Source organism: Myotis lucifugus, unplaced genomic scaffold, assembly GCF_000147115.1.
Source record: "Myotis lucifugus unplaced genomic scaffold, Myoluc2.0 scaffold_12, whole genome shotgun sequence".
Lineage (NCBI taxonomy): Eukaryota > Metazoa > Chordata > Mammalia > Chiroptera > Vespertilionidae > Myotis > Myotis lucifugus.
Genome location: NW_005871060.1, coordinates 9,040,650 through 9,105,327, shown reverse-complemented (window position 1 = coordinate 9,105,327; position 64,678 = coordinate 9,040,650). Strand labels below are relative to the sequence as shown.

Here is a 64,678-nt window from a genome sequence, read left to right as displayed (position 1 = left end):
ATGGCGGGCGGCCGGCACTTGGCGGGCGGCTGGGACTCGGCGGGCGGCCGGCATTTGCGGGCGGCCGGGATGCCGGGCGGGGGCCGCCCCGTGACCTCCTCGGTGGCCTCGGCCGCATCCCCGCTCTGCAGGGCTCCACAACCGCGCCCCCGCTGCGCGGACCTTCGGAGGAGAAGGAAGTGCGGCCGGCGGAGAGGTCAGAGGAGAGGGAAACCCCCGAAGCCTGAGCGCGACCTCGGAGCGCAGCGGGCGAGCGGACCGCTGGGTGGCGTCGAGGAACCAGGGCCGCTCCTCCGCTCAGCGCTGGCGCCAAAGCCAATGCTCTGTTTGGGGGCGGAGCCCGACGGTGCAGTGAGAATCAAAGGGGTGTGTTTTTTTCTAAGCGAGCAGAATCGAAAGGAAAAGGAAAGGGAAACTGAAACGATTCTAGAATGTCCGCAGTTCTCAGGGCGATGGCCCGTATTGAGGGTGGCGGGCGGGGTGTCCCCAGGCGGCTGGACCAAATGGCCTTCGAAGAAACACTGCGGTTTCACGAGGAGGAGCCTTGACACAGCCGGCCTTGCACCATTTCCCAAACTATGTTGTTATAAAAAACTAAACTTGGGGATGGAAGTCAAAGGGAGAACTGCGCAGTCGGTTCCTTCCGCCACAACGTGGCTCCTGGCAATATAGTTTTTACCTTTTCTAGAATTCCTTACAAATGGAATAAAACTTACGCAGGCTTTGTGTCTTCCTTTTTTCTCTTCTCATTTTGCATAATGCTTTTTAAAAAATATTTTTATTGTTGATAGTATTACAGATAATCTCTCATCCCCCCCCCCCCCCTCAGGTCTTTACCTTATTCCCGGTGTCCACGGGCTCTGCATATAAGTATGTAAGTTCTTTGGTTTATCTCTTCTGGACCCCCAACCCCACATCCAGGTATGTCAGCCTGTTCCATGCCTCCCTGCTGCGGGTCTTCATTTTGTTGGTCAATTAATTTTGGTCATTAGATTCCACACACGATTGAGATCATGTGATGTTTGACTTTCTCCGTTTGGCTTACTTCACCTAGGGTAATATTTTCCAGGTCCATCCATGCTGTCCCAAAGGGTAAGAGATCCCTCTTTTTTTGTTTTGTTTTGTTTTTTGGTTGTTGTTGTTGTGTGTGTGTTTTTTTTTTTTTTTTACAACTGCTCAGTATTTCATAGTGTAAATGTCCCACAGCTTTTTTATTCATTCATCTACTGATGGGCACTTGGTCTGTTTCCAAATCTTAGCTATTGTAAATAACGCTGCTATGAACATAGGTTTGCATATATTCCTTCTGATTGGTGTTTTGAGGTTCTTAGAATACATCCCCAGAAGTGGGATCACTGGGTCAAATGGCAGTTGTATTTTTAATTTTTTGAGGAAACTATACTCTTTTCCATTGTGGCTGCACCAGTCTGCATTCCCACCAGCAGTGCACTAAGGTTCCCTTTTCTCCACATCCTCGCCAGCACTTGTTCGTTGATTTTTTGATGATAGCCACTCTGACAGGTGTGAGGTGATAACTCATTGTGGTTTTAATGTGCATTTCTCTGATGATTAGTGACTTTAAGCATTTTTTTCATGTCTCTTGCCCTTCTGTATGTCCACTTTTGAGAAATTTCTGTTTAGGTCCTTTGCCCATTTTTAAATTGGATTGTTTTTCTTCCTTTTGTTGAGTTGTATGAGTACTTTATATATTTTGGATATTAACCCCTTATCAGGCATATCATTGGCAAATATGTTCTCCCAAACAATGGGCTCCCTTTTCATTTTGATGGTGGTTTCTTTTGCTGTGCAGGAACTTTTTATTTTGATGTGGTCCCATTTGTTTATTTTTCTCCTCAGTTTCCTTTGCCCTAGATGTATCCATAAAAAGATTGCTATGTGAGGTGTCTGAGATTTTACTGCCTATGTTCTCCTCTAAGATTTTTTATGGTTTCATGCCTTACATTTATGTCTTTTATCCACCTTGAGTTTATTCTTGTGTATGGTGTAAGTGGTGGTCTAGTTTCATCTTTTTGCATGTGTCCAGTTTTTCCAGCACCATTTCTTTAAGAGACTGTCTTGCTTAATGCTTTTGTAATTCATCCTGTTATATTTAGTTAAAAGCTCTCTCTTCGTTATAATTAAGTGGTATTCCATATGAATAGACCACATTCTATTCACCATTGAAGGACTTTTCAGTCCTTTACAATTTTTGACTACAATGAATAGAGGTGTCATAAATATCTGTGAACAAGTCTTTCAGTAGATAAATGTTTTCATTTGGGGGAGGAGAGGAACCACCTAAAAATAGAATTGTCCTGATGTGTGGTAAGTACATAGATATCATTATAAAAAACTGCCAAAGCTTTTCCAAGTGCTATACCATTTTGCATTCCCTCCCGCAATTTATGGGAGTACCAGTCGTCCTGTATCTTCACCAACATTTGGCAGTGTCAGTCTTTTTAAATTTTAAAAATGGTCTATAGTGTGTCTTACTGTACCTTTAATTTACACTTCCCTAGTGATTAACGATATTGAGCATCTTTTCGTATGTTTATTAGTGCTAGTCTCTTCTTTGGTGAAGTGTCTATTCACATATTTTGTCCACTTATTAATTCAATTGCTTATTAACTAAAAGCTTTTGATATACGTTCTTTATGTTATATATATATCAAGTCTTTTATTTGATGTTTGGAAATGTTTTCTGCCAGCCTGTGGCTTGCCTTTCAATTTTATTAACAGTGTGTTGAAGAGCTGAAGTTTTTAATTTGGATGCAATGTGTGTTTTTTTTCCTTTTACGTAGTTCGTGCCTTTTTTTGGTCCTACCTAAATCTTTGCTTAACCCAAGGTTACAAAGATTTTCTTAAATATTATCTTCTAGAAGTTTTATAGTTTTAGGTCTTTGTCATTTCAAATTAATTATTCTTTATGGTGTGAGATAAGGTAGAGGTTTAGTATTTTTCCTCCTTATGGATTTCCAATGTTCCAGCTTGCCTTTCCTCATTGAATTGCCTTAGTATTTTTGTCAGAATTCTGTTCATACATATATGTTTAGATTTATTTACGAACTTTTTATTGTGTTCTATTGATCTATTTTTACTCCATTACTGTACTGCCTTGATTCCTGTAGATTCTGAGTAAGTCTCAAATTCATCCAAGTGCTTCACTATTGTCCTTCTTCACTGTCATTTGACTATCCTAGGTCCTTTGCGTTTTTGTATATATTTTAGGATAAGTTTATCAATCTCTACAAAAAAGACTGCAGGAATTTTGAGATTACACTAACTGAGATCAATTTAGGAAGGATTGATATGCTGATAATATTGATTCTTCTGTCCATGTGCATATTTCTCCATTAATTTAAAGCATCATTAATTTCATTCAGCTGTATTTTCTAGTTTTCAGGATATAGTTGAACATATTTTGTTAAAAAATTTATCCTTAGGTATTTATTTTTTGTTGATATTACAAATGATACTTTTTAAAATTTCAATGTATGAGTGTATATAGATATAATATTAATTTTTATATTTTGACCTTGAATACTAGTATCTTTTTATTTTTACTTAGTAGTTCTAGTTGTTTTATAAATCCCTTAGAATCTTGCACATAGATAACCAGATAGTCTCTAAATAAGATCGTTTTACTCCTTATTTTCCAATCAGTATGCCTTTTCTTTTTTTTTTCTTTCCCCATAAGCTTTTCTTTCCCAAACTACCACCAATGCAAGGCTCTGTGTATGGTTTGGGATAATTCATTGGCCATTTCCAACCATACTTATATCTGTTCTTTAATTCATTCTATAGCTGTGATATTGAGACATATTTCAGGTTCTTCCCATTTCCCCAACTATAATTAGATGAGAGTCCCTGGTTGGGCTCAGCATTTAACCAAAATGATAATATCTGCATTTATTCTAATTTTTAAAATAAATTTATTGGGGTGACATTGGTTAATAGGATCATATAGATTTTAGCTACATATTTCTATGATACATGATCTGGATATTGCATGTTTCCACTACCCAAAATTAGTTCATCTTTGTCACCATATATTTGACCCCCTTTACCCTTTACACACTGCCCCACTCCCTTCCCTCTGGTAACCACCATACTGCTGTCTGTGTCTATGAGTTTCAGTTTTATATACCACATATGAGTGAAATCATATGGTTATTGGCTTTTTTCTGACTTATTTCACTTAACATAATAGCCTCAAGGGCCATCCATGTTGTCACAAATGGCAGCATTTCATCTCTTCTTATGACTGAGTAGTATTCCATAGTATATATGTACCACATATTTATCCAATCCTCTATCAAAAAACACTTTGGCATGGCCAGTGGCTCAGTGATTGAGTGTTGACCCATGAAATAAGAGGTCACCGGTTCGATTCTCGGTCAGGGCACATGCCTGAGTTTCAGGTTCCATCCTCAGTGAGGGGTGTGCAGGAGGTGATGCTGTTTCTCTCTCATCTATGTTTCTTTTTTTCTATTCCTCTCCCTTCCTCTCTCTCTGTCAATAAAAAACATTTTTTAAAAAAGCTTTAAAAAATACTTTGATGGTCTCCATGTCTTGGCCATCTTGAATAATGCTGCAGTGAACATAGGGGTGCATATATCTTTGAAAAATAATTGTCCTCAAGTTTTTTTGGTAGCTATCCAGAAGAAGGATTGCTGGGCCTCAAAGGTAACTCTGTTCTTAATTTTTTGAGGAACCGCCATACTGTTTTTCATAGTGGTTGTACTAGTTTACATTCCCACTAGCAGTGAATGAGGGTTCCTTTCTCTGCACAACCTCTCCAGCACTTGTTTTCTTGTCTTTTTTATAATAGCCATTCTAACAGGTGTAAGGTGAGATCCCATTGTAATTTTGATTTGCTTTTCCTTAATAGCTAGTGAAGTTGTATGTCTTCTTGGAAGTGGTGTCTGTTCAGGTCCTCTGCCCACTTTTTGATTGGATTGCTAGTTTGTTTGGTGTGGAGTTGTATGAGTTCTTTATATATTTTGGATATTTAACTCCTTCTCAGAGCTGTTGTTGACAAATATCATCTCCCATTAGAGTGGTTGTATTTTTGTTTTGCTGCCAGTTTCTTTTGCTATGCGGAAGCTTTTTAGTTTGATATAGTCCCATTTACTTATTTTTTGCCTTTACTTCCCTTGCCTTTGGGGTCAAACTCAAAATGTTCTCTATGACCACGGCCCATAAGTTTAGTACCTATGTTTTCTTCTATGTAATTTAATGTTTCAGGTCTTATATTTAGATCTTTGATCCATTTTGAATTAATTGTTGTATATGGGGACACACTGTCTTCTAGCTTCATTCTTTTGCATGTGGTTTTGAAATTTTCCCAGCACCAATTAATGAAGAGGCTTTCTTTTCTCTTTGGCTCCTTTGCTGAAAATTATTTGTATATTAGAGGCCTGGTTTATGAATTCGTGCACATTGAAAGGAAATTAATTAGAAGAAATATTTTTAAAATTGATTTTTAGAGAGAGAGGAAGGGATAGAGAGATGGAAACATTGATGAGAAAGAAACTTCATCGATTGGCTGCCTCCTGGCTGCCCCCTACTGGGGATTGAGTTCCCAAACCAGGGAAGTACCCTGACTGGGAATCAAACCAGTGACCTCTTGATTCCTGGGTCGATGCTCAACCACGAGACACACTGGCGGGCGTGATATATTATTTTTTAAAATGTATTGTTGTATTCGATTTGCTAGTATTTCATTTAGGATTTTTGCGTTTGTATTCATCAGAGATGTTGGTCTATAGCTATCTTTTATCGTAGTTACCCTTGCCAGGTTTTGGTATCAGGGTTGTGATGACCTCATAAAAAGTGTTAGGAAGTTTTGCCTGATCTTCAGTTTTTGGGAAGAGTTCGAGAAGGATAGATATGAAGCTTTGAATGTTTGGTAGAATTTACTAGTGAAGCCATCTCGTCTTGGACTTTTACTATTTGGGAGATTTTTGATGGTTGTTTCAATTTCCTCACTGTTGATAGGTGTGTTAGATTTTCCAAATCTGCATGATTCAGTCTAGGAAGGTTATATATTTCTAGGAACCTATCCATTTCTTCTAGGTTGTTGAATTTTGTGGCATATAGTCTTTCATAGTATTCTAGTATTGAAACGCGGAAATTAAATTGGAATGCGTGGTGTTCCTCTGGGCAGGATGCAAAGGTGATTTCTTGGGTTCTTGTCCAAGTGGATTCGAAGAATGAAGCCACAGACAGAAGGTGGTATAGGAAAAGGTGGAAATTTATTGGGAAACAAGCACAGACTCCCACATGGGTGGAGAGACCCACTAAGTCCCAATCTTCTAAGGTTTATAAAGGCTGCAGGTCTTTGTGTCCTGATATCCTCTCTGATTGGTCACTGTAGCAGCTTCAGAGCTCAAACCCCCTGTGGGGTTCCCCTCTTCTTCTCCCTTTTGTTTTTCAACTCCCTTTGGCCTTCCTCTTCCTTCTCTGAATGAGTGGCTTCCTCTCCCTTTATTCTGTAAATGTGTAGCTTTTGTCAGCTCCCAGTCCTCTTATTCTGTGAATGTATGCCTTCTGGCGGCTCCCACCTTTGAAGCCCTGCAGTTCTTCCCCGTGGACCCCCTAATTCCTAAAATTCCCTACACCTGCCTTTTTTTTTACCCCTAAAAACTTCTTTCAGTATGATCCTTTGTATATCTGGATGTCTGTGGTAACTTCTCTTTCATTTCTGATTTAGTTTATATGAGTCTTTCCTCTTTTTTCTTTAGTGAGTAGTACCAGGGGTTTGTCAGTTTTAATAATCTTTTCAAAGAACCAGCTCTTTGTTGTTGTTTTTGTTAATCCTCACCTGAGGATATTTTTCCATTGATTTTCAGAGAGAATGGAAGAGAGAGGAAAAGGCAGAGAGAAATATCCATGTTAGAGAAACACATTGGTTGCCTCCTGCATGAGCCCCTGCCAGGGCCTGGGTCTGGGAGGAGCCTGCATCAAGGAACATGCCCTTGACCGGATTCGAACCCTGGACCTTTTGGTCCAAAGGCCAACGCTCTATCCACTGAGCCAAACCGGCTAGGGCCAGCTCTTTGTTGCATTAATTTTTTGTATAGTCTTTTTGTTTTCTATTTTATTTAATTCTGCTCTAATTTTTATTATTTCATTTCTTCTGCTGATTTTGAGTTGCTTTTTCTTTTTCTAGTTCTTTAAGATGTAATGTTAGGTTGTTTACTTGGGATTTCTCTCATTATATTAAGATTGGCCTGTAATGATATAAACTTCCCTCTTATTATTACTTTTGCTGCATCTCAGTAGTTTTGATTTATCATATTCTTGTTTGTCTCTATATATCTCTTTGATCTCACCTTTTATTTCTTCTTTGACTCAGTCAATTTTTTAGTAGTTTCTTTTTGTGTGTGTGCAAGTATCAAAGATATTTTTTAATGGTTGGTAAATAACTGCTACAAAATATGAAACAAAATACATTTACTGGATTGTTTTTCTGAGTGCAATGGCCCTTTGGCTCCCCAAATGAGGATTCCCCATAAAAGTCACAAAGCAATGCATGTAGTGGTTATTTTAGGCCAATGCCTTTCCCCCACTTCTTACCCCCACCCCTTCAGGCACCATATTATTAAAAACATTAGGTACCTGGGATTTGTACCCCAGATCAAGACATCATTTGGGCAATTTCAGCTGATGTACAGCTCCTCATGTAAAAAAGATGTCCTGTGGTCAGTTACTTCAAAAAGTAATTATATTCAAATAACCTGGCAGATCATGTTTTAGCAATTACAGAACTGATACGGAATTTTTGGACTGGAACCCGGATCCTTTTTCCGCCGGAATCGAAGAATGAATTCACGGACAGAGGGTAGTATAGCAAAGGTGGAGATTTGTTGAAGAACAAGTACAGACTCCCACATGGGGAGAGGGAAAGAGTCCCACAGAATGGACTCCCAAGTAGGGAGGGGGAAGAGTCCCACTGAGTTCCTGTTTCCATGGTTTATAAAGGCTGCAATTCTTGTGTCTTGATACCCCTCTGACTGGTCAATATTCCCCTGCAAATTGGTTACTATACTGCAGTGATGGCGAACCTTTTGAGCTCGGCGTGTCAGCATTTTGAAAAACCCTAACTTAACTCTGGTGCCGTGTCACATATAGAAATTTTTTGATATTTTCAACCATAGTAAAACAAAGACTTATATTTTTGATATTTATTTTATATATTTAAATGCCATTTAACAAAGAAAAATCAACCAAAAAAATGAGTTCGCGTGTCACCTCTGACACACGTGTCGTAGATTCGCCATCACTGCTATAGTGATTCCTGAGGCCCTCCTCCCTCATAGTCCTTCCATTCCTCTGGGCTTTCTTTTACATTTATTTTGTAAATAGAGACCTTTCTTGGCTACCTCCAGGTCCCTTGACTTATGGAAATATACCTGTTGCTGCCTCCTTGTCTTATGGAGATGTAACTGCACCTGGCTTCCTTGTGTACCTTCTCCCTGTCTGTAGCCCTGTGTTTTTTCCATGGACCCCAATTCTAAAAAATCCCTAAGCTTGCCTATGTTCTCCTAAAATTCCTGCTTCAGAACCATGATTCTGACACATGGCAGTTTACAAGTTAGACAAATGTGAAATGTTAAAAGATGTGAACAGCTGCTCTTCTGTTTAAGTTTAGAGTGCTGAAAAATTTCGGTAATGACTTTATTTTTTCAGTTAACATAACATACAGCATATAGGTCATAAAGTACAAATCCATGGAAGGTAATATCTTCACTAAGTTACAAAGCTTTGGCAAATCAATACAGTACTCTTTCATAGAGTAAAGATGAAGTTATATATTACTTGAGTGATAATTTTAACTCCAAAAAATTTCATTTACGTACCAAATTAAAACACTGTGGTTTTTAATGGTGGCTTATAGCAAGCAGAGCAAGTTATTTTATATAAATTTATATCTTTTAAAACTACACAATTTCTCCTTTGAAAGTGAGTTCCCTTTGAAGTTTTCCACAGCAGAGCAATTGTGTCTATTTGGAGGTGGCTCTGCTTTGTCCTGGGGTTGGTCCAAAGCCAGGTAGAGTTCCAATGCATGAAAAGCTTTAAAATTCAACCTGAAGGAGACTTAATATGCTAACACCAATTTCCACGTACCTTTCAAAAATTGTTAAATTCTCACATAACTATGGAATCTTCAAAACCAGAGTCATTTCAAACAACACTAATAATTTCAGATGCTCCCTGTTATTTAGAAACACCATACCCCCTTGTTTTGATCAAGTTACATACCCTTTCTTCGGCTTATTAAAAAAAAATTCTACCTAAAATATAGTTCTTAAATGTATTTTTTTTAAATAACAATAAATATAATGTCAGCCAGTAGAGATATGGGGGACTGCTTGTTGTATACCAACTTTCATCATTTCTCTACAAATGCTGCTGCCGCCATTGGCGTCCTTATGCTTCCTCTTGTTGAAGGCGTCAATTCTTCAATCTCAGCGTTTAATTTATGTATCACCCATTCCACTGCTTCCCGGCCTTTACGAGCATTTGAGGATGCCATGCTCGCCATCAGCCCTTCCAGGTAACTACTGAGGCTCACTCCTTTCACAGTGATGATGGCCTCTTGAGTCAAAACAGTTCTTTCTGGGCCCTGCAGATGTGGTTTTATCTAAGTCTCTCATCTACTGAAACCATATTTGTAAATGAAATATTAGTGGATTTAAGTTCCGTTGTTTTCTCTACAGGGTCAACTACAGAATGTTCTTGCACATATGTTTTGGTTCTTGTCCCACCAATCAGAGATCTCACAATGGAAGGGAGGCCCCACTCTGTGCTGAGCAGTCTGTGGCTGTGCAACTTTCCAGAAGGATCTGCATGTCTGTCCAATACATTGACTCCAACCACGCTTGGGTTCATAGGGTTGGATATTTCTGCATTGCGGCTATTGTAACAGTTTCCCATGGATGGTCAAAGACGTGCTCCGAAGTCCAAATCCTCATGATGCAGGTGGCCTGTGCGGTGTCCCAGCAGCGCAAAGAGGCAGAGAGGCCACACAGGCCCCCGCCCTGCCCCCTCGCCTCCCTGCTGGCGGCGCAGTGCACACGTGCCCTGGTGGTATCTTGTTTATTCTCCTTGTATTTGTGGGTTTGTTTACTTCCTTTTTGCTGTTGATTTCTAATTCCATGCATTATGGTCAGAGAATATGCTTGCCATAATTTCAATCTTGAGTTTGTTGAGACTACTATCGTGACACAACATATGGCTTATCCTTGGAATGTTGCATGTGCACTGGAGGAAAATCTATAATCTGATGTTCCGGGACAAAAGGCTCTGTAAATGTCAATTATGTCCATTTGGTCTAATGTGTCACTTAAGGATGATATTTCTTTGATTTTCTGTTTGGATGATCTATCTAGAGCTGTCAGTAGAGTACTAAGGTCTCCAGCTGTGGTTCTATTTTTATTTTTATTTTTATGTTTCTCCTTTAGTTCTGTTAGTAGTTGCTTTATATATTTTTGCTCCCTGATTGGGTGCATATATATTAAGAAGTGCTATGTGTTCTTGACCTAGTGTCCCCTTTATTGTTATAAAATGTCCATCTTTGTCTCTTATTACCAGTTATCTTGAAATCTGTTTTGTCAGATATAATTATAGTATACCTAGTTTTCTGTGGATGTTATTTTCTTGAAGAAATCATTTTCCACCCTTTCACTTTGAGTCTAACTTTGTGTTTGCAGCTTAGATGTGTCTCCTGAAGGCAGCATATGGTTGAGTTTTGTTTTTGATCCAATCTGCTACTCTGTGCTTCTTTTTTGGTGAATTCACTCCATTTATATTAGGGTAATTACTGATATATGAGGATTTCCTTTAGCCATTCAGTCTTTTGCTTCCTGGTAGCTCTGTGCCTCCATCAGTTCTTTTCCTTTATGTTTCTGTCTGTTGTTTTAGTTTGGTGGTATTCCATAATTCTTCCCTCTGTTTTCTCTTTTGTTTAAGCTATTTGTCTCAATTTGGATGTTGTGTGCGTGTGTGTGTGTGTGTGTGTGTGTGTGTGTTTACCATTAGGTTTATGAAAAAGAAAGTTTCATTATATACAGTAGTCCTTTTAATTTTGAATACATCTGACCTCTATCCTTCTTTGCAAATTCATTCCTTACCCCCACACCTTTTATGTTTTTGTTGTCACAAATTATCCCTGTTTATTCTGTAAGTTTTTTTTGTGATTTTATTCATAGTATTATAACCTTTTGTTCTTTGTTTCAGGTAGCATAACACCCTTGAGTATTTCCTGCAATGGAGGTCTTCTGGTGATAAATTTTCTCAATTTCTGTATGTCTGGAAATGTCTTTAGTTATATGTCTTCTTAAAAAAATATATATTTTAATTAATTTTCGAGAGAGAAGAAGGGAGAGGGGGAAAGAGAGAAAGATTGATGTGAGAACCCAACATTGATCAGCAGCCTCCTACATGCCCCCTACCAGGAATTGAGCCTTCAACCCAGCATGTGCCCTTGACTGGGAATCAAACCAGCGACCATTTGGTGCATGGCATGATGCCCAACCAGCTGAGCCACACCAGGTAGGGCAGAATATATTATTCTTGGCTGGTAATTTCTCTTTTTCATCGTTTGAATATTTGGTTCCACTCTCCTCTGGCTTGTGGAGTTCCTGCTGAGAAGTCTGATGATAACCTAATGGGCTTTCCATTATGAGTTCCTTTCTTTTCCTTGGCTGCCTTGAGAATTCTTTGCCATTAATTTTTGATAATATGTGTATTAAGTTTTAATAATATGTTCCTTGGAGAAGGCCTCTTTGGATTGAGGTAAGTAGGTGTTCTGTTTGCTTCTTGGCTTTGAGGATTTGGCTCTTTTCATAGATAGGTTTGGGAAACTCTCATCAACTATTTGTTTGAATAGGTTCTCCGTTCTCTTGTCCATTTGGAATGATTCTTGGAACATGGTATTGAACATAAGTAATTCTTTAATGAATGAATGAATCCCTTAACATTTAGATTTTTCAAATAAATTATTCAGTTGACCAAAATAAAAACTTGGAGACATTTAATAATCCTATATAATAAAAGCCCAGCAACCATAACAGCTTAACGACCAGAATGACTGCTTGACCAGTCGCTATGAGGTGCATTGACCACCTCTCAGTCCCTGCCGTCCCCACCCCCCAGCCCCCGGGCCGGCAGGCTCTGATCTCAGGATGGCGAATGGGGAAACACAGGTAACCAGGGTGGGTGGCAATGGGGCGGAACTGGGGACTGATCAGCAGGTGGAAGATGGCCCTGATTGCAGGCTAGGCCTATGGACCCTACTCACACACAATTTCGTGCACTGGGCTTCTAGTATAAAATACACATCTGCATGTGTCAAAATGAAGTTAAATTCGTTTATATTTTTATTTTTTCAAACTTTCATATTTGCAGGCAGTGATTATTAGATGCACAATATTTTAAAAAACAGCTCTTAGCTTTTACTATTCACCTTATTTTTAAATGGTAATTATTGTTCAGGAAGTAAGTCACTAAAAGGCAAATATTAGATAACAAGTTTAGGGATCAGGAAATGTTCATTCATTAAAAATATTATCTTGATTCATCACTTTTTGCTAATCTCAACATTTATTTATTAATTCTAACTAAAATCATCAACCCTTTGTACTAGTTAGAACTAAAGAAGAACGTCTGAATGGAAGAGTGAGAGAACCTGGGAACCTGAGGCCTCGCTGAGACTCCCTGAGGTCATTATCTCTGTGTGACTGTGGGCGAGACAAATCCACGGTTGCTTCTGATGGCTACTTGAAGTGCTTCCTCCAGTCTTTCCATTGTAGAATATCTAGGAAGGTCCAGAATTCTATGACACACGAGTGGTCTTGGGTAATCTCTTTCACTCAGTGTTTCAGGACAGCGAAATGTGATTCTCATTTCTTGTAATCCTCTTGCAGTCTGCCTATCATTTCCTGTAAGAAAAACTGGAAAGGAATCTTTGGTTAAGATATACCTTAGTGCTGGCCCGCGTGGCTCAGTGGTTGAGCATCGACCTACAAATCAGGATGTCATGGTTCGATTCCTGTTTAGACACATGCCTGGATTGCAGATTTGATCCCCAGTGTGGGGAGTGCCGGAGGCAGCCGATCGATAATTCTCTCTCATCATTGATGTTTCTATCTCTCCCTTCCTCTTTGAAATCAATAAAAATATATTTTATAAAAGATATTCCTTAGAACAAAATTTAAAATGAAAAGGAAGAAATTAATCACTTAATTCGGTAAATATTTATTAAATACTCTTGTGTGGAGGGAACTACCTGGGACTATGGGGAGCATAGAAAAGTCATGACATTTGGTCTTTGTCCTCAGTAAGTTCATGGTCTAGTTGGGGGGAAATTACATATAGTTGACCCTTGAACAGCATGGGTTGGAACTATGTGGGTCTACTTACATGAAGATATTTTTCAAAAAATACTGTAAATGGATTTTCCTGACTTTTATTAACTTTTATTTTATTTATTTAATTTTTAAAATATATTTTATTGATTTTTTACAGAGAGGAAGGGAGAGGGATAGAAAGTTAGAAACATCCATGAGAGAGAAACATCGATCAGCTGTCTCCTGCACACCCCCTAATGGGGATGTGCCTGCAATCAAGGTACATGCCCTTGACCGGAATCGAACCTGGGACTCTTCAGTTCACAGGCCGACGCTCTAGCCACTGAGCAAAACTGGCCAGGGCCTGATGATTTTCTTAATAACATTTTCTTGTCTCTAGCTTACTTTATTGTAAGAATACAGTATAATACATATATGTATATCTACATATAAAACATTGAAAATATGTATTAGTCAATTGTTTATGTTATCAGTAAGGCTTCTGGTCAACAGTAGGCTATTAGTAGTTAAGTTTGGAGGGAGTCAACAGTTATACAGATACTTTCCATTGTGTGTGTGGCCTGGGATCAGTGCCCCTAACCCCCAGGTTGTTCAAGGGCCAACAGCACATGAAAAGATAATAGCAAGGTACAGGGAGGTTTATTTTAGCACAACCAAGAAGTATGAGGTGAAGAGCCTGATGAAAGCCCTAAGACTGCGGGCAGGGAGAGAAGGGCCAGGCTGGGGTAACTAGGAGACTTCACAGAGGTCACATCTGGCTAGTTAAGTGGGGTGGGGAGGAATCCTAAGGAAAAATGCCTGAAATAGGGAGATATACGCGAGCTCACTGAATGTACAGACATCAATGTACAGATAATGGAACCACTGGGCTGAAGTACATGTTTCCCATTAAGGGAGCATACTGGAAAGGTAGTTTGGGTTTATGGAAAAGTAGGCTGGGTTTGTGGAGAAGTTGTAATTGTCCTCCAGCATCCTCAGTAGCAACAAAAATAGCAAGAAGAAAGAGGAGCTGAAAAATGGGATAAGGAGGTGAGAGAATGTCATTGTGTGCTGTAGGGAAACCTTAGGGTTCCCACTCGGAAAAGTTTGTATAGCCCAAGGACACAGAGCTTAGTGGTCAATAGCCTGGCCTTTGGATCAGCCTGCTGTGTTCACATTCTGGTTCTGACACTCACCAGGTATCTGAACATAGGAAGCTACTAAATGCTCCAACCCTCTTTTTCCTCAGATGGAGAAAATAAGTACCTACCTCATAAGGTTGCTATTGGGACAAAGGGTGTTAATAGATACAACGTGATCAGTACAATGGCTGGCTTAGAGTAAGCACACAATCATGCTGTTATTATCATCAGTGGTCATTGCTACTATTATTATTTCTAAAATAATATTAGAGGCAGTTTACATTGTCCTAATTCCATAGGACATAATTATTTACTGAAGTTAAGATAAAAAGGCTTGATGTGGAGCCAACAAGAATGAGGAAAGTGTATGCAAACTAAAATTGGAGGTGGGACTAGAGTCAGTGTAGAGAAGGTAGTAAAATAGTGATATATTTATTATAATTTTTAAAATGGGGAACAGGCTTATGTAAGAGAAAAACCATTGGTCCAGAAGGCAACTTGGGTTATAACCCCTGTGTTGCCATTAATACTCTCGATCCACCACAAATAAGATATTTATCTTTTTAAAAGATATATATTTATAGATCCTTCTATTACTGTAATACTTACAGAGGAATTGTCTCTTTTCATCCAAAGTTAATCTGTGGAAAGCTTTCCAAAACATCTGTATAGTAGGATGTGATTCATGGTATTCTGGCTCATATACTGAATTCTTGAGAAAAAGAGGGAGGAAATGGGTTTTAGGGGGGAACATATAAACGTAGTTCAAAAGAATTGGGGGCATTAGTTATTACCTACCTTTTCAAATTGTTTCCAGTCATAATCAGTATTTCCAATTATTGCTGTCCTTAGTTCTTCAGGATGGAAAAGTCTAAGTATCTCTTTGTCACAGACTGTATAAAATCCTCTCTGAAATTCCTCATAAACTGCCTTTACAGAAGTGTTGAAAATGTAATCAACACACTGAGAAACATAGTCGGTCCTTGAAGGAAACAAAAAAATAAAAAGAGTCCAATAACATACTTTATCAGTGCCTAAAATATTCTTGATTTTGCCCTTTTTACCATTTCTATTAAGAAAGGAAAGTAAATTCCTTCTGCTGAGCACACAACCCAGTACTACTCTAAGATATAAAAACGTCTGATCAGCTAGCACAGTGGTTGGCAAACTGCGGCTTTCGAGCCACATGCGGCTCTTTGGCCCCTTGAGTGTGGCTCTTCCACAAAATACCACGTGCGGGCGTACATGTACAGTGCGATTGAAACTTCGTGGCCCATGCATGCGCAGAAGTCGGTATTTTGTGGAAGAGCCACACTCAAGGAGCCAAAGAGCCGCATGTGCCTCGTGAGCCAACTACTGAGCTAGAAGAAGGAACCTTGGAGCGTAGAGCAGAAGGAATAAGACTTTGTTTTACTTCCATTTTCCTAGCTGCAGACAGGATCATATTTTAAAAACACTAAAACATTCCATTCTCCTGCTTAAAAACTTTCACAGGCTTCTCAAAGGCTGAGCGCAACCTCCACAGCAGGATCAAAAAGCCCTCCACGATCTGACCGTTACCCTACTCTCCAGCCTCTTCCCACTTCCATTTGAATCTCTGGCCTCACTGTCTCTTGTAGTTAGGCCATAGCATGCAGTGCTTCCCCCTTTTCTAGCAACTTTTATCACTCATCAATATGAGTATGTCTTTCTCAGGGTTGGTCCTCTGTCCCTCTTTCCCTCCACACTGACATGTCATTGTGTGAAAATTATTTATGCTGCCTGTCCTCTCCACTACGTGAAGAATTTCCTGATGGCAGGGTTGCTACTGGAGGTATTTCCACCAGAAACATGATAGTCTCCCTCCCCTTGAGCATCCTTCCTGGACTATCCTATCTATATCAATCCCTCTCTGCCCTCCCCGGTAACCAGTGGCATGCTGGTAAATGTTTAAAAATCAGTTATCCGAAGGGAAAGAGAAAAAGGAAATGCTCATTGGTAGCATTCGCCAATTTCTGTGGTGTAAATATTCCCACTATGCCTGATTTCAAGCTACAAACACTTTAATAATAAACTGTGAACATTTTTGAAAATTTAACAATCAATCAGCTCTCACAAGCTGGTACCAGCTGCCTTCAGCACACCTCCAACCTGTAACTCTAGTCTCTTAATTGGATTTAATTTTCTTCAGAGTATTTATCTGACATTCTATTACATAGTAATCTATTCTTGTATTGCCTTTTGGTCCTACTGGAATTTAAGCTCTATATTATGTCTGTCTTTTTCACTGCTATATCTCCAGCACCTAGAATAGGGTCTAGTACATAGTAGGGGCTCAAAATAATTGTTAAATGAATAACTAGTGAAAAGTGCTACAAAGGAAATATTTAATTCCGACTCCTTTCTCCTCTTCTCTTACCCTATAACTGTTTTATCTTTCTAAAAGATGAGGAACTAAAATGATCATCTGAGAAGCTAAAATACATTTATAAAGTAAAGTGACATAAACATTTTATGTGTATTCAAAGCATAAATTCTAGGTCTCAAAACTTACTTGTTGGTTTGGTCCACAAGTATAGAGATCCCATTTGGAATTAAATCAACATTATGTTGGTCCCATCGTAGCTGTAATATATTCAGGTAGCAAACATGAAAGAAAGTCTCAGTAATCAACCATATTAGCATTATTGCCAATTTATAGGATATCCAAAAAATGCATACACACTTTAACAGCTGATAGCTCAATTGATGTTTCTTTATTTTCAGATTTACCCCATTGGAATGAATAATTATTCAAAGTGTGTATACATTTTTTGGGACACTCTGTGTTCTTCCCTAACAAAATTTAAATAACTGGGAGCTAAATAATTATTTATGCAGTTCAGCCTTTTGAATACATAAAACATTTTAAAACCTACCCTAGATATGTTGTAGATTGCTTTTAAGCATACATTGATCCATTTAGTTATTTACATAGATTGAATAATCACTTGTATTTGCACTTTATTTGTGAGTACACAGACATAGGTAAAAAATGAGGAGCAGGTAGAGAGAAAGTCTTACAGTACAGAAGTAAAGTACCATTCAAAAAAGGCATCCCAAATTTGAGATATAATAAAACTAGAGGCCCGGTGCATAAAAATTCATGCACTGGAGGGGGTTTCCTCAGCCTGGCCTGCCCCCTCTCACAGTCCGGGAGCCCAAAGGGGTGCAAGGCGACCCGGCAATCAAGGGGAAGGTGATGCCCACATCACACTTCTGCTGCTGCAAGTGCCGGCAGTGCAAGCCTCAGCCGGCCCTGGTTACCTCAGCCTCGGGCGGCCCTGAGTGGCTGGGGGGCTGAGGGGACGGGGGGACTTGGAGGTAGGCGCCCTGGCGGGGCTGAGGGGACTGGGCGCCACCATCTAGTGGCTGTGGGTGCCTCCATTGTTGAGGGCCTGTAAGTCAATTAGCATATTCCCTCCTTATTGGCTGTGGGCGTCACCATATTTGCGATGGCCTGAGGGTCAATTAGCATATTCCCTCTTTATTAGATAGGATTACTTTTTAAAAAGACTAAAGCTAAAACATAATTTGTTGTTCACTAGTACTGTGAACCCTGAGAAAGAAGATGCCTACTAAGAAGGGCTCCTTGTGGCTAAATTAAAAACAACAACAGCCTACCAGCTGTTTCTACACAGGGACCTCTCATGCAAACTGCACTTAAGGGAGAAGGTTGCACTGAACTACCTGCTTACACTGTGTTTCTGCCATCCGAGCCAACACTTCTAAAGGAGTTCCCGGAATCCTCTTTTATCCAATAGGATTGAGGCTTTCTCCATCCAATAGGAGCTGCACAACTATATTCCCATCAACATCTTCACGGACCAATCAGGGCAATGCCTTTTGGACCAAGCAAACTGTAAGCATATGGAGTCCTCATTTGCATGAGGATGGATCAATCAGGGACCAGGGTTGGGGACTTGTGTCTATATAAGCCAGCTCCTCTCTGGCTGGGGGAGTGCACTTTCCACTTCCACTGAAGACAGGACTATGTTTCCCAGACTGAGCTGAACACCAAAGATGTCTCACTGGGGCTGATCGAAGCAGACCAGCACAGACAAAAGCAGACTGCTCAGATGGAGCAGACCAGAGTGGAGCAAAGCAGAGTAGCCCAGCCCAAAGCAGACCCGCAAGGAGCAGACTAGAGCAGAGCACAGGAGTGAGGAGAGGAGAGCAGAGCAGAGCTGTCTAGCAGAGAGGGGCCTGGCTCCAGGGCTGCCTCAAAGCCATGCTGTTTTCACAGCTGTGCTATATCAATTGAGCTGATTTGCACTGAATAGTTTCCTTCATTGCACACCAAATTGGGAATTCCTGTTGGCACTGAATTGGTGCCAATAACCATGGGTTGACAGTACTCACAGAAAAATATATGCAAAGTGCTTCTCCAATGTCATCAGCCTCATAATTTAGAACTTCTTGCAAATTCCTAATGAAAATTTTGGTTTAAAATTTTTATTTATTGGTCTTAAAACATTTCAGAAGTAATAAATGTTCAATGGAATAATTGGGGGCACTACAGAAATGTATAAAATGCCATGTAAATTTCCTCTCCTGCACCATCCCACTCTCTCTTTCTAGAGTTAACCTCTATTTACAGATTTGATTGCTTGAACCACTGCTAACACAAACACTGCTGTGTCTTGGTAGAAATTACAATAAAAAGTCCCTTCCTCTAGACCAGTGATTCTCAACCAGGGTGATTTTGCACCCCCAGTGGATATTTGGAAAAATCTGGAGACATGTTTGGTTGTCATAATTAGAGGAGGGTTACAAAACAAAACCAAAAAGCAATTAGAGGAGGGTTGCTACTGACATCTAGTGGGTTAAGTAAGCCCATATGCAGCTCAACATCCTACAACACCCAGGACAGCCTTCCACAATTAAGGATTCTCCAGACAAAAATGCCAGGCGTTTCTCAACCCCTCCTCTACATTGGCAATACAGGGCATACAATATAAATCTAGCCAGTGTGTTCTTCCACTAACAGTACATGAGGGGAAAATCCTTTTCCCCAATCTGGCTGTCAACTCTGTATTTTATGAAAAACCTTTTGATAGTTGTCAATCTATAAAGCAAAAAAGGACATTTCATTTGTATTTCCTCAATTACTAGTAAGGTTGAGCATATTTTCATTTCTTGATTAACCATATATATACATATGTGTGATGACATATACAGTACCGGGGTTGGCAAAAGTAGGTTTACAGTTGTAAGTACGTGAAATATTTATTAATTATTGTCTTACTGTTATTATTTTGTATCCTTACTTATGATTTATCTTTTAGATAATGATGGCTGGTAATTTAACCTACTTTTGCACACCTCTGCATATATATACATCAGAGATACTGTACTAATCCTTTGTCTATTATATGTTGCCAGTATTTTCCTCACAGGATATAGTTTGCCTTTTAACTTAGAACAAGCATTTTTCAACCCTTAAAAATAAAGTTGATGACATGCTGATTTATTTAAATAAAGTGATATGATTAAATACAATTTATTCAAAATAAATATAGTAGGTATGATTCGCATTAAGAATACTGTGTACCGTCTAAAGCAACTGTTTCCATCCGGATAAACTGAAGACACCAGGCATTGTTTATTGTACTGGTCAATAATTAGAGAAACATTTGGCCTTTTCCATTTTTGAAGGTTTACTTGACTGTAAGTCATGCTAAAATTCAAATTCATCTAAAGAGCATACATTTATTGAAACTGAAGGCCTTTTGTGTGTCTGTGTCTCTGTGTGGAACATCATTTATGCCGAGACAACTAAGACTTACTAGATAAAGTCCTGGAAAAACATTTACTTACTTTCCCAAAAGGGGACTGAGTTCTTTTAAATCTTCCAATGATGGCTTTTGGTCCAGAAGTTTCTTAAACAGAGCCAGTGGGAAAGGAATATCGGCAACATTTAAATGGTACAGGGAGAGTCCACACAGCATCCCAAAGAGAAAATATCTCTGCTTCTCAATTTTAGGCTAGAAAGGAAGAAGGAAAAAACAAACACCCAGCCATAATGTATTATAAATAATCAATAATCACTGGGAAATTAGATTAGCAAAAAAATGTTTTTGGTTCCCTTTTCTAAGAGTCACAAATTAGAAACAAAATGGCTTCAAGAAAATAAAAATTTGAGGTTCTTACTCTGGCTGTATTACAGTTCAAAATTCTTCCATAAATTAAAATACAAATTAAGAGTTCACAAGATTAAATAAATGAATGTACTTTTTGTTCGTAACAGCATATTTAGAATATTAAAAAATACGCTCAGATAGCCTTATAAACTAAGGTTTTCAATATTTAATTTTACAGGCTTTGCCTTCAGATTCATGTAGAAAAACAACACTGTGGAAGAAAGAGTGTACTTTATCTACACTTTGAGCAGGCATCAGGCATGCCAGGTCTGTGTCAGACAAGTGGTGTCCCTTCGGCAATATAACTCTCAACCAAGGTGTCCTTACAGGGACCAGCATACGGGTCAGGGAAGGTGAGTGGAAGGAAGGAAAGCGTCCTGATGATATTGGCTTCACTCTCCTCTCTGCACTGGCCACATCTGGGCAGACTATCACTGCAGTCCAACCAAGAGATCACTAACCTGCTAATCTTTTAAAGGTGCATGACTCTGGGCCACCATCTACTTGTCCAATTTCTTCTTAGAGTAATTGTGAGGATAAATGTTAAAATGTCTTTGATTTTTGAAAATGAGTTAAAAATATAAGTATACTCCAAAGGTGGCCTCCTCTCACCTGTTCAGTTTTTATTTCCTGTATCTGTAATGGGTCCCCTGGTCCTAGTTGATTTAGTCCCTTCACGGAGCCATACATGAATCAGACTTTTGTTTGTTTTTTATCCATCAGTATAACACAATGCTTAAGAGTAAGGGGTTTGGCCTGGCTGGTGTTGCTCAGTGGTTGAGTGTCCACCTATGAACCAGAAGGTCATAGTTCGATTCTTGGTCAGGGCACATGCCTGGGTTTCAGGCTCCATCCCCAGTAGGAGGCATAAAGGAGGCAGCTGATCAATGATTCTCTTTCATCATTGATGTTTCTATCTCTCTATCCCTCTCCCTTCCTCTCTGAAATCAATAAAAAATATATTATTAAAAAAGAGAGTAATGGCTTTGTCTAGTCCCAAATCCATATTCCCGCTTAGTCGCTTGCTAGTTGGATGTCTGTAGCTTATTTAATCTCTCTGAACCTGTTTATTGATCTGTAAAATGGGGACAAACTAAATACCTCACGGAGTTGATGTAAGGGATCAGCATTATGCTATTAGTTATGTTTGGAGAGTCAAAGTTAAACACAGACTTTCCATTGTGTGTGGAAGAAAGGGATCAGCACCCCTAAACCCCAGGTTGTTCAAGGGTCAACTTACATCCCTTGCTTGCATCTCTTTGATCTATTTTGTCCCGATCCTTCAACATCAACCTCACGTCTCCACTTTTCCATTACACTTTCTCCAATTACTTTAGTACCCCTTGATAACTTTCTCTCTAATAAAGAATCCCTAAAATTTGGATAGTGCCCTAGAGTTTTCCTGGCGCTTTCACACTTGGATATATGCCTTATCTTGTTTTATTCTCACAACAGTCCTGTAAAGCAGGCAGAGCAGAAATTATGACAGCCATTTTATAGGTGAGGAAACCGAAAACTCAGAGAAGCTAAAAGACTCACCCACCATCATCGAGATTACAACTCTGGGCTTCCAATTCTACATCAGTGTATCCTTCCCTACGCTTCCGTGCTCAACAACTATTACACATAAAGTCAGCAATCCAAAATTTAGAAACAATTGCTAAAGTTCATGGTGTTTTATTCTTATCACTCTATCTACAAATACCAAAAGAGGAAAAGGATTGTGTTGTGTACTAATTTGAATCACTCACAATATTTAATACAATATGGAATCTCACGAAATAGTCAATAAATGCTTGTTGTTTGACCCATAAAAATCCTACCATTTGTACACCTTCGCCATTTCTATTTTCTAGAAGTTCATTCTTTCTCAAAAAGATACAGATCACTTCTCAGTACTTTTGCACACCCACTCATCTTTCTTTTCCTTTTCCCTGTCCCCTGGGTCCCAAACTTCTACTATGGAAAGAACACTTGGGAAATTTATCAGAAAGGGGATCCATAAATTGAGGCTCAACATGATTCTTTTTAGAATTATTTTCTCTGTGTTTCTAATAGAGAAATGAAGACAGGTTTTTTGTTATTTTAAGATATGTTTACATTTTGAGGATCCTTGTAAAAGTATAATCATTGCAGAAATGAACTGCCTTATTAGAATTAGCAATTATCTCTAGGATTATATTAATAATATCTCTTCTTATAGAAACATTCTAGATTACTGCATCTCAAAATCTAGGAAACCACACAAATATCCATCAGAAGTGAGTAGATAAGCAACATGTAGTACATCCATACAATGGAATACTACTCAACAAAAGGGAATGAGCTTTGGTTACATTCAACAGCATGCGTGACTCTCAACATAATTATGCTGAGTGAAAGAGGACAGACACCAAGACTACTTATGATTCCATTTCTGTAAAATTTTAGGAAATTCAAAGTACTCTATAGTGACAGTTGTTGCCTGGGCATGGGATAGGGGGCACCAGAGGCATAGCAGCAGGGGAGGAGTAGGGCTCGAAAGGGTTACGAGAAAACTTTGGGGGATGATGTGTAGGTTCATTATCTTTTTAAAAAATATATTTTTATTGATTTCAGAGAGGGAGGGAGAGGGAGAGAGAGATAGAAACATCAATGATGAGAGAGAATCATTGATCTGCTGCCTCCTGCACGCCCCACAGTGGGGTTCGAGTTTGCAACCTGGACATGTGCCCTGACTGGGAATCGAACTGTGACCTCCTGGTTCATAGGTCAACACTCAACCACTAAGCCATGTTGGCCAGGCTATTTTCATTATCTTGATGATGGTGAGAGTTATCAAAACTTATCAAATTGAAAAAATCTATGTGCTGTTTATTGTATCTCAAGTGTACTTCATTAAAGCTGTTTAAAAATATAAAGTGCGTATGAATTACTTGACGATCTTATGAAATACACAGGCCTGAGATTCTGCTTTTCACAGGTGTTGTTGGAGCGGCTGCTCTGTGGACCATATTTTGAGTAGCAAGGCTCTATATGACCTAATTTTACATTATTTATTTACTTAAAATAGTGTCATTTTTAAAAATTGATTTTAGAGAGGGAGAAAAGGAGGGGGAGACATCAATGTGAAAGAGATAACATGGATTGGGTTAGTTGCCTCCCATACATGCCTGACCATGCCTCAACTTGGCTGGCACCCACAACCTAGGTATGGCCCCTGACTGGGAATCAAATCCATGACTTTCCAGTGCATGGATGATACTCCAATCAACTCAGCCCCACTGTCCAGGACCTAATTTTACATGATTATGTATGGTTCTCATGTTGTAATAGAGGGCATAATTTTTCTGTTCTGAAAAAAAAAGAAAATAAATAAAAGACTTACACTGATAGGAAACCACATGTAGGAACCCTCTTCAGGATACATGAACATTCCATATTCTGTCTTGGTCATCTCATCAAATATGAAGTAGAAGAACTCGGACTTTACCCCATAACCCACAGAACAAATTTCGTTAATAAATTCAATCTGAGGAAAGAGAACACTCCCAGTTAAAATATAATGCCTTGACCTTTTGTAGAAAAGTTTCAAACCTCCTGCAGTCACCAGAATTCCCAGAATCCCACATCTCTTACTTCACTGCAATCTGTTCTCCCTCAATTTGCTCCTGAGCAGCAGCTGCCATGAACCTTTTTATTATCCGATTATTGTATACTGTGTGCATGGGGCTTTTACACTGCCATGAACCAAGTGAAGGGGATGCTAGCAAGACTTAGCATTCACCAATTATGTTGACCAGCGTCTTAAACCAAATTTTGATGTGCTTTAATCCTCTGGGCCACTAAATCCCCTGATTCTTCTATCTTGTTATCTGTCTTCATTGCATCATTCAGACTTTACAGCTTTGGCCCAATCAACAACTATTTAATTTCTCCTACCTCTCCCCTCTTTAGGACTTTTGATAAACAGCCCTTCCAGCCAGCCTGGGCCTGGCATCTTTCCAAGAACCATGAGACCTAACTGCCCATATCCCTTGTGTGGGAGATCAATATGAACTAGTCCCTCTTTTCTAAAGTCCAGTTTTGGACTTTGTGGCCGAGTGCACTCCCAGCTTTCCTCTCTGATGACTCCCTCTCTACTTCCTTTCCTGGATAATTTCTTTTTATCTTTCTAATACAAGCATCACTAAGCTTGACTAAGTGTTCTCTTTTTGCCTGGAAGATCTTATCTATTGCCACTTTGGTCAACTGATTCCTTGGCCCTAGACGGTCCTCTCCAAGGGCCTGCCTCTCATTCCATCTGGATATCCCAATAAAGAATTAAGCTTACTTCCGATTTTCTCATTTCTCAGTGGTTGAGTGTTGACCCTAGCAAGTCTGCCTCTGTCGTGGTCAGGACACACTCATAATGGGCCTTGACAGCCTTGCCTTGCTCAGGGTCTATATTTTTATCAGATCTCTCTTACCTTCTTACCTCTTTGTCATCTCCTGTAGCAGAATCATTTTCAGTTCATTTCCTCATAATCAAGATTTAAAGGAGAGTAGGTACAGAGGGAGACATACAACTAGAAAGTCTGGCTTATAAAATATTTTGTTTCCCATTGGAGTCCCATGGGGAGAAATATCCCTCTCCTGTGTGAGTCTAACCCTCCAGGTTCTGGTTTCTTCTCTGAGAACCCAAATCTTCCCCTCATGGCTGATACCGAGAAAATCTACTCCTTTCTGAACGGACTCCAGCTCAAATCTAGAGTTGTCGTCATTATTTTATAGCCTCAATAAGGCTAATAATCTGAGGTACCACACAATAAAATTCCTACAGGTGCCCACAAAGGGTGAAGTGAAGGATAGTTAGAACCAATATAGTAGTGGAAGTTCTATAGCTAAAAGTAGAGCCAGAATGTAGGAAAAGTGTCTGCTCCACCTGCTGCTTGTGGATTGCACTGACAGCCCCAATTCTTCGCCCCTCCTTGAACCAAGTCTTTTGCATGTGACTTTGCAGTTCCGCCCTTTAAAGAGGCTGAGTATATTTCACCAGCTCTTGATGTGGGTTCAGCCATGGGACTTGCTTTGACTAAAGCAATGTCTGTTGTGTGACTGGGCTTGTTATTTTGTACCTCTGGCACTGTTGTGAGAAGAACATCTTGCTGGTCCCAGGAAGAAGATGAAAAGCAGGAAGCAGAGCCAAACTTCCTCAGCCAGGCCTAGCCTAGCTCAGTCCATCCCTAGCCAACTCCCAAACATGTCAACAGGTGCATACAGAATCTGCAAAGCCGCCCAGATAAGTTCACCCTAAATCAGGAGATCTTCTACTGAACTGCAGATAAAGTATTGTTATTTTCAGTCATTAAGCTTTGGGATGGTTCATTATAGCCATAGGTAACTAGTTAATTTATAATCCCAATGTTCAATGAAATGTCCCATTGCTTTTCTCTGAAGGGTAAGCAAGGAATTCTGGAAATCATAAGGCTGATAAGTATAGTTGCAAATGCAGGCTCTTCCTTTGCTACATTAAATAACTGCTTCTCTCCCACAGTAGTAAAATGTCCAATGAGACTTTTTACCGTACCGCCAATTCTTTCCGAAGGTCAGTGACTGCAGCTTGGTCTAATTGACGCAGAGCATCATCAACTAGGTGACTTCGTCTGACTTGAAGTAAAAATTGGGGTGAAAACATATGTGTAATTTGTGACCCCTGGAAAAAGAAATATTTTAGGAATCTTCACAGCAATATTAGGAAATATTTAACATTTCAGATAAACCCATTTTGTCTAACATACAATTATGCCTACTATTGCCATATATGGTCATATTGTAATTATTTAAGAAAAGAGCATCATATGTACACTATGGAAGATAAAAAGGTGGTAGAATCTGTGAAACTGTGGTATCTAGGAATTTTGTACAGAGGATTAATCATCGTGGATGTACAGCTAAGTAATTAAAAGCTATCTCTGATCACTTATTTTAGTAAACATGATCCTTAGAAGCAATAGTGGTGTTCACCATGCAGAGACATTCTCCCACTTTTTAAGAAGAAGAGTGTTAGCACAATAATCCTCAAGAATATAAGGGCAGCTTAGAAGCCGAGGGAAAATGTGAGATGTAGGAAACAGACTAGAGGAAAGACTTGCTCAGAGAAAATTGTTCTCTGTTACCCTACATAGTACTTCCATTAAGCTTTTCTAAATTCTCAACATGCCCTCACCATTTCAGCTCCCTGCTCTTGTTTCTGCACAACTCCCTGGGATTAGAAATCTAGTGTTGGAATTACTATCCTTGCTTTGACCTTTAACCTTCCTGTAGGACTTCTGCTATATCACAAGGACAATAAAAGAATATTTAGGACTCATAAACCAATGCCACTATTGTGACAGCAAGACAGGTGGATAATAACTATCCTAGTCCAGGTTTCCAGACCGTGTGGTTGCCCATATTAGCACTCTATAAGCTACTCAGAGAAGTGCATGCATATGACTCAGGGCTTGGGAAAGCCCTGTCCCAGATCTCTGCTACCACTGTATACTGAGAAATTACATGTGATTCCACTAGATTCTTCTGGTTTTTCCCTAAGATCTTTGTTGTAAAGAAGCTCCACAGCCCTAGCTGGCTTGGCTCAGTGGCTAGAGCGTCGGCCTGCGGACTGAAAAGTCCCAGGTTCAATTCCCGTCAAGGGCACATGCTCGGGTTGTGGGCTCGATCCCTAGTAGGGGGTGTGCAGGAAGCAGCCATCATCGATGTTTCTCTCTCTCTCTCCCTCTCCCTTCTTCTCTGAAATCAATAAAAATATATTAAAAATATATATTTAAAAAGAAACAAAATAAGAAGCTCCATATTTGTAGGGAGATGGAACAAGTGCTATTTCTAGTCCTTTCTGGTGGTGGGTCATCTCCTCCTGTGGCCTTGGAATCTGCAGACACTTCAGGAATACTGACTGCTAAGCTACATGTCCCGTGGCTCTGAGTGACAGGGAGTGGCCAGCAATACCCTGCACTGACTATAGCAGGGAAAGGTGTATGCGTCTTGCTGCTGGCCCAGGCTTCTCTCGCCTTCCCAAGAATTGGACTTGAAACCTGTGTATCTTATTTTCCAGTCTCTCTACTCCCGCTCTCCATGTATTGGTTTCCCATTTCTACATTTGTGCATTTGGATTGATAATCTAGTTGGGAGCTTACAATTTTGACTAAGTCCATCATCTCTCCTCTGGAGGACAGGATTGTGGAACCTGCTTTGTGATTTCACCCATGACAACTACAACTAAGAATTTTCTTGTCCTCAAACATTTCCCAACCCTTCATAGTATATAACTTGCCTGGGTCCGCTATGCACTCAGCCCTCACTAACAGAGCAGACAGGTTAGACAGAAAATTTCTATAGAAGAAAATAATGTAGAGAGAAAGATTTGCTTAAAGGGAACTTAAGGGAAAGTTAGGTTAGGGAAGGAAAGATTTAATCTATTTTCTCCCATTACCAGGAATGTCAGGAAAATTGAAAAAAAAAACAAAAAAACAAGAGGTACAAAAAAACAAGAGGTGGCTGGGACCAAGTCAATCTGATGACAGACACTAATAACAGTAACTAAAGGGAGAGTCCTTAACTATGGAATGCTTTTAGCAGGAAGTACTTTGTCCCTCTAGGTTGAGTATTATAAATAAACTAGAGGACTGGTGCATGAAAATTTGTGCACTTGGGGGGAGTGTCCCTCAGTCCAGCCTGCTCCCTTAGTCCGGGAGCCCTCAGGGGATGCCTAAGCTGCAGTCTGGCCTCCCTCTGTGGGAGGCGACCAGCACGACGATCGGGGACAGCGCCGGCCATCAAGCAGCTGGCCCTGCCCCCCGATCGCCCCTCCACCGCCGCTGGTCACTGCCACCCCCTATCGCCGTCTCCTTCCTCTGCCTGCTGACACCTGTCTTGGCTGACCTGGTGCTGCCCTCTCACCGGCCCCGCCCTGCCCCCTGCCAACCTGTCCTTCTGCCATTTGGTGGATTTGCATATTAGACTTTTATTATATAGGATGTGGTGTTTATGGATTTATCAGGCATGGCCCATTGGAAAATGTCATATAAGCTCTATAATTAATAGGGAATGAAAAGGAAATATTTTATTACTGAAATGACTCCTTTTGTGCATGTGATGTCCCAGACTTTTCACTTACATGGCACATCTCCTTTGAATTATTAGCAAAAGTAATGGGTATGTTTAGACAGAAAATTTCTATAGAAGAAAATAATGTAGAGAGAAAGATTTGCTTAAAGGGAACTTAAGGGAAAGTTAGGTTAGGGAAGGAAAGATTTAATCTATTTTCTCCCATTACCAGGAATGTCAGGAAAATTGAAAAAACAAAACAAAAAAACAAGAGGTGGCTGGGAAACAGAAGAGATGACCAAGTCAATCTGATGATAGACACTAATAACAGTAACTAAAGGGAGAGTCCTTAACTGTGGAAGGACTCTCCCTCTCCCTTCTTCTCTGAAATCAATAAAAATATATTAAAAAATATATATTTAAAAAGAAACAAAATAAGAAGCTCCATATTTGTAGGGAGATGGAGTCTGCCTTATAGTCTTTGTTTTTTTCTTTTTTCTTTTGTTAATCCTCACCCAAGGATATTTTTCCTTTGAATTTTAGGGAGAGTAGAAGAGAGAGGGAAAGACAGAGAGAAACATCGATGTGAGAGAAACACATCAATTGGTTTCCTCCTGGGCTGGGGAGGAGCCTGCAACCAAGATACATGCCTTTGACTAGAATTGATCCTGGGACCTTTTGGATCAATTCACTGAGCCAAACCTGCTAGGGCTCTTATAGTCTTTCTATAAACATCATAGAAAATAGATACGAACCTTTCCTGAGGAATGGCCTAGAAAACAAACTTCAGTGATCAAAAAATGTTTGGAAAATCTTTAGCATAATGTCTGGGCATGTGGTGAGTATAACTGAGAGTATAAGGCTGATGGTGACAAGAGAGACAAAATACCATGTAAGTGTTTTGTGGGAATAATACAACTCTCAGAAAAAGAATGGAAGGAAGGGAATAAATGGAAGACAGAATAAATTCACTGGGAATAAAAGAATATCAGTTGGGGCTTATAAATCAAGCTCCAAGACTTTTAAAGAAATTGTTATTTATTGATTTTAGAGAGATAGAATGGGGTGGGGGGAGAGAGAGAGAGAGAGAGAGAGAGAGAGAGAGAGAGAAACATTGATTTGTTGTTCTGCTTATTTATTCATTCATTGACTGCTCCTTGTGTATGCCACGACCGGAGATCAAACCCACAATCTTGGACTATCGAGATGATGCTCTAATCAACTGAGCTACCTGGCCAGGGCTCAAGCTCCAAGACTCATAAACAGATATGATAATCCAAAGAGTAACAACTAAGAACTTAGTATAGTCCCTAAAACTGGATAGAGAGAAAAAGAGCATTTATTTGATCATTTCAGTATTGCTCATAGTAGGAAAACAATGGTTATTAGCTGAAGAAAGTGAGGCTGCAGCCATTATATAATAACTAGAGGACGGGTGCATGAATTCGTGCATGGGTAGGGTACTTAGGCCTGGCTGGTGATCAGGGCCGATCAGGACCATCTCGCCCAGTCCCGATTGGGGCCAGGCTGATCAGGGCCAGGGCAATTGGGGCCTGCCAGCAGGGGGAAGCAATAGGTGGAGGGACCACAGGTTGGCTGGCCAGCCTCTATCGGGGTCAATTGGGGCAGCCGGCTGGGGGGAGGGACCATGGAAGGTTGGCTGGTCGCAGGGAGGGACCAGTGGCTGGCCGCGGGAGATTGGCTATGGGAGTGCACTGACCACCAGGGGGCAGCTCCTGTGTTGAGCATCTGCCCCCTGGTGGTCAGGGCACGTCATAGTGACTGGTGGACCCGTTGTTGCAGTCATTCGGTCTTAACGGTCACTTAGGCTTTTATATATATAGATGAGAAATGTAAATTAAAATTAAATTGAGCTGACTGGTGTTGCTCAGTGGTTGAGCATTGACCCATGAACCAAGAGGTTGATTCCTGGTCAGGGCACATGCCTGGGTTGCAAGCTTGATCCCCGGGGGGGGTGGGGGGGGGGCGTGCAGGGGGCAGCCAATTAGTGATTCTCTCTTATCATTGATGTTTCTCTCTCTCTCTCTCTCCCTTTCCCTTCCTCTCTCTGAAACAATCAAAAACATAATTTTTAAGAAAATTAAATTGGAATATCATGGCTAACCCATCAAATTGGAACACTGCTTAGTAACACTGCATTGGTTATAATGTAAAGGGGCATTTCATGCATTGCTGGTGGTAACATAAATTGGTACAACTACTATGCATGGAAAAGGATTAAGCATTAGTCTGCCTTCTTATATGGATGATTTTTCAGGGGAGCCAAAGAGCCCTCATTGATGAGGAAAAGTTCTTTACATAAAAAATGAAAAAGTTAAAAAAGTTAAAGTTCTTTGCAGTTCATAACTTTGGAAGAAATGATAATATTAGAAATGTTGCTGTTTTTCAAACTTCAACCAAAACAATGGATAAAAATCTTCTAATAAAAGAGTAATATGCAAATTGACCATCACTCCAACACACAAGATGGCTGGCAGAGGAGGGCAGTTGGGGGCAACCAGGCCGGCAGGGAAGGACAGCATCTCTGGGCCTATCAACGGGGCCTGATCAGAAAGGCAGGTCTGATCAGCAGCTCCGGTGGAGGCCTGTAGAGAAATGGAGGAGCGCTGTTGGCCAGGCCAGGAGAGAGAGAGGCAAGTTCTGATCAATAGCTGCCACAGAGGCTATGGATCAGACCCTGCCTCTCTCTCTGAAGGCCTCTCTCTGGGCCTGATCCGCAGCCCCTTAGGCAGTCAATGCTGGTCTGGTCGATTCTTCAGTGGTTATGACCCTGGCTCTTTATTATATAGATATGCACACACATACACACACACTAGGGGCCCAGTGCACAAATTCATGCATCTTGAAAGGAACTGTGGGTCGCAAGACTACAGTGGGCATTGGGGCGAGCCTCGGCCCATACTCTGCGCCCCCACCCAGCCCCTCCCACCCACTGACTGTACGAAGCGATTGGGGCCAGCGCCACCAGAAGGTGAGAGCGGCAGCTGCTGCCCCAATCACGCCTTAGGAGCAGGGGGAGGTGGAGAAGACCTGAGGGGTGATCGGGGCTGGCAGCTGCCACTCGCACCCGCTGACAGTGTCGAGCAATCGGGACCAGCGCTGGATGTTGACAGCGGATGCGAGTGGGGCTGGCACCAGTAGCAGGTGCAAGCACCGGGTGAGACCACGGCACAGGGGAGCAAAGAATTTTTAGTAACAACTAGAGTTTTGCCCTGATGAAAGCAACTGGCCCCGCTCACCTGCTCCACCATCCCACCATGGCTGACACCCATCATGTTCCACACTCTGCCGCCTGCTGCCAATGCCTGCCATGTTCCATGCGCAACCCCTGGTGGTCAGTGCACGTTATAGCGACCGGTTGTGCGGTTATTCCGCCATTCAGTCTATTTGCATATTAGGGTTTTATTTATATCTATATCTATATCCATATCCATATCCACATCTACACTAATAAAAGACAAACATGCAAATTGACTGTACCTTCACTATGCCTTAAGCCACACCCACCAGCCCATCAGAGTGGCTATATGCAAATTAACCCAACCAAGATGGCGGCCGGCAGCCACGGAGCTAGAGCAAGCAGGAGGCTTGGCTGCCCCAATGATGGAGGAAGCCAAGCTTCCCACCTGCTATGGCCAGCTCTGAGCTCCACTCAAAACAACAAAGTTTCAATTATAGAAGATAAGTAAACCCCAGATACCTGCTTTCAGCCGGCCGTGGCCACGGAGCTGGAGCCTTGGGTTGCCCCTGACAATGGAGGAAGCCAAGCTTCCCTCCCGCCCACCCTGGCCGGCTCTGACCTCCACTCCAGGCTACAAAGTTTCAATTATAGAAGGTAAATAAATCCCAGAATAAAAAAAGAAAAGAAAAAAAGGAGAGGCTGGGAGCTTCCGTTGCCGGGGGGGCTTGGCCAGCCTGAAAACGGCCCTCAGCCCCTCACCCAGACTGGCCAGGCACCCCAGTGTGAAACCCCCCCACCCTAAAGGGGGTGTGGCCAGCCTGAAAACAGCCATCAGCCCCTCACCCAGGCTGGCCAAACCTCCATGGGGTGAGGGTCCCCACTGGGGGGGGGGGGCTTGACCAGCCTGCAAACAGCCATCAGCCCCTCACCCAAGCTGGCCAGGCACCCCAGCGGGGCCCCACCCTGACCTGGGACACCCTTCAGGGAAAACCAGCCGGCCCCCGCCCATGCACCAGGCCTCTATCCTATATAATAAAAGGGTAATATGCATATTGACCCTAACAACAGAACGACTGGGAATGACTGGTCACTATGAGACACACTGACCACCAGGGGCCAGACACTCAATGCAGGAGCTCCCCCCTGGTGGTCAGTGCGCTCCCACAGGGGGAGCTCTGCTCAGCCACAAGCCAGGATGACAGCTGCCAGTACAGTGGTGGTGGTGGTAGCCTCTCCCGCCTCCTCAGCAGTGCTATGGATGTTCGACTGCAGCTCAGACCTGCTCCCCGCTGGCAAGTGGACATCCCCCGAGGGCTCCTGGGCTGCCAGAGGGATGTCTGACTACCAGCTTAGGCCTAATCCCCCAGGGAGCGGGCCTAAGCCAGCAGGTGGTCATCCCCCGAGGGGTCCCAGACTGCGAGAGGGCACAGGTCGAGCTGAGGGACCCTCTGTTGCACAAATTCTTGTGCACTGGGCCTCTAGTATATATTAAAGACTTAAACATAAGACCTAAACCCATAAAAGTCCTAGAAGGAAACATAGGAAAAAGGTCCTTGACATTGGTCTTGCCAATGATTTTTTGGATATAAGACCAAAAACACAAGCAACAAAAGCAAACAACATAAATGAACTACATCAAACTAAAAAGCCTCTACACAGCAAAACAAACAGTGAACAAAATGAAAAGGCAACCTATGCAATGGGAGAAAATATTTACAAATCATATATCTGAGAAGAGATTAATATCTAAAATATATACAGAACTCATAAAAATGAGCAAAAAACAATCTTATCTAATAAAAGAGAAACATACAAATTGATCATACCTCTGCTACACTCACAAGCCACGCCCAGAAGCCATGCCCACCAATCAGAGTGACTATATGCAAATTAACCTAACCAAGATGGCGGCCAGCAGCCACGGAGCTGGAGCAAGCAGGAGGCTTGGTTGCCCTGGTGATGGAGGAAGCCAAGCTTCCTGCCTGCCCTGGCTGGCTGTGGCCTCCACTCAAAGCAACAAAGTTTCAATTATAGAAGATAAATAATCCCAGACACCTGCTTTCAGCCAGCCTCCACTGGGAGCTTGGGTGGCTGGGGGCCGAGACCAGCCTGCAAACAGCCATCAGCCCCTCACCCAGGATGGCCACACCCTCATGGGGTGAGAGTCCCTGCTGGGGAGCTTGGCCAGCCTGCAAACAGCCATCAGCCCTTCACCCAGACTGGCCAGGCACCCCAGTGGGGAACCCCACCCTGAAGGGGCTGTGGCCAGCCTGCAAGAGGCCATCAGCCCCTCACCCAGGCTGGCCAGGCACTCCAGCGGGGACCCCCACCCTGAAGGGGGTGTGGCCAGTCTGAAAATGGCCCTCAGCCCCTCACCCAGGCTGGCCAGGCACCCCAGCGGGACCCCCACCCTGACCTGGGACACCCTTCAGGGAAAACCAGCCAGCCCCCACCCATGCACCAGGCCTCTATCCTATATAATAAAAGGGTAATACGCAAATTGACCCTAACAGCTGAATGACTGGGAATGACTGGTCACTATGACACACAATGACCACCAGGGGCCAGACGCTCAATGCAGGAGCTGCCCCCTGGTGGTCAGTGTGCTCCCACAGGGGGAGCTCTGCTCAGCCACAAGCCAGGCTGACAGCTGCCAGTACAGTGGTGGTGGCGGGAGCCTCTCTCGCCTCCTCAGCAGCACTAAGGATGTCCGACTGCAGCTTAGACCTGCTCCCCGCTGGCAAGTGGACATCTCCCGAGGGCTCCTGGTCTGCCAGAGGGATGTCTGACTGCCAGCTTAGGCCCAATCCCCCAGGGAGCCAGCAGGTGGTCATCCCCCAAGGGGTCCCAGACTGCGTGCTAGAGGGCACAGGCCGGGCTAAGGGAACCCCCCCCACCCGAGTGCACAAATTTTTGTGCACTGGGCCTCTAGTCTGATTATAAAATGAACAGAGGATTTCCTGTCTTACGTTTAAGTTCTTTATCCACTTTGAGTTTGTTTTTGTGTATGGTGTAAGTTGGTGGTCTAGTTTCATTGTTTTGCATGTATCTGTCCAATTTTATTGAAGAAACTGTTTTGACTCCATTGTATACTCTTGACTCCTTTGTCAAATATTGAGCATAATGGCTTGGGATGATTTCTGGGTTCTTTGTTCTGTTCCAATGGTCTATATATCTGTTCTTATGCCAGCACCAGGCAGTTTTGAAAACAGTGGCTTTGTAATATAGCCTGAAATCTGGTATTGTGATTGCTCCAACATTTTTCTTCTCTCTTAAGATTGCTGCAGCCATTTGGGGTCTTTTTTTGTTCCATGTGAATTTTTGGAGACTTTGTTCTAGGTCTATGAAATGTGCCATTGGTATTTTAATGGGGATTGCATTAAATCTATAGATTGCTTTGGGTAGAATGGACATTTTAATGATGTTGATTCTACCAGTCCATGAATATGGTATATTCTCCCATTTGTTTATATCTTCCTCTATCATCTTTTTTCAACATCCTGTAGTGATCTGAGTAGAGGTCTTTCGTCTCCTTAGTTAACTTTATTCCTAGGTATCTTAACTTTTTTGGTGTGATGGTAAATGGAAGTGTTTCTGTTGTTTCTCGTTCTGTGAATTCATTATTGGTGTATAAAAAGGCCATAGATTTCTTGGTGTTAATTTTGTATCCTGCTACATTGCCGAATTCATTTATTAAATTGAGTAGTGTTTTTATGAAGTCTAGGGTTTTCAATGTACAATATCATGTCATCTGCGAATAGTGACAGTTTTAGTTCTTCTTTTCCAATTTGGATACCTTTTATTTCTTCTTGTCTGATGGCCATGGTTAGCACTTCCAATACTATTTTGACTAGCAGTGGTGAGAGTGAGCGTCCCTGTCTTGTTACTGTTCTTAGGGAAAATGATTCTAGTTTTTGTCCATTGATTATGGTGTTGGATGTAGGTTTTTTAATATAAGGCTTTTATTATGCTGAGATATGATCCCTCTATTCCCATTTTGCTAAGAGTTTTTACCAAAAAAAGGTGTTGGATTTTGTCAAATGCTTTTTCTGCATCATATGAAAACATGCTCAAAGTCACTAATCATCCCAGAGATGCAAATCAAAATAACAATGAGATACCATTTCACACCTGTCAGAATGGCTATCATCAAGAAATCAACAAACAACAAGTGCTGGTGAGGATGTGGAGAAAAAGGAACCCTTGTGCACTGCTGGTGGGAATGCAGATTGGTGCAGCCACTGTGGAAAACGGTATAGAGTTTCCTCAAAAATTTAAAAATGGGACTCCCATTTGACCCAGTAATCCCACTTCTAGGAATATATCCCAAGAAATCAAAAACACCAATCAGAAAGGACATATGCACCATGTTCATCGCAGCACAATATACAATAGCCAAGATTTAGAAACAGCTTAAGTTCCCATTAGCAGATGAGTGGATTAAAAACCTGTGGTACATCAACACAATGGAATACTACGCTGCTGTAAAAAAGAAAGCACTCTTACCATTTGCAACAGCCTGAGTGGACCTGGAGAGCATTATGTAAGTGAAATAAGCCAGTTGGAGAAAAAAAAATCACTCATTTGTAGATTATAATGAACATAAACTGATGAACAAAAATAGATCCAGAGATGTAGAAGCATCAAACAGTCTATCAATCTTCAGAGGGAAGGCAAGGGAGGGTGGGGGCGGGTGGTAAGAGATCAACCAACATGAATTCATCATGTGCTGGGGCTGGGGGTGGCCTGAGAGAGGTCAGTGTGAAAAAAAGGAGACATATGTACTACTATATGTAATACTTTAAACAATAAGGAATTAAAAAAATAAATAAGTAAAATAAAATATACTGTGATCCTAAAAAAAAAAAAGTAAAAAGATGTATGCATATAAGTAGAAGCAATGGACAAAGACAATAGTGTGGTGAAGGCCTGAGGAAGGGGATGGGTGCGCGCTAGAAAGGGTCAAAGGGGGTGGGGAGAGAACATCTCTAAAGCTTTCAACAATAAAGATAAATTTTTTAAAATGTAAAAAAATAAAATGAGCAGAGGAGCCCTAGCTGGTTTGGCTCAGTGGACAGAGCATCGGCGTGCGGACTGAAGGCACTCGGGTTTGATTCCAGTCAAAGGCACATACCCTGGTTGTGGGTTCAATCCCCAGTAGGGGATGTGCAGGAGGCAGCAATCAATGATTCTCTCTCATCATTGATGTTTCTATCTCTCACTCCCTCTCCCTTCCTCTCTGAAATCAATAAAAATATATTTAAAAAATAAAATGAGCAGAGGAACTGAATAGATGTTTCTATTGAAATCAAACCACAAGGAGATAACACTTCACACCTGTTAGGATGGCTACCATCAAAATGACAAGAGATAACAAGTATTGGGGAAGATGTGAAGAAAAGGGACTCTTGTGCTCTGTTGGTGGGAATGTAAATGGGTGCAGCCACTATGGAAACAGCATGGACATTTCTCAAAAAATTGAAAACAGAACTACCATATGATCCAGTAATCCCACTTCCGGGTATATATCCAAGGGAAACTAAATCACTCTCTCAAAAACTATCTGCACCCCCATGTTTATTGCTCTTGTTTATGGTGGCTAAGAAAGAAACAACCTAAGCATCCATGGATGGATGAATGAATAAAGAATATGTGATATTCATTCATCTATCTTATACACTTCTTTCTCATGTCACATATATAATGAAATATTATTTAGCCATGAGAAAGAAGGAAATTTTTACATTTGGGACAATATTGATGGACCTTGAGGACATTATGCTAAGTGGGATAAGGCAGACAGAGAAAGACAAATGCGGTATGAATTCACTTATATGTGGGAGCTAAAAAAGCTGAACTAATAGCAACAGAAAGGAGAATGATGGTTGTCAGGGGCTTGGGGGTGAGGGAAATGGGGAGATGTTGATCAAAGTGTACAATCTTCCAACTATAAAATGAATAAGTTCTGTGGATCTAATGTACAGCATGGTGATTATAGTCAACTGCACTGTGTTATATTCTTGAAAGTTACAAGTAGATCTTAAGTGTTATCACCACAATAAACAAGTAGTAATTACTACATGAGGTGATGGAGGTGTTAGCTAAAGCTATGGTGTTAATCATTTTGTAAAATATAACGTGTATCAAATCAACACACTGCACACCTTAAAGTCACACAATGTTATATGTCAATTATATCTCAATAAAGCTGGAGAAAAAAAGAAATATACTACTTTAGAAATCTATATACAGTGGGGCCTTGACTTACCAGTGTCCCGACTAGAGTTTTTCGAGATACGAGCTGTCTCTCAGCCGATTTTTTGCTTTGAGTTGCGTGCTAAAATTCGGGTTACGAGCCAGCTTCAGATACCCCACTGCTAGTTGGCGCAGCGAACGTCACAGTGAACGCCACAACATCAGCCCAGCATCACGTGTCTCACTCGTTCACTTTTTGATTTGACATTCGAGTAATTTGAGTTACGAGCTCCGTCACGGAACGAATTAATCTCGTAAGTCAAGGCCCCACTGTATATAAAAGCCTAAGCGACCGTCACAACCGAAACAACCAAACAGATGACGAACAGGCTGTGTGGGGCAACCAGGCCAGCAGGGGGGTTAGTGAGGGCCGACCAAACGACTGAGCAGCAGGCTGGGTGGGGCAGCTAACCAGGCAGGGGGGTTAGTGAGGGCCGACCAAATGACTGAGCAGCAGGCTGCGTGGGCGACCAGGCTGGCAGGGGTGCAGTTGGGTGTGACCATGCTGGCAGAGGTGGGCAGTGAGGGGCGACCAGTCCGCCAGAGGGGGTCAGGGAAGGGCAACCAAGCCGGCGGGGGGAGGGGGGGCAGTTAGGGGTGATTAGGCAGGCAGGCAGGCAGGTAAGCAGTTAGGAGCCAGTGGTCCTGGATTGTGAGAGAGATGTCTGATTGCCAGTCAGACTGGCAGTTGTACATCCCCAGACTGCCGGTTAGACTGGCAGTCGGACATCCCCCAAGGGGTCCCGGATTGGAGAGGGTGCAGGCTGGGCTGAGGGGACACCCCCTCTCCCCTCCCCCCCCCATGCACAAATTTCGTGCACCGGGCCTCTAGTAGTACTATGATAGTACTTCTGAAAAGCATTAACCCTTGTATGTAATATTTTCTCCTATTGAGATTGTTATTTTATGGTGAACTTTGCTCAGATTGCCATTTAGCAATTTATTTGTAAAAGCATCTTATTTTACCTAATTTTTAATAGAATGATATCAACTTAATTCTCTTGTTTTATTGAAAATGCTCTGGCTCCTCTCCTGTCCCCTAACAATATTAAGATTGTTAGTAGCCTAACCTTGGTTACTTCTAGATTATGCTGTGCACGCTAATGAAAATGCTAAACCACTCTCATATTTGACTAGTGTTTGTGCATCTAATATATTATATGTAATATGTAATATATTCCTCCAGAGTCTATCCAATTAGCAAAACAAGCAAAATTTTGAATTATTAAGGCTGAATAAAATATTCTCTTTCTGTTGTGAAAAACATAACAGAACAAGACTCCAATTGGCTGAGAACTACAAGATTTGTATTTAGTAAGATGGTATATACATTCCTTTAGATGCACACTTACCTTATACACTTCTTTCATCATTTCTAGAAGAGGTTTCAGATTGCAGTTATTCTCAGGTGTTTCAAGTGAATAAATCATTTGAGCAATGATGGCTGATTTAAGCATCTGGACCAGTGTGCTGAGAGAAGACTCTTGCAAAGATGCCCAACACTGCTCTGAGGGATGCAAAATCAGTCATGATAAATATATACTCCTCTGCCCCCCTAAAAAATACTCCCTCAGTTTCTACTGGGTTCTTTAATGTGAGAAATAGATATTTTCCATTTCTGATTACAAAACCCATAAAACATGTTTTCTAAGGATATCATCCTGGACAACATTTATTACAGAAAAAATATTTTCCCTGATTAAGTATCATTGGAATTAAAAGCTCAAATTCGGGATTCCAAAGAAATGTGTTGATAGTTCATATTTATGCTTGATTACTTGATTGATTTCATGACTGTCAAACTGAAAGTTCTATAGGTTATTTATAAAGTCTGAGAACATACATAGGTGAATACATATACACATACAATGTCATCAAGGATATTTCCAATCTGTAAAAAATAATATCTATGTCTTCAGACTTCATACACACCTGGTATATACAGATATATTTTTATATAAAATTATATCAATAGCAATATTTTAATATTCCTGAGGTTACAGTCTAGATTATTGTACCTTTACAGGACAATTCTCAGAAAATAAACCTATCAAACGTTACAATATATTATCAAGCTAATGCCATTAAAACAGTATGACCCAAATGCATGAAAAGCAGATCAATGTAGCACAAGTCCCTAAATGGATCCAAATGCACATGAGAGGTTAGATATGATAAAGTGGCATTGCATATTAATGGCAATGAAACAGATCATTCAATAAATGTCTGGGGACAAGTGGAAACTGATCCAGAAAAGAATTTAATCAAGATAAACTCCATATGGATCAAAGATTTAAACATAAAAATGAAACAATAAAAATTCTAGTTGGAGCATGGGAATGTTTTTGTTTCTTTGTTTCCGAGTGAGATACTCTATTTGAAGTATGACCCAAACTCAGAAACCATAAAGGAAAACGCTAATATAGTAGGCTTCATAAGAATGTTAAAAATAATTATACATGGCAAAAATACCACAAAGTAAAAACAATTTTAATAACCTAAAGAAAAAATTTGTAACTCATATTGTTGATAAAGGATTAGCTGCCATAATAGTTTGAAACCTCCTAAATAAAAACTAACAACAGATAGAAAAATGGGTAAGAGGGAAGAACTGCTAGTTATCAGATATGATATACAAATGAAATGAGATATAAGTAAACTAGTAATCCCTAGCCTGTTTGCTCAGTGGGTAGAGCGTCTGCCTGAGGACTGAAGGGTCCTGGGTTCGATTCCAGTCAAAGGCACATATTTCTGTTGCAGACTCGATCTCCAGCCCCAGTTGGGGCTCTTGAGGGAGGCAACCAATCTTACATTGATGTTTCTCTCTTTCTGTCTCTCCCCCTCCCTTCCATTATCTCTAAAAGTCAATGGAAAAATATCCTCAGGTGAGGATTAATAAAACAAACCCCCCCAAAAAAAGAAAAGAAAAAAAACCCAGCACAACCTCATTCTTAATGAGAAAATTAAATTAAGAGATTATTTTTTTCACAATGAGAAAAGTTTGATAACACTGTAGAAAAATGAATTCACGGGCTGCTGCTGTCATGTTCGTTGTGAAGGGTAAACATACATCCTGTGTCCTGGCGGCTACTTTGCCCAACTCCAGGGGTGCATTTTACTTAGACTACAGTGTGGATGGTGGCCACTTGAAGTTGGGTTACCTGGTGGCCCAGACTTCTGTGGAGGGTCATTTGGCAAAATCTCTCAAAATTTAAAATGCATATACAATTAGACCGAGTAATTTTGCTTTCTGGAATTTTCCCTGACTCTGTACATTTACAAATGTACAAAGAAATGCATGTTAGCACTGTTATGATAGCAAAAATTTAGAAACAACTACTCATAGTATATCCTCCCAATACAATCTATTCAGACATTACATAGAATAAGGCAGTGCTACAGATTCAACAGCAGAATGCTCTCCATAATATACTGTTAAATGGGGAAAAGCCAAGTTGCCAAAGTATGTGAGTGGTATGCTGCCACTAAAAAATTCATTTCTATATGTTTTTACGCATAATATCTTTCAAAGTTTACACAAGAAACTATATTCAGCCCTAACCGGTTTGGCTGGGTGGACAGAGGGTCGGCCTGCGGACTGAAAGGTCCCAGGTTCGATTCCGGTCAAGGGCATGTACTTTGGTGGCAGGCACATCCCCAGTAGGAGGTGTGCAGGAGGCAGCTGATGGATGTTTCTCTCTCTACAATGTTTCTAACTCTCTATCCCTCTCCCTTCCTCTCTGTCAAAAATCAATAAAATATATTTTAAAAAAAGAAACTAATTGCTTTCTGAGAGGGGAACTAGGTGGCTTATATTTCACTGTATATATTCTTTGTTCCTTTCAAGGTTTGGACCTTGAACACTAGCTTAAAATTGTAAAAAGACAACCTATTGTAGTAAATAAAATAAACAAGAACACAAAGCTTAACATTTCTTTTTCATCCCCTCTGGATATGATGTCTAAAGCACGAGCAAAAAGTTTCAAAGTGGATTTATCGTGACTGGATCCTCTACGGTTACTAAACTCTGATGTCAAAGCCATGTCCAAGTCTAAGAATTCTACATGCCTTGCACGGTATAAAGGTAATGATTAGAATTGCTTTAGGTTTATCTTTCCAATAATTCATATATCATGTACCCAAGTACTTGTGTATTTTGAAATCTATTCAAAATTTGCTACAACTTCTACTTCAGACAGTGACTCTATTGACAGTTCAAATAAAGTAACATGAAAGGAATCAAACTTACTCAGGACTCGTAAGGATTGGTCACTCATTTTACAAACAGCCTGTGCAAAGGGAACCACCAGACTTTCTGAGTTCCTAGGATCGTGCATCACAGGACATTGTGGGAGCAGAAGGAAAACTGACAACGCTTCTTGGTGTGGAGAACGGCATGGAAGAGCTCCGAGCAGATGATCCCTGAGACATGTAGTTATCTGCAGTTGAAACGGGATCAGAGAAAGAAAGGGCCAGGATAAGTTTTGGGACCAGGGGTTTCATTCCTCCACTTTCCAACTAGAATAATCATTTAGTTTTCCTGAAACCTGTTGTTCATCACTCCTTGCATCCCAAATGCCCCTGAAGTAGTATGCGCGAGCCATCCTTCTGATTTTATATTGGGGTGCATAAGGAAATAAAAGTGGATCACATGTGCACGTAGGTGCTGAGTGACTTGTGGAGGTGGTTCAATTAGAAAGTGACAGAGCAGGGATCCATACCCAGACCTGTCTGGGCTAAAATCTGCCTCCGCAGAGAAAATGCCATGTGTTCCCCTCTCCAGTCCTGTTGCAGCTTCCTCCTGGGTTCACCGGAAGATGGTATTTTCTAGCCGCCCCCGCAGTTGTGGGGCCATGTGACTGAGTTCTAGCTAATGCCATGTGAGTGAAGGTGATGTACAACACGTCGAGGCATGGCCTCCAGAAACCTCTCACATGACCTTACATACTCTTTCCTCATCTGCCAACCAAAAACAGAAGATCTACTGGAGGGTTTCATGGCCCCAGAACCCAGAAAGAAGGAGCCTGCGCCACTCTTGAATTCAACTGTGCAGAGGTTGGAAGGGTAGCAGACTATGCCACCCCAAAATATGCCACTCTGGCATGAGGATCATTTTAAATATATATATTTAATTTATTTCAGGGAGGAAGGGAGAGGGAGCGAGATATAGGAACATCAATGATGAGAGAGAATCATTGATCAGCTGCCTCCTGCATGCCCCCCACTGGAGATTGAGCCCACAGCCTGGCATGTGCCCTGGACTGGAATTGAACTGTGGCCTCCTGGTTCATAGGTCGACACTCAACCACTGAGCCATGCTGGCCAGGCTTGAGGATCATTTTGAGCTGAAGGCAAGTAAGAAAAAACAGACTAGAACAAGCTTTCTGGCTTCCCCTCTATTTACCTGAAAACTGAATATAAATTCCTTTTGTGAAGGTGTCCTCTTATCCCCAACTTCCTGTACCAGGAAGAGGATAACCACCTTACAGCAGAGATGAGCTGGCACTGAGAAAGTCCACACAAACAAATCTTACTAACTAGCCCTTTCCTACCATTCATTTCCCCATATATTTGCCTTCCCACAATTTGGCACCTCTAGAAGCTCAAAGTCCTTTTCCTTTGTCTGGTCACTTCTCTACAAAATGATTGTACTTTACTAAGATGCTATATAAGCCCAAGTTCTAACCACCCCTTCAAATTTCTCATCCCTGAGTGTATATGAAGGATGCACATGTGAATAAACTTTGGTTTGTTTTTCACCTATTAACCTGTCTTTTCTCAATTTTGTAGGGTCTCACCCAATGAAACTAAGATGGATAGAGGGGAAAAAATACAGGTGCCTCATATTTTTAATCCTCATGGAACTAGGATGTGTAAAATAAATCTTCATTGTATTAAGCCACTGAAGTTTAGAAGTTGTTTGTGACAACAGCTAGCATTATTTATTCGATCTAATAGATCTTAGATACTGTTTTTTAAAAATAATATATTTTATTGATTTTTTACAGAGAGGAAGGGAGCGGGATAGAGAGATAGAAACATCGATGAGAGAGCAACATCGATCAGCTGCCTACTGCACACCCCCTACTGGGGATGTGCCCGCAAACAAGGTACATGTCCCGGACTGGAATTGAACCTGGGACCCTTCAGTCTGCACACCGACACTCTATCCACTGAGCCAAACCGGCTAGGGCAGATCTTAGATATTCTTAACTATAGTGTCTGCCTCTACATGACGTAAGGGTTAAGTAAGATGATATATGCAACAATAAACTGTAAAGTACTATATTATTATTATTATTATTATTACTACTACATCAGTGTTCTTACAATTAGTCCAGGATTATCCTGCTTCCCAAACACGATAGAGGTTATTTACTTCTCAAGTAATGGTTTTCTCATATTGAAAATAAAAATATTGTTACCCTGGTTGGTCGGTTGGAGCGTCATTCTGTACACCAAAAGTGGCAGATTCCATTCCTGGTCAGGGCACATACCTGAAGTTGTGACTTTGATCCCCTTTTGGTGCATGTGTGGGAGGCGACTGATTGATGTTTCTCTCTCTCCCTTCCTCTCTCTAAATATTAATAAAAATATGTTTTAAATGAAATTATAATCAATTAAGAAAGAAAGAAAATTAAAGCATTGTCATCTACTGTATGTTTAAGTGCTCAAAGAGGAAGTAAGAGCCAGCGCTTAATACAGCATCTGAAATATAACAACAAAATGAACACTGTCCCCTCCTTCAATCAGGTCCCCCTCACTCAACTCCCAACAAAAACTGCAATCATAATTGTTCCTGTAAGGAAACTCTATTGCTCTGTTTCTCAAGTAAACATTGACTTTTACTGATACTGTTATAATTTAGCCCAGTTATTAATAACTGGAAAGGAGCAAAGAGAAGGTCAAATGTTAGCGACTTGCCATTTGTACAGCTTTGCCAGGAAGCTGTGGTTTAACCCTCCCCAGGAAGCCACTGGTTTGTCCCCACTGGGGGAATGGACTGACAGGGGGAGAACAGACACATGCCCAGTGAGGTCTGGGTGAAATAGGGAAGGTACTTGTCTGTCAGTCATACCTGGGAACAGGTCATTGGCCAGAGTAGGTGTGGCCACTGCAAGAGCAGGAAGATGTGAGGTACTTAATTGCTTAATCAAAGGAGTTCGCTCTCTTGTTGCTCTTGTCTCTCTTTTGCTCTTGGGACTCTTGTTGCAAGGGGCGTACCCTCGAATCCCTTGCCCTCGCCCACAGGGCCCACAGCCATGTGGACCCCACACACAACTCTATTTAATGACGTTTCAACAAGATGCATCCTTCCTACCTTTTTGCTCATCGCTAGCCACATCCCCAAACCTCCCAACCCACTCGAACTTTTGCAATACTCTCAAGCCAGTTGCATGTTTCATACCCCAAGTTTCTGTGAACACTTCCCTCACTTCCAGGAGTGCCCTCCCCATGTAGGCACCTACTTCCCCTGGGCACCTTGTTTTGTTTGAGTGCTGTGAGTAGAGCTGACTATCCAGGGCCTTAGTCATGACTGAATTCATTCACTCGAAATATTTACTATAAACCCACTATGTTCTACGCTAGGCATTAGGGAAGAGAGTGGCGTGTAAAACACACCCAGTCTTCCCATTAGTAGCTCCATGAACGTGTCTATGTGCCAAGCTAAGCCATGACCTTCTAAGGGCAGAGCATGGCTCTTTCATGGTTTATCAGGAATCCTCATTGCAATGCCCTGCACAAAGCAATATTCAGATGTTTGCTAAATAAATAAATGCCAAGGCTGTGACTCTCTATCACAGAAATCTCTAAAGAGAAACATTACAGGTCTTCTGACCCAATTGCCCACTTGAAATAGTGGGAGATTGCTCTCTATTATGTCACTTACACTTTATGATACTGTGCTGGCACAACCAAGATATAATTAGACTTCTCTTCACAGGTGCAGAAATGGCCTTCTATTTTGTGTGTGATCTTTCCATTAAGTGCTGCAGAGTCCTGATAAAGGGGCATCATTAGGGATGCATTTTAACTCAGATCCCTAATTGGGCCATGGTTCTGTCAAAGTTAACAGAATTGAACTTTCACCTTCCCTTGCAATACAGGAATGTGTGAGAGAAAGAACTTGAAAGCTAAGATGCAGATGCTGTTTTTTGCAGACAGCAACAGAGCAGGTGAGGGAGCTGAGAGGAAGGGAGAAAGATGAGAGCAAGATTGAGAGGGAAAGAGAATGAGAGATATAGAAACAGAAGAAAGATGAAAGGGGGGTTTGAGGGGGAAGGAGAGAGAAAGGAGGAGGTAGAGTGAGAAGGTAACAGGGGAGAGGAAGAGGAAGGCAAAAAGACAAGTGAAGGAGAGAGAAAGAGGAACCAGAGTGAGACCCAGAAAGAAACACATTGAGAGAACGTAGCAAGTACCACCCCTACATCAACCAGTAGAACAGTACAGGGAAATTAATGAAGACTGAATCAAGAAGGCTAATTCAATAACGGAAGAATGTTTGCATGATCTGCAAGTGGGAAACCTAAAGACAGTATTGACAGCGCTGAAACACCGAAGCAACAATCTCAAAAAGAACAAAAATATTATAGAATCTACAAAAAGGAAGTGCAATGGAACAAAACAGAGAGGAAGAATCCAGAAAGACCTCAGTGAAGGGGATGTTCATGTCAGAAAAATTATTCTCATTTCTATACTTATGTTTAAAATATTCTAGTGTGTCAATCTCAACAATTCCTTTTATCATCTTCCTAATGACCTGAGAGTGCCTCTATATATATTATCAGAGTTTAATCTGGATATACAACAAGGTCTTAGAGATTCTCCCAAAACAAAATATTTCTTCGGAAATTTTGAGTTCTTATTAAAATATTTTAGTGATTCCCCTTTCCCAAACAATGTGAAGAATACCACCATGTTAGTAATCCAGTCTTTCTGGGTTAACTCCTTAAAGGTGTTTCTTGCTTTAGTTAAGTCCAAATGAGTAAACATGGTGTCTGCAGCTATTCTGTGGAAGAAAAATTTTAAAAGGAGATAAATAAATGAAAAAGTTCAATTCAAAATCAGATGAAAGGCTTTTTTCAAAACTTGCTTTCATTTCAATAAAATTTTATATTTTCCTCAACTTTACAATAACTGTAATAATTTGGCTGAACACAAATACAATTAAAAACATAGCTGATGCCCTAACTGGTTTGCTCAGGGGTTAGAATGTCAGCTGAGGACAGAAGGGTCATAGGTTTAATTCTGGCCACAGGCACTTCCTGTGTTGCAGGTTTGATCCCCACCTGGTCGGGGCACATGCAGGAGGCAACCAATCAATGTGTCTCTTCCACATCGATGTTTCTTCTCTCTGTCTCTCCCCCTCCCTTCTACTCTCTGAAAAATAAATGGAAAAAATATCCTCAGGTGAGGACCCTCAGGTGGGTCTCACTCTGGTTCCTCTTACACACACACACATATATCTGACAACATATGATTTCTAAAACGTCAAAAATATCAAGGCTCAATTAACAATATATGCAGTCTAACTTTAACTCGGATATTGGATAATCAACAAATATTTATTTTCTATTAAAAAACAGCCACAGCCCTGGCCAGTCTGACTCAGTGGTTAAAGTGTTGGCCTTAGTCAAGGGCATGTACCTGGGTTGCAGGTTCCCCAGCCCCGGTAAGGGTGTGTGTGTGGAAGGCAACCAATTGATGTGTCTCTCTCATGTTGATGTTTCTTTTTCTCTCTCTCTCTCCCTCCTCCCTTTCTTACACTCTCTCTAGAAATCAATGGGAAAAATATCCTCAGGTGAGGATTTTAAAAAAAAGCCAAAAAAAGGCAATTTCCCTGAGTTACATGAAGGGAAAGTGGGGACCAAATAAAAGAGGGTTCAGAGCAGTAAACTGTTAGTATTCTAATAAACCATAATGATGTGTATTTAAGCCATGAGTAGTAAACTGAATATAGTCACTGTCTAAAAATAGACACATTCTTTGTAAAACAATACATATATTTGGTGTCTGAAAATAGAAAGATTCTTTCAAATAAAAATTATACAAATATATAGAAAAGGAAGTATAAAGTTTTTCCCTCATACTATTTAAAAATTCAAAGAAATCTTAATATCTTCCAAGAAAGTTTTAAAATAAGTTAGGGTATGTCTTTCCCAAGGAATACCATGCAGCCATTAAAATGAGGTAATAAAAATATGAATATGGAAATTGAACAAAGTGAAAAACAGACAAATATATTAAGTGTAAAGTAATGTATAAAACAACATATAATCCCATTTTTTGGTAAAAGAATATATTTACATAGAAAAATATACACACTAACTGTTACTCTTAGATGGTGGATTATGGATGATTTTCATTTTTTGGTTGCTGTGTATCTGTATTTTTGACATTTCCATGTCAATCATATATTTGCTTTTGTAAAAAAATAATTTCTAAAGAGATAAACACATAGCTAATTAAAGTACTTAAACCAGTACCTTATAATCTTTCAAAGTATTTTTAAAATTGAGATATAATTAACATATAACATTGTATTAGTTTCAGGTGTATGACATAATGACTCAGTATAGGTATATATTACAAAATGATCACCATAATAAGTTTAGTTAACATCCATCATCACATAGTTACAATTTTTTTGTTATAATTTTTAAGATCTCTCTTAGCAACTTTCAAACATAACATACAGTATTAACTATAGGCACCATCTGTACACAGTACTTTTAACAGAACTTTATAAATTTATTATATATATTACCTTTCCCTTACAAAACTTCCAGTCAGACATGCAGGAGATGAAAATATCTCTCTGATTTCCCTATATTAGGAATAAGACAGTGGTTAAAACAAATCATGAATATGCCTTCTTATAACATGAGACGTGATAATTAAAACATCTTATAATTGTGCTTCAAACCTCTCCCTCTGTCTCCAATGTGTTTGCTATTGCCTTGGGTATCTAAAAGTTGATTCCATTTGCTAAATCTCAAATTTTCAGTGGCAAACATGGGCAATCAAAGGGTATGTATTCAGAGAAGCCACGGGGAAAGCGGAAAAGGCTCAACATAGGGTCATTACTTTCTGTGACAAATTAAACACTCTCATCCCACCCAACTTTTCCTAGCCCTATTTATTTCTGTTCCACTGACGTGTAAACCAAAAAGTTACCAGAAATTGAGGTCAGGGGAGTATGTTCAGTTCCATCTTTGTAACTTTTTAAATAACTATTTTCTAGAATTAGAAAGCCATCCTAAAAAAATCACTAAACAGAATTTTTGTAAATATAAGTATAGTCTTTATAGATGGTAGAAGTTGTTCAGCTGTGATGAGGAGGTCCACAAACAAGTGGCTCTAAGGTCAAATAGGGTTGGGAACCTGTGGACTGTATTTCCTGCTCAGATAGTCAAAATAGACGCAAACATGTCAAGGACCCAGAGCAGTTCTGCAGTAAAGAAAGCTGCCTTCATGGAGATTCCATGCTAGTTGTGATGATTATTGTATGTTTCAATAATAGTACAATAAAACAATAATAATAATAATAATAATAATAATAATTGGCGAGGCAACGGTATCCAGATTTTTGGTCAAACACAAACCTAGATGTTCCTGTAAAAGTATTAGAATAGATTACACTGAAGTCAGCAGACTTTGAGTAAAGCAGATTATCTATATATATAAAAAGCCCATGGCCCTAACACCATAGAGCTGTCAAGACCAAAGGAGCAGTGGCTCTCATGGTGAGCGGGGCGGGGTGTGAGCTACTAGCAGGGGAGAGCTATGAGCAGCAGAGGGCTACCAGGGGTGGAGGGGGAGGGGCAGCGAGCTACAAGTGGCGATGGGCGGGGTGGCCAGCTGAGGCAAGTGGAAGCAAGCTACTCGAGAACAATTTCATTCACGCGGGGCCTCTACTTCTCCATAATATGGGTGAGCCTCATACAATGAGTTGAAGGCCTTAAGAGAAAAGGGTTAATGTAAGGCCTTAAAAGAAAATTCTGCCCCCAGACTTCCTTGGGACTCAAGCTGCAATATCAACTCTACCCTGGGTCTCCCTGCTGGTCTGCCTTATGAATTTTATACTTACCAGCCCTCTTAAACACATGAGCTCTGGGAATCTCTGGCTAGTGGACCCTTAGTAGACCACAAATCTTACAGTTCTGTACTGTGCAGAACTAATGGGGGACACAGCTTAGAAGCCTTGCATAAGCAGACAGTCGGACACATGGGTATACCTTTTTGTATTTTGCCACTGCTTAGTCCCCACATCAGCAATCCATCTCTTCACAGTCCCTTCATTCAATGTAGGAATTTTCCTTTTCAGATTAACGTACGAATTCTGTAAACACACAAAAAGAAAAGAAATACAATTATTTAGACACAACAGGAATAGGTATCCAACTTACAGGCATATTCTAAAGATGGGGGGTAAAACAGACTTTTTAAATACGAATAATAGAGCTCTGGGCAATGATAAAGTGAGTAATCAATCATTTCCTGATGGCCAATTTCAATACAAATTTAGACCCAAAGTAAATTTCTCTGAGTGCCCTAACACTTAGCACTTTACACAGGTGTGATTGGATTAAAATGAACATCATCACACAGCTCTGAGGGGAAGGCAAATCCTAACAGGGCTGAGAGTAGAAGTAGGAGGAACTTGATTTGCCTTGGTGAAGTAGGGCAAGGACTTATGCATATGCCTATGAACCTCAGCTCTGTGTTAGTACTGGCTGGCAGAACTATATCAGAAAGTCAACCACTGCCTCTCTAGGGCACTGACCAAATGCCACTGGCAGGGACCTCCCCAAAGATATGAAGAATCTAAGGAAATCTCTCTGATTCGATATTCACAAGGGACAAATCTGATCTTTGTGGGTACATATTATGTAGTTTAGACAATAAAGCATCAATGTCTGACCAAATCCCCAAAAGTCAGCCTAGTCACCTGATGATTTTGGAATTCACCAAACTTGGATTCTGGAACTGTTTTGCTTAAAATACCAAGTTATAGAACATCTAGAGATCTATTTTTACCTCTTTTTTCATCCAGAGCAAAATGCTTTGATTTCCTCCAGCAACTATTATTAACTCATTTTCTGAGGTATGGCTTTCTGAAAGGGATATACAGAAAGTAAGAGTTTAAAATTTGGTACAAACATGCACACTCATTTTAATTTCAGATTCTTTTAAAACGTAGTCCTTTTAGCTTTGTGATAGACAAAGACTCAGCACATTTCCCACCCATAAAGCAGAAATATATATCTACTGCAGGTTAAAGTCTAGTTGGCAAACAGGTGACTCACAAGGTTGATACGTGGCATCAGTTTAATGTACAGAATTAATGTCAATGCACATATATATTTCACAGTCAAATACTTGATTAGTTAACTGCTCCTGATGTAATTTGGCTATTACTAAAAACTACACTCTACAACTCAAGATTTGACCAATGACTATTGGCTGTGAGGAATGTAAATAAGTATTTCAAAAGTATATGTAAGTGGTTAGAAGAAATCAAGTATATGAGCTGCTTAAGGAAATAACCCTACGGTCCATTTTCGCAGGAGAACTGAGAGAATTCTGGTACTTTAGGTCGCCACTAAACCTTCAGAACGGTAACTAAAGTGCTCCGAGGTACTTCTAGAGTAGAGGGTTTCAGAGCTCAGGCTCTGAGGCTGCACAGGACACAGTTCAAATCCAGCCGGACCACTTACTGGCCATGAGCCCTGGCTAACCCTTCACTCTCTGTCTCTGCACCTCCAGTAAAATGCGACTGAGAGTACCCATCTCCCTGAGCTGTTTAAGGACAGATTAGATAACACATACGAAGTGTTCAGCACAGTTACCTCGCATATGTCAGCTGCTCTCGTTCTGAGGGTTTTACATGATTACTTAACCAGGTAAGAAAACCAAACACCGTGAAATTAATAGGCCCCCTGCAAACTGGAATCAGAGGCTGCATATGCTTCTGAATCCAGAGTCTATTTTAGGTTGTATCATTTTAAGTCCACATTTATCTTAATCTGAAGAGGTAAGAGAAAACTGATTAACTTGACTTGATAAATTAGACTGGATATTTTAAATGGTTTGTAAGCAAACAATGAAACCAATGTTTAAAGAAACTCCCTTCAGTCATACATTTCTTTTCTTGCCACAATACAGTTTCTCGACAAAAGTATTTACGCCAAATCCTGTGCTCCTATAGAATTTACCAAACTTGAGTTCTTCATTTGATGACAATTTCATGGGAAGTGGTATCAGCTGATTCTGTGTTCCACCGTTTCCCAGTTGTCCTTCTTCTCCAGAACCAAAAGAAAAGACCTTCCCCAAATCAGACACATAGGCAAGTGTGTGCCGCCTATTAAATAAAAACACATATATGGTCAGTTCTCAATTATCCACAATGAGAGTTCACAGCAGTGCAGGAAACTGTCAAAATTAGGTTACTAGTGAGTGAAACTAGCTAACCAACTGCCAAGGCATGACATTAGCTACCTGGAAACCAAATCATTCATGTGTGGTTGAGATGACTCACGGCCATGATCTGTACCTTGGCAAGTGGTGTTCCCTGCATCAGGAACAAGCATCTCCCTTTGCCTTCGACTCCTTTTTAAGCCTTGTCTTGAGAGTCACCACCTCTTGGAAGCCACCTCTAAGCCCTTCCTCTCCCAAGCTAGAAAATGGAATTAGGGGATCCTCTGAGTTCCCACTCTATTTCCTAAAGACCTTTATCACCCTGATTTTCTTACAACTTTGTTCAATGGTCTCACCCACTACATTGAATTTGGCTTTGCTCAAATAGAGGTCTGACCTTTGTCCTCAGGGCCTGGGAGGTAACTCCTAAATTCTTAAAACTCCCAAAACAATAGGTGTGTCTTTATTATTCATGGCAGGCCCCTGACTTAATAGTTTACGCAGGTGGCTCAGGGGGCCCCTCTGGCCACCACTAATGCAAACCTACAGGAAGGGAGACACTGGAGTTTGAATTCAACAACCTAGATCAGTGGTTCCCAACCTTTTCTTGACCATGCCCCACCAAAGCATCTCTAAAATCCTGATGCCCCTCTCCCCCCATCCCCGACATATAATTCTTATTATTCAAAAAGTGAACTCCTGTTCATATGCAGGAAGTCTATGCCATTAACATTAACTTGGTCTAAACAAGCTTCTAAAGAACATAGCATTATCCATTGAGAAAAACAAAAGAACAAAAGGACAGTTTAGGTACTGAGGAAGAAATCACTAAGAAATTGTTAAAAAAATAATAATATGAAGTGATATGAAAAAATAGCAAATAAAGTTTCAAAAACATATAATAGAGAACTGAAATGCATAAATATGTCACCATATATATTTACATACTATATATGAGGCCCCTAGAACCATAAGAAATGGAAAAAAATTCACTGTTAGTAACTCATTCTCAAATTGCCCCCCTTAAAAATCAATTGTCCCCCTGTGGGGCCCCACGCTGGGAACCACGGACCTAGACAATGATTCAATTAATCACGACTAAGCAATGAAACCACAATTCAGGCAGTCCTCGACATACGCCGTTTCGGGGTTACGTTGTCATCTCATCTCCCATTTACAGTATTTATAAAAAAAAAAGTTCGTCATTTCGACGTTTATACATATGTGCTTTATGTTTTTATGATTTATTTACCACAAGGTCAGGAATTGTTATCTTTCAAATTTTTGTTACTGTTTCACTTCATTACTGCTGTGTATGTGCTCCATGTGAGTGATGTAGGTGCTTATGTAGGTGGGTTCCGACTTACGGCGAAAATCGAGTTTCGTCTTGCCGTAGGAACGGATCTCGGATGTAACCCAAGGACCTACTGTAGCAACTCTGGATTTGGGTGAGCTTCCCTGGTTGGCAATACTCTACACGTGGCCATGTATCACGCAGGGAGGAGGTAACACTGTCGAGGGGAGCAGATGCTTGAAGCCCCTCATTTGGACCCTCCTAGATGCTGTCCTGTGCATCTCTTCCTTTGGTTATAATCTGTGTTTTTCCTCTTGTAATCAATGTGACCATGAGTATAACAGCTTTCAGTGAGTTCTGTGAGGCTTTCCAGAGAATTCTTCTGTGTTAACAGGGGTACTGCCCTGGTTTGCATTACATCTCTAACATGACGACTCTTCTTGTAACACCTGCTACACTAAGGAATGTGTGTTATGAAAAACCCAACGTGGTGATAGCTTCTTTGGATAATGCAGACATTAGTGAATGCAGAGAATTATGCCACCCCAATAATCTGGCCTACCTTCATAATATTCATTTATGTAATTTTACTCCAAGATCATAGAGCAGCGGTTCTCAACCTGTGGGTCGCGAACCCTTTGGGGGACGAACAACCCTTTCACAGGGGTCGCCTAAGACCATCGGAAAACACATATATAATTACATATTGTTTTTGTGATTAATCACTATGCTTTAATTATGTTCAATTTGTAACAATGAAAATACATCTTGCATATCAGATATTTACATTACGATTCATAACAGTAGCAAAATTAGTTATGAAGTGGCAACGAAAATAATTTTATGGTTGGGGGTCACCACAACATGAGGAACTGTATTAAAGGGTCGTGGCATTAGGAAGGTTGAGAACCACTGTCATAGAGTCTATTTCTAAAAGTACATACACCAGTTTTTTTAATAGCAAAGGCTTAGTAAACAAACAAATGAACCCAATATTCAGTACAGTCTGAATTTGCTTGTGTTTAGTGACGAAAATAATACAAGTATCTGGGTTAAAATACTTCTTAACCCCAAGACCCAACATCCCACTAATGAGAAGTGGATTGATTGAGGTTCAAGGAAGAAAATAATTAATAAACCAAGGAGTGTGAGAAAGTTTTTCTACTTTTGTTTAAAAAAAAAAAGCTGTGAAAATCAAATTTCTAAAGAATATTTTACTCAAAAGCACAAATGACTTTGTCTTCTTCTTGACTGTGATCACTCTGAGAGAATTACGGTGATTAAGTATGATGGCCCCTGAGGGGTTATCAATGAATAATCTTTTGTGATTCATGTTTGCTTATCTACTTTTTCTATTGAATTTATGTGGTGGCACTGGTTAATAAAATTATGTAGTTTTCAGGTGTACAATTCCATAATACATCATCTTTGTACTTATATTGTATATTGTATTGTATGTTCGCCACTCCAAGTCAAGTCTCCATCACCATTTATCTCCCTTAACCTCCCCCAAACCCCTTTCCCTCTGATAATCACCATAGTGTTGTCTGTCTCTATGAGGTTTTTTGGTTTTGTTTGTTTTTTGCTTAATTCCTTCACCTTTTTTCACCTAGCCTGGCAACCCCTCTCCCCTCTGACAGCTGTTAGTCTGTTCTTTATCTAAGAGTCTGTTTCTATTTTTCCCAAATAAATGATGACATTTTTTTGTAAAGACAAAGTGCATTTGAACAGTTACAAAGGTATTTCACTGAAGGGGCTTTAGAAGGTGAATGTATTTGTTCATTAAAAAAAATCAGTCCTAGCCGGTTTGGCTCAGTGGATAGAGTGTCGTCCTATGGATCAAGGGTCCCAGGTTAGATTCCGGTGCGGGGGCACATGCCCAGGTTGCGGGCTCAATCCCCAGTAGGGGGCATGAAGGAGGCAGCCCATCAATGACTCTCTCTCTCATTATTGATGTTTCTATCCCTTTCCCTTTCCCTTTCTCTGAAATCAATAAAAGTATATTTTTAAAAAATCAATGAAAACAAACATGTATACTAAAGAAAAATTATGATTATCTAATAATGTAAATTAAGCATCTCCATTTAAAAATGTTTAATACTTTTATCTCAATCAATGAAACTGATGGACATTTTATTTAACTACCAACCAGAACTTATTGTAGTGATTTTATCAACTTCCATCAACACTTTACAACTTACCTTCCACATGCTATCTGGGTTACTCTCTTCCCAAGGAGCTCAGCCACCAAACAGGGTTTTAACTCATTCTGTGTTGAATTGTGACCAAGCTGCCCATGTTTTCCAGCACCAAAAGTAAACAGGAGCCCATCCTAAGGAAAGAGAAGTTCATATCAGATTCTAGAGAAATGAGACACAGAAGTTGTATTTATTGGTGCAAAGGCACGATCTTATCTAATATAGAGGGAATATGCTATTTGACCCTCACACCATTGCAAAGATGGCAGTGCCCACAGCCAATGAGGGAATATGCTAATTGACTGTCCCATCTTCAAAGATGGCAACGCCCACAGCCAATAAGGAGGGAATATGCTAATTGACTGCCACACCCTTAAAGATGGCAGCACCCAGTCCCCTCAGCCCCGCCAGTGCCTGCTTCTGGAGTCCCCCGTCCCCTCAGCCCTCCAGCCGCCCAGGGCCAGCCCCAGGTGCAGGGAAGCCTTGCCTAGCGGCTGCCAAGCTACCCAGGGCCAGCCGAGGCTTGCGTTGCCGGCACTGGCAGCAGCAGAGGTGTGGTGGGGGCATCGTTTTCCCCTGTTCACTGGGTTGCCTCCCTCCTCTGAGGGCTTCTGGACTGTGAGAGGGGGCAGGCCAGGCTGAGGGACCCCCCCAGTGCATGAATTTTCATGGACCGGGCCTCTAGTCAATGAATAATTAAAAAGTACTGTCAGGCCTGGCCAGTGGGCTAAATGGTTAGTGTCTCAGCTCGCCCACTGAAGGGTCTTGAGTTTGATTCCTGATTAAAGGCATGTACGTGGATCAATCCCCACCCTGACTGGGGCAACCAATCAATGTGTCGCCCTCCCATTGATGTTTCTCCCTTTCTCTCCTCCTCCCTCCCTCCCACTCTCTCTAAAAATCAATGGGAAAAATATCCTCCCGGGAGTATTAACAAAACAAAGCAAAGCAAAGCAAAGCAGTCAAAGCAAAACCCACAATTACCAGGAAGACGTCCTGCTTGTGGGAAATGATGACCTTTCTTCCCTGGGAAACACTAACTGCCCACACCCAGGTACTCTCGTGTTTTCCCCACTGCAAAGTGTTCTTCCAAAATTACAGTCAAGGAGACAAAGGACACACACCTTTGTGAGCAAGGCAGTGTGAGAGCCACCACAAGCAAGGAATTCAACTTTCTGGTTGTCCAGTGCTTCAATAAGGGAAGGACAATCTTCATCTGTACGAGGGAAAGAATAGTTGAAGTGACCAAAAGGAAATGCTGAATTTCACACCAGAGTTCTGTGCTACTGGTAACATACCTGGGCTACTTCCTCTCCGACTACAATTCCCAACACATTCTGACCAGAAAGGCTCTACGCTGGTGTATTTAGGCTTAAAGGTGGGCATGAGGCAATGGTCAAAGGACTCACCTGTGAACGTATCAAGCCACTTCCCAGGCCTATTGTCTTTTTAACCTGGCCCGATTAACTTTAATTGCAGGATATCTGTATTTTCAATTCCCATTGAGAATTATCCTTTTTAATAAACATTATTTTTTTCTTTTCAGTTCTCTACTACGTTGTCCTTGCCTCACTCTATCTCTCCTCTTTTTCACGATTATTTTCTTGTCAAATCACTTAGAGATTCAACTAAAACAGTTTAATTGCCCTTTATTTCTTTGCCTCCTTTGAATATTTTTCTAACTTTAACTTATGGGTTCTCCTGAGAAATTAGCAAAGGACCACATAAAGAAGAAATGCAGTGTTTGACCAATAACTCAGGAGATAATGTGACTATTACCAGAGTTGATAAATCAATGGATTCTGCTACACCTGAAAACTCTAACAAGGTGTTTGGGTCAATAAGAAATTCTGCCATCTGCTTTGTGGCGGTAGTTCAATAATGGAAATTACTGTGCGTGTTTTATAGTGCACACACTCATGTATGTACAGATGTAATGAATAGTTTTTAGGATATGATTAGGATCAGTTCCTAAGATAGAGTTTTAGTATCCTTTTGTCATAATATAATTATGTTAATAGACACGTAAGTGCACATGGAGTTTGAAGATCATTTCATCCAAGCTCATCCCTTTACAGGAAATGAAAATAAGGCCTAGAGAAAAGCTGGCTAAGGGACTGGTAAGGCCCTGCAGTTAGTTAACTGTGAGGTGGGAATCATAATCCAGGTGTTCCAATCCCGTCTGATACACTTTCCCTTTCCCACATGGCCCTGACATGTATCTCTATTATAGCAAGGACTTCCACACTAGGCATGACTTTTAAGCCGATTCTGTCCTGAAGACAGAGAGAGAACCAGGAAGAACAGTGACAAGAAAATCGAGGACTTGAACCATTTTTAAAAGGGAGATCTGTGTTAATTTCATCACGCATCTAACAATATGTCTGTTGATAATATGAGTTTTAAAATGTGTTTCCATACTGTCAGTGTGGCCCAGGCCTAGTTGTCCAAAATCGTTTCTTCCCCACGAGTAAACGTTTCCAGACATGGATAAAGCCATGCTGTGGGCTTTTCCTGCAGAAATCTGAGCCAAGGGGACTCCTGAGAGGCGCTCCACAAGCTGTGGTGTGGGGGTTGAGTCAAGTATTCTCCCAAGTCCAAGTTGGCCATCTAAGTTCTGTCCCCAGGCAAAAAGCTCACCACCTGGACACAAACAAAGAAAATGCTGTCTTATTGAGTTTACAATGCAGCAGACATTACCCTACGGCATTCCTATGCAATCTCTATTATACTACCACAGTCTCTTACATTCAAACAGGACTTCTCGGATCCCATACGTCTGAGTCAGAAAAACTAGAAGAATCTTCTTTTTAGCAGTAACAGTTGGCAGTGTTACGAACTGACTGTAGCCCTCCCCAAATTCATATATTGAAATCCTAATCCTCCATGTGATATTAGGGGGTGGGGCCTTTGGAAAATGATGGGGATTAGATGAGATCATGAGGTGGAGCGCTCAGGAATGGGATTAGTGCCCTTATAAAAGAGCCCCCGAGAGCTCTTACCCTCTCCTCATCAGGCACCAAATCTGCTGGCACCTTGAACTGGACTTCCAGCCTCAAGAACTGTGAGAGGTTTCTGTTGTTGAAACCACCCAATTTGTGGCATTTTTGTTACAGAAGCCCAAACAAAGACAAGTAGAATGAAGTTATCTGCACATATTATAATTAAGTTAAAAATATTTTTAAAAACCCACAGGATAAGTCCGTGAAACACAAAAACATTGTACGTCTCGATAAAAACCATTCTTTTCTCTCCCCCCCCTTAATGAGCCTAAAGATCCTATATAATAAAAGCCTAATATGCTAAGTGTCCATTCGTTCATTCAACCAATCAAATTGAAATATGCTAATGCTATGCTAAGGCCACTCAACCACTTGCTCTGTTGTGCACTGACCACCAGAAGGCAGACAATCTGAATGGTAGGTTAGCTTGCTGCTGTGGTCCAGCCAATCAGGACTCAACGAGACGGGCAAGTTATGCCCTGGAGCCCTACTGCGTTCCCTCCCTGGCTGGCCTACCTCCCACATCCCTCCCAAGCCCAGTGATAGTGCACTGGTAGGATCCCTTGGCCTGGCCTGCGCCCTCTCACAATCCAGGACCCCTTGGGGGATGTCGGAGAGCCGTTTCGACATGATCCCACTCAACGTAGGAGCTGCCCCCTGGTGGTCAGTGCACTCCCAAAAAGGGAGCGCCACTCAGCCAGAAGCCAGGCTCAAGACTGGTGAGCACAGCAGCGGTGGCAGGAACCTCTCCCTCCTCTGCAGCAGGGCTAAGGATGTTCGACTGATGGCTTAGGCCTGCTCAGACATCCCCCGAGGGCTCCCGAACTGTGAGAGGGCACAGGCTGGGCTGAGGGACCTCCCTCTCCCCGCCCCCCCGCCCCCACGCACATATTTCGTGCACCTGGCCTCTAGTCTTAAATAAACAACTTAAAAATACATTGGAAGTTGCAGCACAGTATCTTTAAAGAACCAGCATCCTCTTTCATTAATTGAATATATTTTTCAAGAAAAGTTATTAGATGTTATCTAATGGAGTTGACAATATCTAATGGAGTCTGAAAAAATATATCAGAGAATTAACACTTACTGAAAATCCCAGCAACATACTGTGCAAGATCTGGAGGCAAAGACTTTCCTTCAAACCTAATTATCATGGGCCTTTCCGTCACCAGGAATATAATGATGAGCATGTAGTTCTATTTCTTGTTTCCTCAACTTTCCTTTTTCTTACATGTGATTTACCGGTAATAAATCCTGAACATCTCTTTCCCCCCACACCACTAGAGCCTGGGGTTCTTGAAAGTGCAGTGTGTCTGCTTGTCTTCATAACCTGAACATGATGGATATTAAAAATTACATGTTTCTTCATGAATGGATGAAGAAAAACAATCAGGCCATTTTTTTCCAATACAAGTTCATACTCTCAAACTTTCATAGGGCCTTCAGGACAGATCAAATTCTTGATTATTTACTTCCCTCGATTCCCAGCTTCCATTCAGTTTGTGTGTATGTCTATCCTATACATTAATAAAAAATGTTTGACTCTGAATTCCCATCACTCTCCTGTCTTAATTATTCCTCCACGGTCAGGTCAAGTTTCTTTAGGAAATAATTCATTTCGGTGTCTGATAAGAAACAGGAAATAATAAAGAGCTTAGAGAGAATCCCTAATTCAAAAGGTAATGTTAAAACACATCAGGGGCTGCACACTGGCCACAGAAGCAGAGCCAAAGATTCTGAGCTCCTACCATGGGAGATGGAAGAGCACTAAGAAAAAGGGAGAAGGTTCTAGAAAAGGGTGGCCCATGCTGGTCCTGATTCCAGACAGAATGATTTTGACTATTCAGAATATTTTCATTGTTTCATATTTGAAAAAGAAAAACATGAAGCTGTTGAAATAAATCTCTAGGCCCAAGATGGAGCCAGCCCTGCCTGGCATGCCATGTCAATCAAATTTTTGTGTTTCTATAAATGCTCCCCTTGACCAGAAACACAGTATATCCACTCAGCCAATCCCCAAACATCAAGCCAACCCAGCTATTTCCTCGTTCCTTGATTTTTCTAAATAATGTGAGATTTGCAACCCCAGGCAATCACACCCTGTTTCCAAGTTTGATCTTCTAATGCTCTATGAAACTTGCTCCTGCCCAGAATCCATTGGAAGGAGGCTCCATTGCTTGTGAGGCACTTTACTCCCTAATTCATGGATCATTTTCCTCTTGAATAAAGGACATCAAACTCATTACTAAATTGTTTTAATTTTGTCTTCTGACAGAATAAAATGTAGGAATTGTAATTATGGAAATCTGAAGATTTTATAGGCCCAAGAATTCTCTCATTTTATATCTCCTGTAAGAATAGTGTTCTGAACCATATCCAATTCAAAACCATATTTTTGTCCTGTTACAAAATAAAGCATACACATTCTATTAGTTCTATATATACACATATTTAATCCCTCTAAAAAAACAATTAATATTCCAAAAAAGTACCTTTTGAGAGTGCAAGGGAATGGTAATCTCCACATGTGATCTGAATTATAGTTTTTTCTTGAAAAAAACTATAACATTGAAGCCTGATGAAAGAAAATATATTTTATGCCAATCATTATATGAATGAAAGTCACAACATCAATGTTAGAATTATTAACTGCATTTAATTAGTACTGAAGCTTAAGAAAAAAATTTATAATTTACTGCTTCACATTCAGTACATCTAAATTATAAAAATGCAATTACAAAAATGTTTTAACAAGTGGTTTAAAAGGAAAATAATATGCATTATATAATTGTAATAAGATGATTCTAAGACTTTTATAAAATAATTTTATGATGCAGGAATAATACAAGATGAAAATAAGTTCTAATTCTTATGGTCTACTAAGAGAAAGTATCACAAATCATTCCATGATAAAGTATTTTTCCTTGATTGAATACTTCTATTCTAGATTTATTAGATTTTACTCTAGAAATCTAATTTATAAGATTATTATGAATTAGTGAATGTGAAAGTCCAATTTGGGACTAGGCAGACTAACCAATCATTGCCTTTAAATGTCAAAGCAACACAAGATAAGTGCCCTAGGTGAAATGAATTGGTTCGTAATTTACTCATGGAATTCAATGGTCAGTTCAGAATTCATGGTTTACTTAAAATGCCACTATATAAAGCAGGGGACAAGGATCATATAAAGGAAAATTTTGCTACAAAAATTATAATTGCCTTTTAAGTAAAATTGAAATAATTTTTTTAATTAAAAAAAGTTCCCTACCTTTCATGTTCTATGCTATAGTTGTACTCAAATGGTTTTCCATCTGAGGATAGAATCAGCATGTGCTCTGCTCCTTGGTCCACGGAATGTATCTTCATTTTTTTTCCTAATTTAATGCATTCTGCAGAGCAAATTCAACCAGGAATAATCGTTATTATTAGGGGTAATCACTCTGAGATTATTATCCACTTTTTAAAAATATATTTTATTGATTCTTTACAGAGAGGAAGGGAGAGGGATAGAGAGTTAGAAACATCGATGAGAGAGAAACATCCATCAGCTGCCTCCTGCACACCTCCTACTAGGGATGTGCCCGCAACCAAGGTACATGCCCTTGGCTGTAATCGAACCTGGGACCTTTCAGTCCGCAGGCCAACGCTCTATCCACTGAGCCAAACTGGTTAGGGCTATTATCCACTTGTATTGCTCACTTTATTATAATGCACTTAAAACACCTGGAAAAAAATTTCATCTAGACAACCTTTGCTTCACATAAACTAGTTTTTAAAGAAAATGCACGCACAGAAAGATGACAAATTAGCATTGACTGTCGTCTTGACGATGAATTTTTTTTAAATTTGGGAAGGCACTGATTCGTACTTTGTTTTATGTTGAAAATACCTTTAAAGTAGTGAATTAAAATCTGATAATAGATTCCTGCTTAATAAATTGATAGAGAAGCTACATTTGAAGTGACAGCAATGAAAAAGTCTATAAGAAAATATAACAATTTTTGGACAACATAACTCATTGTAGAAGCAAATATATTGTGTTTTCTGAGATATACTCTTTTCAAAACCAAACCAAATAACAATAATAACCCTCCTTGACTGCTTCACAGAGAAGCTAAGGCCTATATTCTTGAAATTGTGTTTGGAGAACTATTTTAAAAGAGGATGCTCTTAAAATTTTCTTATTGGTATTAGTGCATATTTTTCCCTTTCTAAAAATTAAGAGATTTGAAATTGTTCACTAGTTACCATTTACTCTTATTTAGTTTTATCACAAAAATTAAAGTAGGATAGAGATTTGGGAAAATAGTACCTATTCATGTAAAATATCAAAGCACAATCCACTTTACATTACAAATGAAAACAGTTTGGTAATAAATAAGAAATGGCCTAACAGACTGGATTTTGAGAGACTCAGTATTTCAAGTCAGTTGGAAAAAAAGAAAGGTTATTAAAAAGAAAAAAACCGGTATTGGGGCTTTCGGGTGGAAAACAAATAAACCTATATCCCTTATTTCACTATTCTTAAATCAAAATAATAGCCAAGCCTATCAAAAATTTTAATTTTAAATGTGAAAGCTTAAAATTTCTATAAAGATGAATATATTTTAAAAAGTTGGCGTGGATAGCTTTCTAACATCACAAAAATCCGTAAGCCTCCTCAACCGAAAAGATTGATAACGCAGACTATACAGTAACACCAACTAAATGCAAGTGGAGGAGAATATTACAGCATCTATGACCGACAAAGCCCTATTCTGACTTCACGTTCATACAACTCCTTCAAACTAGTAAGAAAAACTCAATTTTTAAAAAGCCCGGCAAATACAAGCACCAAAAAGGAATGCAAATGATGTTCCGCCTCGCTCAAGTTAAAAGCAAAACGAACAGCAGAATACCATCTTCTCAGTCAGCACAGGAGCGAAGTGTTAAGAGTAGGAGCGTGGCCACTGGCTTCCCCGACCTGTGCCATGGGAGTCACAGAACCGGCCCGAGCTCCGCGGAGATGACCCTCGGGATGTGCAAGTGAAAAGCGCTCTTTAAGCCGCTCGCCCAGGTAAGGCACCGCCATGGAGAACCAGGCAACTGCGTCCTCCAAAGGCTCAGAAAACCGGAGCAGCTATGATCTAAACGGGGCAAATGAAAAGCTTGGACAGAAACCCCGATAAAGGCGGACTAGTCTGGCTCGAGTGAAGATGCCGCCCGTGTGCGCCCTCGCGCCGCGCGAACCTGCGGAGAGGACGACCCAGCGGGCGCTCCCACCGCGAACTCGGCGCCGACCGGGCGCAGGATCTTGGGGAGCCCAGCGCTACCGCAGGCGCGAAACCCGAAAACCCACCCGGGCCCGGCGCGTTCCTGGGGCCCCCGCGCACCCCTGCGGCGCCGGGTTCGCTCGGGAGCTCTCCTCCCGTTTAGAGAAGGACGGCGCACCCACCACTCGGGCTCGCTGCTGTGAGAAGCTGGAGGCCGGGCGCGGGCTCTGGTCTCCTCCCCCGCCCACCTTTGCCCGTAATGAGGGCCGAGCTGGCGTGGGTCCGGCCGTTATATCGGTTTCTCTGTGCGTCTCTCCCCCGCGGGGTTG

At 40.8% G+C, this 64,678-nt stretch overlaps 1 protein-coding gene and 1 pseudogene across 1 annotated transcript; both read right to left on the bottom strand.

Annotated features, from left to right (window-relative positions):
* Window positions 1-9,342: 9,342 nt before the first annotated feature.
* LOC102419983 lies at window positions 9,343-10,037 on the bottom strand (annotated as a pseudogene).
* A 2,326-nt stretch (window positions 10,038-12,363) lies between these two features.
* On the bottom strand, window positions 12,364-62,504 carry LOC102441480 (E3 ISG15--protein ligase HERC5-like). The gene is made up of 20 exons (XM_023750403.1): window positions 62,366-62,504; window positions 61,587-61,669; window positions 58,514-58,735; window positions 57,217-57,308; window positions 56,096-56,226; window positions 52,399-52,544; window positions 51,221-51,297; window positions 50,419-50,522; window positions 48,948-49,007; window positions 47,096-47,189; window positions 42,429-42,618; window positions 39,532-39,686; window positions 26,207-26,332; window positions 24,026-24,169; window positions 20,336-20,502; window positions 18,878-18,944; window positions 17,031-17,101; window positions 15,296-15,479; window positions 15,107-15,209; window positions 12,364-12,959 (listed from the first exon to the last, which is right to left on the bottom strand). Exons 1-20 carry the CDS (start codon window positions 62,461-62,463, stop codon window positions 12,733-12,735), a joined length of 2,541 nt encoding a protein of 846 aa, XP_023606171.1. The 5' UTR covers window positions 62,464-62,504; the 3' UTR covers window positions 12,364-12,732.
* Between the last annotated feature and the right edge of the window lie 2,174 nt (window positions 62,505-64,678).

What these genes read in the sequence shown, in the direction of transcription:
- LOC102441480 (XM_023750403.1), bottom strand. Translation starts at nt 62,463, where the DNA reads ATGAAGATACATTCCGTGGACCAAGGAGCAGAGCACATGCTGATTCTA. An exon ending in TGCTCTGGATGAAAAAAGAG is followed by an intron (nt 50,523 to 51,220) that starts GTAAAAATAGAT and finishes GTGTGTTTACAG; the next exon opens with AATTCGTACGTTAATCTGAA. An exon ending in CTTGTGGACCAAACCAACAA is followed by an intron (nt 15,480 to 17,030) that starts GTAAGTTTTGAG and finishes GTTTCCTTCAAG; the next exon opens with GACCGACTATGTTTCTCAGT.